Below are 67080 nucleotides of genomic sequence, written 5' to 3'. Positions count from 1 at the left end.
TCAATGAAATCGTAGTAAATTTATTGGCAACATGCAAAACTGTAATCTGCAGTAAAGCAGTTAAAACAAAATAAGCAACGATAATTTGATTGATTTTAATGTAGATGATTTCATGATGCATGGAACAGTTGAAGAAATATTAAATTACAATGATGACGACTTATTTCGGAATTTGGAATTGGCATTTGGTAGAAATAAAGCATCTGACAAAACATGAAATCGAGGAAATGAAACAATAACATATTGAAGTGCACCCAGCAACGTCCAGATGAAAGAGCTCAGTTCAACACTAGGTCTTTTTGCGTCTTCTGGCTTTCCTTCCGCGAAAGTTCACGTTACCCCACCCACCGCCACTGTCGTTTCCACAGATACGTTTCATCCTCAATGACAATGCACTTGCTGATTTGTCCAACACTGAACACCGTATTCCAACATGATTCATACACCAACTGATGCTTCAAAATAACGCTCAACAAGTAAATTGACTGGAATTTCTCTCCAGTTTGAAAACTCGTTGTTTAACAAACGCTAGTATCGCGTATCACGCGAGATATAATGAGAACTTTGTAGGTGGCGATTTTATTTTTTGTTCATGTTGTGTTCATTTTTCATAACTCAAGTTGTATATTTCTAGTTGTTATATAGTTATAGTACGTATTTATAATATTTTAATACCTGTGTTAAAACCCTATTTACGAATAACGGGGAATTAGCTCAGTAGTGAGAGCGTCGAATTAGCTTTTGAAAGGTTTGCGGATCGATTCCGCATTGCGGCTCTTCGATTTTTTTTGCATTTTTTTTCTTAAAGAAGCTAACACCTTGGACTCACTCCTGGGAACCTATAGTATTGAAACTATTTCAATACGTCAGACCACATCTGCGCCCGAGCACAACGACAGGGATGATGACACACAGAGAGAAGACACTGGTTGGGATGTTGTAGAGGGCACGGATGAGGATGGTGAGCTTTCTCGTCTGGATACCAGGATAGAAGATTTTCCGTCGGGTTCCATGTGTGACGACAATGACGAAAGCATGCAAGAACCGGATGAATATATGAGTACCGACGACTGCAGGTGTAAAACAACCTGCATGAGTCTGTTTGATTCAGACAGAATTCAAGAGCATATCCTTTCAGTGCGAGAAATGGAAAAATCTGAAAAGGAGTTATACGTTATGGGGTCTTTGCAAAAATTTGCTCATGAAAAATCTAAGGGTGGAAAAAGAAAGAGAATAAGATACAGATATGTTTACGATGGGCGAAACGTGTGCAAGTCGGCTTTTGCCGAGATATTCGATCTCAAACTAAAAACATTAAGAACTATTCAGGAGCATCTGAACGAAAATGGGCCCGTTCCAAGAGTGCATGGAAACACCGGGAGAAAGCCCCACAATGCAATTAAATATGACGATGTTAAGTTTGTGGTTAACTTCCTTCATAAGACTGCAGAAACAGATGGTCTCCCTCAGCATGCGGCACCGAGGGGGAGCGATGGTGAAGCGCCTATCTATTTACCATCGGACAACACAAAAATTGGCCTTCATAAAACATATCAGGAAGAGGCCGATAAAACCGGTACAAGAAAGTTCGGCATCACCAGCTTCAAAGACATATGGAGGCAATGTGTACCACGCATAAGGATACGTGGTCCTCGTGACGATGTTTGCCAAACGTGCGAACTACTACGGAAGAAAATAGTTGACGCCGTCCTAGAACAGGACAAGCTGGATGCATCATCTGCGTTCCTAGAGCATGTGGAGGTATCTAACGTTTAAATAGTCAAACTAATATTATAAAGGGTAATAAAAATAAAGTTTAAATCGAGTATCAAATTTACAAACTCAATTTATTTTATAAGAAATAAAAGTCTGTCTGTTACATACATGAAGTAAGATAACTTATTGCTTATTGAAATATTTTAAGCAAACAACGTAATCGATACTGCAATTGAACAGTCCAACGAATAATTTATTAATAAATACATAAGTAATGCTTTTGTTTAAAATATAATTATAGGTCGCACGTAGGGAAAGAGAGGTGTACAGGGAGACACTAAAAGAAGCCGCAGACGAAATGTCCTCGCACGTCCGGGCCATTGGTCCAGTTCCGGTGCTCAGCTGTCCGGAGCTAGTGCATGTGCACTACACTTTTGACTATAGCCAAAATGTTACAATACCACACCATAGTTGTCAAATGAGACCGCTGTATTTCATCACCGGTCGAAAAGCGCACATATTTGGGTTAGAATCGACAGCACAGGAAAACAGTTCAACTATCTCATTGACGAAGACCAGTCGATTGGTAATTACTTTAGGCCCATTTCTGCTTAATTTAAATAATAATAATAATAATAATAATAATAATAATAATAATAATAATAATAATAATAATAATAATATAATAATATAATAATAATAATAATAATAATAATAATAATAATAATAATAATAATAATAATAATAATTATAATAATTGTAATAATAATGATAATACTAATGATAATGAAAATAATGATAAAAAGAAGGCTTGGTACTTTTAATTGTTACTTTCTCTACTAAAACACTTAATTACACCTATTTGTTTTTAATAAGTATGAATAACACTATTATCTTGATACAGACCAGTTAGAATACCCTAGGCCTCGGACATCATCTCGCACAGCATATGAACCAAGACCGCCACCACGCCAGTTCAACTGGGCGCGTGATACTGACCGGTGGCCGCCGCAGCAAACACAAGTGCTAGACTTTCGAACACCAAATAGATTTGCGACTCTTGGTGACGAGCAACTAATCGATAACCCCCCGCGAAGAAGACCTGTATACGAACGATCCCCACGATCCCCCCTTGACAACACGGAGTTAAAACGCATTCGTGACGAAATCGAAACTCCCATCATTTCTCACAGTGAGGACGGGCCTCAGGATAATATTATGGATTTAACCCAGTCCGGTCCTGACCAGTCAGCCAACGGTCCTCGTGGACAAACACAATAGGACGTACAGGGAGAGCACTTGACCGTGAATAGTGACCTAAATGATATCATAAACCACAGTGAAAATGTGTGTTTACAACGTCATGGTCTCAAATTTATTTCATTGACTGTTTGCGGCTTAAAATCAAAACATATCGATCCGGAGTTTTGTAGTTTTATTGCTAATTATGATATCATTGGCTTTGTCGCGTAACGCCAACGCTCACTTAACTTTCGTGATAGTTCGTTCAGTAACCAACCAACAACTGTTCAAGTGTTCTAAGTCTTTATTGTTCACCGTTCTTTCTAAGTATAATAATCAGTATATAATAAAGTATCATACGGGCCATATGTCCAGTTAATGCCCAAAACCTAACCTAAACTAAATGAGTAACATGCGTTCATATATACTGCTGATCTCGTCTAGTTTGTGACAAGTATGCATATCTAATTTCTTGTTATATACAAAAAGATGTATTCTACAGTCATGAACTGTCACGCTAATTGGTCTATTAGCCAGCGGCTATCACGAACTGTCAGCATCTAAGTGAATCTACATTTGATCACCATGATGAAGTATTTACTTTTTGATACAAATAAACTTTGAATTCTATTATTGATTTTTGTTATTACTTTAAAGTGTTTCATACGTAACTTTTATGTTACGTGACACTTTAAAGTTGATACGTAACGACGGTTACGTGATATTCGTCCGATTTTTCTTAAAAGAAATATTTCATCATGGGAATTATTTCATCTTACTTAATATATTTTAATTTAATTTCATTTCGATATCTGAAACCAGAGAAAAAAAAATAATGTTTTGTTTTGCCACCAATAACCCTTGCGTTATACCTTTTATCCCAATAATTTTTCCCAATAATTTTTTATCAATTAACAAGCGCCAATTTAGATCTAACAAGCGTTGACGCCAATTTAAATCTAACAATCGTTGAAGTTCAACGCGTAGTTCAACGCGTTTCCGCCCTCATCTTATTTTTAGGAAGTGTCATAAATAGGTGATAATTACTTCGGTAAAGATCGGAGAAATTATCATTACTTAAACCCGCAGGGTTAATTGGTGTCAAAGTTTAATTGCTCGTGAGGATGATGACACTTGCTAATGATGAGGTGTCAACAGGAATGGTGTTAATGGAGACTTTTGAACGGAGAGAAATACTCTTCGGTATTTAAACTTGAGAAAAACCCTGTCAACTATAATTGATTAATGATAAAGTAGATGATCGGTAACAAAAATTTAAAAGGAGTTGGTGAATATGAAGGTACGGTTTTGTTTTGTTTTCTATATGAACTATGAAGAAACAAAAATACATGCAAATAAATTATACCCGAAACCAAATATGAAAAATAATCAATAGCAACAAACACAATACACTAAACCGAAATAATAATAATAATAAATGAAGTCAACACTTTCGAAAAGTCACTGAAATTGTCCCTAGTCGACACTGTTGACGTCTATGGTAATGTTCGTGGGGGGTGACCGTGGGCGGTCACTCGAGCAGCCGGTGCACGTCCATGTAAGTGGCAATACCGGAAGGATGGGCGAAGTTGCTGGTCCTTGGGGCGGCAGCTCGAGATGCGCTGTGGCACGTGTCCAAACGCTTTGGAACACGGCCGTTTTCCTGGTGAGGGCTCTCACCGATCTACGAGAAACTGTGGAATCAGAGCAGCAAACGCAGACATGGACCTGGCGTTGGGCCGCTACACAGTGAATTTTCTCATGTACTTCAGTGAATAAGTCCATAAATAGGTAAACGATTTTTATGTACAAGTTCATTAATGATGTCCATCACTATTGTGGTATCGTCGGCTGACGATTTTTTTAGTGACATATCAGAAGTCCCGGTGGCTATCAACAATTTTAATTGTGGCCCTCAGGGTTTAAATCCATCCGATCCAAGCAAGGATAAAGTCGTTGGATGGCTTCGGACATTGGGTTCGCAGGCGACGTTGATTGGTTGCAGATACCCGGTTTTTCAGGCCTCGCCTCTGATTGGGCGAGAGTAGATTCCTCACTGGCCTTGTAGACCACCTGACTGTATTGTGGGTGGGGTTTGGGACGCGATCGGTTAGGAATACATTTGAGGAAGGCAGAATGATATTTACAAAGAATGAGAACGGTCACACTGACAAACAGAACACTAGCTGCTATGATTGAAATTAATTTCCATAGTGGCCAACCAGAGGATACGTCAAGGACAGAATTGGGTAAGTAAATTAATTTATTCATTAAAGCTCTTAAGGGAAGTTCGTGTATCTGTTTCAATTCATCAGGCATTTCAATTTTTGAGACGTTAGTAAGAATCTTATGGAGAGGTTTCCAGACTTGAAGTGATGTGAAATTGGGAAGTACTTGATAATGTTCATAATTATTTAATAGCAGTCTTGAGCTATTTGTAAACCATGACCCCAGTGTAAAATGTTCATTATACGCTTTGCAGTTCATTTGCAACGATAGCAAACTTAAAGGAGATTCTACTGTCTTTTTGCTATGAGTTTGAATGGAGTTTTGGCATATGATTACAAATGTTAAGTCCGTTTTGGAAGCGATCATCCAAATACCATCATATAGATATTCCGCGGCTGGTAGGCGTTTATTTGGTCTTGTTATGGTAGAGCATTGACTTTTGACTTTATTGTCTTGTTTCATAAATAAGGCTGTAATACAGAACTGGGATAAACTCATTTGATAAAGCGCCGAGCGAACTTCGCAGAAGGGACTAATGCTTTTTACACAAGATTGTAATTCAAATTCAGTTAGGATGGAGAATTGAGTGCGTTTTTCTTATAAGTAATCATTCGCGTAGAATTTATTAATCTCTGATCAACTTGATCAAGGAAGTTTGCAAACACCTTAGTGTCAAATACAAGTGCTAATAGCCAGTGTGATTTAGTAATCGAAATATCTTTAAGTTTTTGAAACATGACATTATCGTATATTTCTAAAGTATCACTCATGCCAATCGCGTACCAGAGTACAAGGTAATTAAGGTAATTCATCCTTGTTTTTGAAAATAGATGATTAATATAATTGATAACAATCAATCATTAATAATCGATGTGTAGGTATTTGCAGTATTTACAAACAATTACAGTATTTTCACACAAATACCGTATTTTCGCACAATTACAGTATTTGCACACGATTACTGTATTTTCACACAATGCACTTATATAGTGTGAAGTCTTCTACATATGTCAACATTCTTAAAGCAACTCGTAGTCGCAAGGTGTAGGTGTCTGATGTTTAGCACATCGTATTCATAAGAAAGGAATTGTGATTACAGCTTAACGGACAAACATTTTAACATTGTTTTTATTGCGTTCTTTTTATGCCTCGAATCCTTCTTATGTTTTTTGACGTTAAGTGGGGGAGCTGCAACAGCCTCAATATTCATTGCTTCATCGTCGCTAGACTCAGGGGTTATCAAATTATCAGAATCAATATGATTTGTATCTGCGGGTGGGTTATTTAGATTGATGCCGCTCATAAGAGATTCAGAATCAGAACTGCTTAGAGTATCATTCGTCACCTCTGTTGGCCTCTCTGTGGCTTTAGATTTATTTCGTAGAATCTTTTGGAGTTCTGCGAGGGGTATTTCATTTTCACTATCAGACTCGGTGCCAAGTTCTTGCTTAACTCTTTTTGTTATAGGAGGTAAATTAACTTGATGGGGTTCTGAATCAATGGGCTCAGAATCATTTGAATCAGAACTTGATAAATCACTTGGTGGGACAACATAGTTTGCTCTTCGTATAGGTCGTTTATTAGTTGTTTTGGGAATTGGCCATTCGTCAATTTTTGCATGTCGTATTTGTTCAGCGTGCACTTTAACAATAGAGTTATCAAGTTGGTTTTTTATTAGGTAGGTTAGTGGTGATTTCTGTTCGATTATCCGATAATACGGTTTCCATTTAGCATCCAATTTATTATGTCTTTGAAAGTTCTTATAATAGACAGGGTCATTTAAATTAAAGCGTATGTCTTTGGCATTCCTATTTGCATACTCTACTCGTTTTCGTTTAGATTTTTTAAGCTGTCTGCGGACTTCTACAAATGCTTTATGTTGTGCATTAAGCATAATTTGATAGTACTGTTCGCCATGGTATTTCATTCTGGGCTTAAGTAGATTATCGATTGGAAGAACCGGGTCTCGATTAAAAAGAAGGAAATAGGGTGAATGTTTAGAGCTCTCTGATGTTGAAAATCTCATTGCTGCCAGGGTCATGTTAAGATGTACATCCCATTGTCGGACATTACCCTCTACTAGTTTTGATAAAATGTTATTGATAGTTGCATGAGATCTTTCATTTTGACCGTTGGCTTGAGGATGATAGGTGGAAGTTTTTACATGATCTATGTTTAATTCTTTCAGAACTGCCTGGAAAGCACCGCTAGTTACTTCGCTACCATTGTCGGAGATTAAACGAAGGGGAGTTGAGTATCTACAACAGATTTCTTCTACCAGTAAGTGTATTAAGGTATCTGAACTTTTGTCAGGTGCTGGAAAAGCCTCTACGAAGCCTGAATACATATCTAAGAAGCAAATTATATAACAATTCCTGGAACTGGTTTGGGGTAGAGGCCCCTGGACATCCACAGACACTACTGAGAATGGGTATGGTGCCATGTTCAGACGGTCTTGCATGGGAGCTTTTATTTTGGTTAAATTCCGACTTTGACAGGTAACGCATTTTTCAACATATGCGTGTAATTCTTTAAACAGTCCAGGCCAAAAGTATTTTTGTTTAATGGTTGAAAATAACCTTTGGCTACCCGGGTGCCCGTTATTATCATGATATTGCGTAATGACTAAAGGTGTTAAATGGCTGGGAATTACTAATCTTAAATTTGGCTCCTCATCGGCGTTTGACAAGTAATACAGAATGCGGTCTATTTCAATATATTTATTCTGCTCCGTTTTGCTAGGCTGACCATGTCGCAGTTTTTTCTTTAATTGTAAAATATTGGCATCAAGATCTTGTTCATTAGCCATTGACATACTTTCAAATTGTTTAACCGGTTCTACGAAAGAATATTGTTCTTCATATTCTTTATCAACAACCTGTTTTTTATTTAGATAATGGGAATTAATGGCGTTGACCTGCTTAATATTCTATGGAACATAATTTTCGGAAATTTGAAAGGTGTTGTCACTTATATCCGGTTCGTAATCAGTGGGTGGGTCAATTTGGATAGTATCGGACGATGGGGGGCGACTCAAGAAATCTGCTATTATATTAGTTTTTCCGGGTATATATTCGATTTTACAATTATAACCAGCTATGCCTAACGCCCAAAGTTGAATTTTCTTGTTTTGCATGGGCGACTCTAAAAGATATTTTAAGGGTTTATGATCGGTCCTAATAACAAACTCAGCATTGTGTAAATAATGGTCTAATTTTTGTAATGCGTAATGTATGGCAAATGCTTCCTTTTCCACGGTACTCCACCGAGTTTGTGTATCGGACAATTTATGCGAAAGCAGATAAATTGGTTTTTCATTAGCATAATCTCCAATCTCATTTTCTTCACATTTTTGTGTGAGGCATGCTCCGATATTTTTATCTGAAGCGTCTGTATACAAAATGTATGGCTTGTTTATGTCAGGATAAGATAAATAAGGAATTTTCGTCAGATTGTCTTTAAGTAGTTGAAAACTTCGTTCACAGTCTGGTGACCAAAAGAATTTGACTGTTTTCCTAGTTAAGTTAATCAATGGCTCAACCATTTCAGAATACTTTGGACAAAATCTGCGGTAAAAGCCGGCAGCTCCCAAGACTGACCTACCATCTCTTACACATTTAGGAGTTGGAATTTGTCTAATTGCTTCTACGTTCTTAGGGTCTGGTCTGATTCCTAATTTATCAATAACAAAACCTAAGTACTGTGTTTCTTCTTGCATGAATTGACATTTTTTCAGTTTTAACTTGAGTTTATGTTTTTCAAGTTGTTTGAATACTTTTTGGAGATGTACCAAATGTTCTTCCTTTGTTTTTGAAAATATTAAGATATCGTCTAAATACGCAATGGCAAAACTTTCACAGCCTTCTAATACTTGGTTAAGTAATTCTTGGAACCGTCCAGGAGTTCCACAGAGGCCGAACGGAGAAGTATTAAACTCATAAAGACCACGGAATCCGGTCGTAAAAGCAGTCTTTTCTTTATCTTGTTCTGCAAGTTTCATTTGGAAATATCCTGATTTAAGATCAAGCAAACTAAACCATGAACTTTTACCTAAAATAGCCAATATGTCATCTATGAGAGGTAAAGGATAAGATGTGGGTTTTGTAATTTTGTTTAATTGTCTGAAATCTACGCAAAATCGTTTAGTGCCATCTTTTTTATCTACTATTACAATGGGAAAACTCCAAGGACTATGTGACTTCCTAATTACATTTGCCTCAAGCATTTCGTCAATTGCATTGTCAATAATTTTCCTATTATTCAAAGGTGTGCGGTATGGTCGTAATTTAATTGGGGGGTGATCTCCTGTCTCGATTGTCATGGTAACGGTGTCAGTTTGAGTAAGGTCGGAGTCATTTTTAGCGAAAAGTTTTCGATTTTGCATTATAATTGGTAAGATCGTTTCAGCATGATCTTTGGGTACTCGTAAGTCTGTCAAAATTTCATCATCAGTCATTGGATTACCTTTAACCGAAGTATTTTGAACAGAAGCAATCTCTTGAGCCTCTAATTTTTCAATTTTGCCTATAGCACTGCCTTTTCTTAACTTAATTGTTTTATGAGTGTTATTTATAATTGCAATTGGGAATGTACGTTTGCTTTGAAATTTAACCACGGAATTAACAATTACAAGGCCTGGTTCAGAATCTAAAAATGAATTGTTTATGTTTTTAATCTCATAACATTTTTTTGTATCTATATTGGGATTTGATTTTACTTTACCATTTAATAAATACCGTGTTTGTGGTTTCAAGACAGTACATTTTTGAAGTCTCACAATTGATGCAATATGTAAATCTTCTTCCAAAGGTACATAACTGTCATCGATGCGCATACATTCTAAATCAAAATAGAGTCGCACCCCATTTTTTGATAAAAAATCCCTGCCTAAAATGATATTTCTATTTATATTTGGGACAACATAGAATTCGTGCACTTTGTGAACTCGGTCGATTTTAAATTTAAATTGTACTGAGCCATCAACTTGTAGCGAATTACCGTTAACTGATTGTAAATGAGCGCGTTTATTTGAGAGTTTAGGTTTGTTTTGCAATAACCTAAGAGCCTTTCGACTAATTAAACTAACTTCAGCACCTGTGTCTACTAAACTTCTAAAAGAAATGTTTCCTATTTTTATCAGACATGAATTTGGATTCCCACAAATTGCTATAGTGAATGTTGACATATACTTTCTCCTATCACCGACTTCTTTATGATAAGAGACTCCTAGTTTTTTTGTTTACGTGAGGCGTAATATGGTCTCCTGCCATTTCGACATTCCCTTTGAAAATGACCCATTTTCCCACAATTCTAACATTCAATCTTTGATTTCCAATCGTTATTTGGCCTATCACTAATTTGGTTATTTTGAACTTGAAATTCTTTACCTATGGCATTTATTTCGCGTTTTCTTGATTTACAATCTTTTATGTTATGACCGGGCCGTCTACAGTATATGCAGTATTTATTTGGTCTTAAATGATCAATTTCCATAGGTTCATGCCTATCATTGATGCTAATATATGCCTGCTATTTTGACTCGGCGCATTACCTATTCGAAGATTAAATCTAGTTCTAAGATTTTGTTCATTTGTTGCACTACGCACCGCGGCTTGAAGAGTATCTGGATTTTCTCGCATTACTTTCATTTTTAGGAAATCATGTGCCAAACCATCAATAAAGAACCCTATTAGTTGCCTTTCAATAACTACTAGGTCGCCGTTATGACCTACGAAAGCTTCTTCCGCCATCGTTAAAAGTCGTTCTGCATATATTTGAACATTTTCCCCTGGTGTCTGTTTTATTGCCCTTAATAGACAGAAAGCATGTTGTGGATCTTGTACTTCCGAAAAATCTTGATTTTAATTCCCCTTTTAGTGTATCCCAGTTATCATCAGGGTTACTTTTTAGATATCTTTGTATAAAATCACTAACTGCATTTTTGCTAGACTGATATGCTACCATTTTTAATCTTTCGCTATCTAGACCCGTAAGAACGCCGTATTTTTCAATATTTTTTATCCAATATTTGAATTGTTTGGTATCCCCGTCAAAATATGGTACTACTTGTGATATACTCTGAGTGCCTACTACAGCCGATACATTTTGTAATTGTTCCCCTAAATTTTGAAAAATTCTACTAATATCTGGTTCTGCCATTTCTCTATGTTATCCAATAAAACCGAAATTGTCACTCACCCCTATTTCGTTTCAGGTGGTCTTTAGTACTTCGCCGTTGTGTTCCACGTCAACCCTGTTCTTGAATATCTTCGGTCAGCAGGCGCCAAACTTTTACGTGTCGCGTAACGCCAACGCTCACTTAACTTTCGTGATAGTTCGTTCAGTAACCAACCAACAACTGTTCAAGTGTTCTAAGTCTTTATTGTTCACCGTTCTTTCTAAGTATAATAATCAGTATATAATAAAGTATCATACGGGCCATATGTCCAGTTAATGCCCAAAACCTAACCTAAACTAAATGAGTAACATGCGTTCATATATACTGCTGATCTCGTCTAGTTTGTGACAGGTATGCATATCTAATTTCTTGTTATATACAAAAAGATGTATTCTACAGTCATGAACTGTCACGCTAATTGGTCTAATAGCCAGCGGCTATCACGAACTGTCAGCATCTAAGTGAATCTACATTTGATCACCATGATGAGGTATTTACTTTTTGATACAAATAAACTTTGAATTCTATTATTGATTTTTGTTATTACTTTAAAGTGTTTCATACGTAACTTTTATGTTACGTGACACTTTAAAGTTGATACGTAACGACGGTTACGTGACAGCTTTCAGGAAACAAAAAGTGATAGCTTAGACATTTTAGAATTTAAGAATTTCAATTTACATTTCAAACATAGGAAAACTATTGCGTCTAGAAAATCAGGCGGTTTATGCTTAGCTGTCAAAAAACATTTAGATACTCTTGTTTCTGTAATTGATACACCAAGTAGATATATATTATGGTTTAAACTACATAACAAATTTACAAAGTGTGGTGATGTATTATATGGCGTAGTCTACTTGCCACCAGAGGGCTCTATTTATTACAACGACGATGCATTTATTGAAATTCAGAACGAAATTGACTCGTTATCTCATAGATTTTCAAATGTTTGTTTGTTTGGTGACTGGAACTCGAGGACAAAACAATTACAAGACTATGTTAGGCCAGACTATGATATTTTCCGTGAAAATAATCTTTTAGACGTTTATGACGAATTAATTAGTGACGAACATTTATTCTTTGAAGCTGGATTAAACTTGCAAAGAAATAATCGTGATAATATGACTAACAATCACGGCTATAAGCTGATAGAATTTTTGAATCAAAATAGATTATATATACTTAACGGCAGAGTGAAGGGAGATAAATCTGGTAATGTTACATGTAAAGGTAGCAGCACAGTGGACTATTTTATGTGTTCGCCGTCTTTATTTCATAATGTTATAAGCTTAAAAGTTTTAGATTTTTGTTCACTTCTTTCAGATGTTCATTGCCCTATCGAAGTTGTGTTTGATTTTGGAAGAGTTATTAATACGCATCTGAATGTAAATATCCCCAAAGTGAACTACTGGGATAAAGGGAAAGAAAATATTTTCGTTTCAAATATTGATGAAGACAAAATTAATGACATTTACAATAATGTATGTGCCTTAGATGAAACTAATATGTACTCAGTTGAAGCTGTTGATAGTAGTGTAGAAAGTATTTGTGATGTATATCATACGAGTTGCAGTAAAAGTTTTGCTGTTAGGAAATCAAAACATGTATATAGTGATAATAGTCAAAAGGTGCCAAAATGGTTTAATAAGAACTGCAGTCATGCACGAAAGAATTTACATAAGGCAAAATATCAATACAAGTTACGAAAATGTGACGAGAACAAGAGTGTGTTAAAACAAGCAAGCAAATGTTACAAAAAGTCACTTAGAAGTTCTTACAAAACGTTTCAAAATCATAATGTTACAAAGTTAAAGTCGTTGAAAACCTCAAATCCTAGAAAATTTTGGAAAATTTTAAACGGTAAAAAGAAAGCAAATATTGTTGCTAGCTTAAGCGATCTAGAAACACATTTTAGAAATGTCAATGCGGACGATACCAATAATATTACAGGTATCCAAAATAATGTACGAAATATCCATTCTGATGCAAATAATGACATATTGAATTGTGATATTTCCGAAGAAGAAATCAGAAATGCTGTAAAATCTTTGAAAAACAACAAAGCTAGTGGAATTGATAATATTTTGAATGAGCATATTATACATTCATTTCCACTTATGAAAGATATTTATGTAAAATTGTTTGATATTGTTTTTAAGTCTGGTATTGTGCCTCGAAATTGGACTATTGGTGTTATTAACCCTATATATAAAAATAAAGGATCAATACATGATCCTACGAATTATAGACCAATTACTTTACTAAGCTGTATAGGAAAACTTTTTACCTCCGTCTTAAATTCGAGACTACAGAAATTCGGTGACAAATACGATCTAATTAATCAATACCAGGCCGGTTTTAGACAGGGTTATTCTACTGTTGATAACATGTTTGTGTTAAATTGTATAATTGAACTGTTACAAAAGCATAAAAAAATATTCTGTGCTTTTATAGACCTCAAAGGTGCATTTGATACTATAAATAGATCTTTACTATGGTCCAAGCTAATGTCATACAATATCAACGGCCTGTTTTTGGATGTTGTGAAATCGATGTATAATCATACAAAATCGTGTGTGTCTGTTAATGGAAATCATTCAACCTACTTTCCGTGCTCCATTGGTGTACGCCAGGGCGAAAATTTATCGCCATTATTGTTTTCTTATTATTTAGATGATCTGCATGAATATTTTCGAAATAGTACAGTTTTGCACGGTGTCAGTAGTAATACCCACCCATTAGATAATAATTTGGTCGCCTATCTGAAATTATTTGTACTTTTGTATGCAGATGACACTGTCATCATATCCGAATCAGCTGATGATCTTCAAAATGCTATTGACCTTTATGAACAATACTGTGACCTATGGAAACTGACTGTCAACACTTCTAAAACCAAAATTCTAGTTATTCAGAAAGGCAGAAGACGTAATTACCAATTTCTGTATAAAGGCAATCCATTGGACGTGGTCGATAGTATTTAGGATTAGTATTTAGCAACAGTGGCTCTTTTTATAAAGCTAAGGTTGAAATATCAAAGCAGGCACTTAAAGCTATGTACTGCCTTCTAAGCAAATGTAAGCATTTGGCTCTGCCGATTGATATGCAAATAGATCTGTTCAATAAAATGATCAAACCTATACTTCTATATGGTTGTGAATGCTGGGGATATGGCAATAATGAAATTTTAGAAAGAGTTCAACTTAAATTTTTGAAATATATTTTATGTGTTAAGTCAAGCACCGCGTCTTGCATAGTATACGGTGAAACAGGCGTCAAACCGTTATCAATTGACATAGAGACTAGAATGATTTCATATTGGACAAAACTTGTATCACCATTGTACCCAAAATTAGTAACAACTATGTATACGATAATGTTAAGTAATTATATTTTTGATGTAGCAATACTTTTTTATGGATTTCTTTTGTCAAAAAAATATTCATAAAATGTGGTCTTAATAATATATGGGATTCACATATATTTCCAAATCATAAATGGTTGACTTGCAATGTCAAACAGAAACTCATAGATTTGTTTTTAAATGAATGGTATAGCATTGTTAACACTTCCAGTAAATGCAACAACTATAAATTGTTTAAGAACGAGTTCGGAATTGAGAACTATCTTAAAACTTCACCTTACAAATTGTTAAAGTTTATGATTAAATTTCGAACCAGAAACCATCGTCTTCCTATTGAGACAGGAAGCTGGATTGGACTTGATATGTCATCGAGGAAGTGTCCTTTGTGTCAAGCAAACAGTAGCATTGGAGACGAATATCACTATCTACTTGAATGTAAAGTTTTAACCAATAGCAGAAAGCGATTTATTGATAAAAAATACTATATCAATCCGAATGTCATCAAATTTAAATCTCTAATGTGTATGTGTAACACTCAAATGTCGAAATACAAAAAGTTGTGTAAATTTGTGAAGGAAATAGTAAAACTGTTCTAAATGTTAATATATTTGTACTGTACAATAACACATGTATCCGATACTCTATAACTCTCGACATATTCATATAAAGCATTGTATAACATATGTCTCTCCCGTTTTATTTGCTTTGTACTTCTCTTTGAATGTTAACTTTTTTACAACAGCCTCGTTGTTATTATGTATTTCTTTTTCACATGCTCATGCTGTCATGTTACATGAACTGAGTTGTTTGAAAATAAAACTTGGACTTGAAACTTGGAGTATCTCAATAATATTACAGATACAAACAAATTGCAGGTTAGACTGGAAGTCATACCTACAGCTCGATTTTTTGCCGGTTCGAGGTATTCAAAAATATCACTCGTTCCGTTTCTGCAAGGCCGACTCTTTCGCAGTTTATGTAAAACGGACATCCGGAGAACCAGAAGCAAGGGTGCAGCTCATGAAACGGGCCGCTGTTCTTCCTCAGGGAATGCCAAACACAGTAACGCCGGCCGGTCTTACTGCAGAAAGACGACGTTACCTAAGGATGCACGTACGCCAGTATGTGCGTCCAGCGTGCAGTGATTCAACGTGTCCCGAAGAAGAGTTTGACAGCTTGTTTGATTTCAAAGCCATTTGTTTCGTAATGACGATTGATAACGGCTATTTGAAACATACTTACTTAGTTACATATATATTTATTACATTACTTGTCATGTATATTTTGGTTTTGAAAGCACATTGTTGGATATTTAGTTGTTTTTATTATTTAAGACTTCATCGACAATGTGTTTAAATTTTATTTTAGTTTTTATTCATATTAAAGGAACGTCAGCTAAAAAATAAAATTGACGTTAATCATTTACAAGACTTGTTTCTTTAAAACCATCGCACGTTATGTTGTTTATATAACAACGTCATTCCAACGTCGTGACGCTCGCTTTCTTGTCGACGCGGATTAAAAGACCACGAACTTTAAATCTGTATATTTCAGTTTTTTGTGCATATTTTTGAAAACGGAAAACAGATTTGTATTCAGAAATTATTTAGCTTTCTTACTAATGAAAAACCTCAAAATATGCAAAAAATGTCCGAAGGCCCAAAATCGCACGACGCGGCTCATATACTTGACCTTGAAAATATAGAAAATAAACATATAAATAAGGAACTATTTTATCTGCGCATTTATTGTTGTATAGAATTAGGTTACGATAGCTGTTCTAATTTACCCACCGTTGAGAACAACGAGAGAAAGAAAAAAGAGAAAATGCTCTTAAATAATCTATTTATTTTAGCAGACATGAAGATTTAAATAAATGTAAATATAAGTATTAAAATTCGAATTTTAATCCTTAATTGGTTGGGCCTGAAATAGGCGACAATCGATTGTATTCGGTCATAATCGATCATTGATTCAATCGGCGACTTGTTTTTCTTCTTTTCTCTTGACATTTGCGTTCGGTTAAGTTCCACCAATTCTCCCCTTTGAGTTCATTTATATATTCGGAAGTGTTCAGATGTTATCATTAATAATATGGCCAAAAGCAACAACAACAGCACTTAATAACTTCAAACATACACATAACATATGGCATGCAATGTTAAGGATTGCGAGTTTTTGTACAACAATAAAACTACAATTAAGGTATTATCAGAAACCGATTGTACTATCGATAATCGGTTACTTGAGTGGACCGATTATCGATAGTCGAATTGGATCCGATTCCCAACAAAACTTAAATCTTACCTAGAATAAACCTGAAAGTTTTATATAAAAAAGTACTAGAATTTTCAAGGAAACTACTTACATACTGGGTAATTCAAGAAAATAGGTATAAGATGTAAAATAAGCTGAAAGGTTATACTAAACTATACCGGTATCATTTAAGATAAATCAAGGAAATCCATTTCAATGAACTACAGAATAATTAAAGGAAATTCCATTTGCATGACATACAGAATAATTAAAGGAAATACCGTTTGCATGAAATACAGAATAATTCAAGGAAATACCGTTTGCATGAAATACAGAATAATTCAAGGAAATACCGTTTGCATGACATACAGAATAATTCAAGGAAATACCGTTTGCATGACATACAGAATAATTCAAGGAAATACCGTTTGCATGAAATACAGAATAATTCAAGGAAATACCGTTTGCATGAAATACAGAATAATTCAAGGAAATACCGTTTGCATGACATACAGAATAATTCAAGGAAATACCGTTTGCATGACATACATAATAATTCAAGGAAATTCAAGGAAATTCCGTTTGCATGACATACAGAATAATTCAAGGAAATACCGTTTGCATGACATACAGAATAATTCAAGGAAATACCGTTTGCATGACATACAGAATAATTCAAGCAAATACCGTTTGCATGACATACACAATAATTCAAGGAAATACCGTTTGCATGACATACAAAATGATTCAAGGAAATACCGTTTGCATGAAATACAAAATAATTCAAGGAAATACTTTTTGCATGACATACAGAATAATTCAAGGAAATACTTTTTGCATAACATGCAGAACATTTCAAGGAAATACCATTTGCATAACATGCAGAAACGTTTAAGGAAATACCGTTTGCATAACATACAGAATAATTCAAGGAAATTCTTTTTGCATAACATACAGAATAATTCAGGGAAATACTATTTACATAACATACAGAATATGTCAAGGAAATACTATTTACATAACATACAGAATAGTTAAAGGAAATAATAATTGCATAACATACAGAATGATACAAGGAATCCCAGTTTTATAAGCATGAACAGAAATGCATTGAAATACCCTCTCTGTCACAAGCTGACTTAAAGTGTTTCCATGAAATTTACGTTAAATAATAATAATAAAAATAATATGAACTATTTTAGTAACAGTGTTTAAATGAACGAAAGATCATCTTGTATTTAAACTTGTGATGTTTGATTAAAACGAAACAGAACCATGACACATATATGTATGTATTTAGGCAAGATTAATCATAACTTTTATGTATTCATTGATTCTGTAGTGATATCTTTACTCACATATCAAGCTTGAATGATCTCCTGGCAATGCTTTTAAGACCTATGATGTGATCATGTTATTAATGATTTCAGTAGTGTCGTAAATGTAAGTATTTTTGTTAAGAGTCTGGAGTGAACAAATTAAGGACATGAACATGTGCTGTCTTTTATTCATGCTCTTCGTTCACTGCAACACAGCATCTTGTAAATGTATGATTAAAAACAATAGTGAAGCGTTTCGCATCCTTTTGATCATCTATGCATCTTGTAATTATTTATTTACAAGGGAACAAAACAGTTACAATGCAAATATACAGTAAACCCGGTTGGCTCGAACTCCCAGGGGCCGGCGAAAATACCTTGAGCCTCGGAAAATTCGAGCCAAGCGGAATTGTTTTCATTCAGTATAAAGAAACTTGGCCTATACATCTGGGTCGACCCAACGAGGAATTCGAGTCAAGCGAGTTCGAGCCAACGGGGTTCGACTGTACTGAAAACTTTATTCCTCCCCCGTTACATAAACATTTGTAGGAGTCCTGGAAGCAGAGAGCTTCGTAGCGTGCCCGAGGAGTGGGAGAAATATTCCCATTTTCCAAAAATAAATGTTACATTCAAGACTCATGTATGTAGGTCAAGGGTCAATGTCGTACTCAACGGCTATTAGTGAAGATTCCTTATATTTGACATGTCCAGGTTGTAAGTTGGTCGTGCATTGGGAATTTTAAATAATCAGGCACATAGGTTCACCATGAGAAGAGCGCGTGTCACTTGCAAAGACCCTTGTATGTGGGTCAAGGTCACACTCATGAGTCATTGGTCAAAATTCTTTGTATTTTGTGTTTTCCGTGCTGTGAATTGGTCATGTAGTTAGGAATTTTGAAATAAATTGGCACATATTGGCATATTTACCATGAGAAACTGTCGGTAAGTGTAAGCGCCCTGAATGTAGGTCAAATGTCACGGTCACACTCAATGGTCATCGGTGAAACTTTGCTGTAACTTGGCCATACATCGAGGGTATTTTAAAATACATTCAGTGTCGAAGAAAAAAACTTTGACAAATGTTTTATTAAAATCATCAATGATTGCTAGAGATATCAGGGGCAGATCCAGGATTTGACGTTAGAGGTGGTGTTACTGAGGGGGGCGTAACCTTTTGACTTGCGCCCCTCCTTCATAACCGCAGTTTATTTAGCTGAAAGTGTTGGCAGGGTGATTTGGGGTACTCCTCCAGGAAAATTTTAACAATTTCTATTCCGAGATGGTGCAAATTGGGTGTATTTTTTCAGTTTTATTTTTCTCCTGTACTGTAATAAAAAGTAAACTTGGGGTATTTTTGGGGGAGGGGGGCAGGGTGCGCCCTCCTCGTCCTGCTAGTGGATATGGATACGGAACGCGGAAATCAAACATTCCATCTAATATTGTGACGTTGACTTTGAGCAAACAAGGATTCTACACGTTAATTCCAGGAATTAAACTTAATTTACCACCATTAATGTAAGATTTATGGAGCCGACACGAAATAAGAATTAGAAAATCGTGACCTTGACCTGGATGGGCTCCGAGCTTCTCATATAAGTTATGCGCGTAGCCTTGAGGAGTTGATCAGGTAAACCAAGTTTCATTGATATACTCCTAATTCAAAGGTGTAAGGAAATAGAGCCGATAGGAATACCAAGCCCCGAACGTTTGAGGTTGTACAGTGAATTTGACCTCAACTCAGCCATGCTCAAACTTGGGTTCTTTAGGTCACCTTGTTAAGTGTAACATATTATCAAAGTTTCGACGAAATCCTTCTAACTGGAGCGGACAAACAAAGAAACAACTTTATTGACGGGCGGATAAGGGGGGACAATCCTTCATCAACTCCTCCACACATCGACACGGGTGGGGGTGAGGGTGGGGGGATAAAACAAAATATGAAAGACATCATTAACATGTTCATAATTATTTTTTTATTATGTACACATTTGTCAGTATTCGAAACATTCAGTTTTTTAAAGACTTTTGAAAACAAATGACCTATATAGTTTACATATATGTGTGTGTGTGTGTGTGTGTGTGCATTACAATATTTGCGATCAAATCTTATCGGAGATAGCTGTAAATATTGTAACCAGCAGATTGCAATTAAGGAACATTTCAAAATCACCGTCACTTCCATTCATAGACAACACATTTACAACACATCTTTATTCCCGTAGTCGAGAGAGAGCGCTGTATTGTCCTGTTTTCTGCAGCACGCGCCCGAGTTCCCCGAGCGTGACCCGCCCACGACGTTTCTTCCACGTCATCACTCCCTCGTACAAAATCTGACGTAATCCGTCCACGTGGTGGTCGTGACGTAATGCTTCTATTGCTTCATCCTCCAAACCCAAATTTCGAACTGAAATCATGTGAACGGAACTTAAGAATGTGTTTACGTTATCAAGAAAGTTAGTAAGACTTGTAATAATCCAACGTCCGTCCAGTTTTTTTTCCAAGCTTTACACACTAATGATACAGTCATGTTATGCGTAACTGTAATGCACCAGTCAATTGTAACCACGCCCCCCCCCAGGTCCGGGGAATAGCGGGGACTTTGACTTACGGTCCAGCCAACCCCGGGTAAAATCCCCGGCACTGCGGGGCCACCTGGAAGGTAAAGACACGGCCCACGGGGGAGGGGGGGGTCTGCATAATTGTCAACATTATTTTATTAAACGGCTGAGGAGCTAAAACTATGACGAAAAAGACAGAGAAGAAAACAAAGACAAAGAAGAAGATAAAAAAGAAGACAAAGAAGAAGAAAGAAGAAGAAGAAGAAGAAGAAGAAGAAGAAGAAGAAGAAGAAGAAGAAGAAGAAGAAGAAGAAGAAGAAGAAGAAGAAGAAGAAGTTATGATGATATTGACTTTAAAACACCATATTTCCAATGTGGCTTTAATACATGTTTTTGTATAATATCATAACGACGACTTCGCCCACATAAGAATGCCCCAAGGCTCTGCTGACTTCCTTAATCCACACGCACCCCTAACATCAAAGTTATCTTACAAGCCAGACGTACAATGGGCAAATATATATAAAGAACTCTACAAGTTGATAGCAACTTACGGAATCTCCTCCAATCTTTGCCAACAAACTCGCTGACGGTGCTTACATCTTCAGACGTCATCTCTCGCTCTGATTCTAATTAAAAAATAAAGCAACACAATGACCCAGCTGTTCTACATTCGCCAAATTTTAACAGATTGGTACAATACGTATCGTTAAGTTACCAACTTACAGATACCTTGAGTCGTTAACAACAACAACAACAACAACAACAACAACTACGGACCAGTGACATTTTAGTGCAATTTACTGCCTTCAAAAGATGTTTCCCCTTGCGAAAAACTGTCCATTTTTCCCAAAATTTTATAATTTTTTCCCAATTCGATAAATGCACATCACGTTAATAAATAAAAACAAAATCTTTACAATACTAACTCTTTCACAGTAAAAAGTATGCTATTTTTGCCTGATTGTGTATTTTTCTCAAAGGCGGCATTTTTCCCAAACTGCAAGGAGCATGCTGTAAAAATAATTCCAAAAAAAAATCACTGAATACTATCGATCCCGCTGAAGATTTAAAAATGGGTTCTTACAGTCCGAAAGATCATACTCAAAAAACCGGTATATTGTGTGTGCTGTATGACTGCCATGATGAAAAACCTGTTACCACAATTACATTTTAAAGACAGCAGTCAAATTATTATGACTATCAAGTTAAGAAATGACGGTGTTTTAACACGCATAATAAAACAACATGTAATTTATGAATTTCTGTACCTGTGTTGACAACAGAGGTGTAGTCTAATAGTATATACAGTCGAAGCTCGTTGGCTCGAACTCATGGGGACCGGCGAGAATACCTCGAGCCTCGGAAAAATCGAGCCAAGTGGAAATGCTAAGCGTCAGAATAAAAAAACGGTCCTTAATATCCAGTTCGAGCCAACGAAGAATTCGTGCATGCGAGTTCGAGCCATCGGGGTTCGACTGTAATATATAAGTTTACTTAAAACACATACGTAATAATCTATCCACTCTCGCCTGCACTTCTTCATCAAAAGCCCCGCCTTTTTGACCTTCCTCCCCCTTGACACCGCCCTCTGCCCCACCCCTTCCCCGATATTCATCCTCATCTGAAGAGCTACTTCCGGCTCTGTGGCGCGAGGAGCGACCGGACCGTCGTTGGTTGATGACAATGTTGTTGTGGGAACCAACCTAAAAGATAAACAAAGTATATACACGGATAAAGAAATAAGCCGGGTTCAATACTCAACATGTTTAAATTACTAATTGTTCCATGAATTTCAAGCACATTAAACTAAGAATGTTTACAAATTAAACAGTCAAACTCGTTGACTCGAACTCGTTTGCCTCGAATTCTACGTTTGCTCGAACTGGATGTAACTTTTAATACTGAAGATAACCATTCCCGCTTGGCTCGAAAAAATTTCGCTGGTCCCTTGGAGTTCAAGCCAGCGGGGTTTGTAATTTTTAATAATAGTAGTATTCTAGACTAAAAAGACGAATCAACAAACAGCAGCAGAAACAAAAGCATCTAGTATAGAGACAGTCCTAGCCTTTAACCTGTGCCAGGGCTTTATTTTTTATACACTACATGTTCAAGTAATATACTTGTACTGTACCTGAATATTTTTGGCACTTTCAATATGCACGACAGTCCCAGGATAATTGTGTGTTTGGTGAATGATCTTGATTCCTGAAATGGAAAGAGACGTAAACGTATGTAAAATCAGGGAGAGTGTTTGATGAATGATCTTGATGCCTGAAATGAAAAGAGACGTAAAAGTATGTAAAATCAGGGAGAGTGTTTGATGAATGATCTTGATGACTGAAATGAAAAGAGACGTAAACGTATGTAAAATCAGGGAGAGTGTTTGGTGAATGATCTTGATGCCTGAAATGAAAAGAGGCGTAAAAGTATGTAAAATCAGGGAGAGTGTTTGGTGAATGATCTTGATGCCTGAAATGAAAAGAGACGTAAAAGTATGTAAAATCAGGGAGAGTGTTTGGTGAATGATCTTGATGCCTGAAATGAAAAGAGACGTAAACGTATGTAAAATCAGGGAGAGTGTTTGATGAATGATCTTGATGCCTGAAATGAAAAGAGACGTAAAAGTATGTAAAATCAGGGAGAGTGTTTGATGAATGATCTTGATGCCTGAAATGAAAAGAGACGTAAAAGTATGTAAAATCAGGGAGAGTGTTTGATGAATGATCTTGATGCCTGAAATGAAAAGAGACGTAAACGTATGTAAAATCAGGGAGAGTGTTTGATGAATGATCTTGATGCCTGAAATGAAAAGAGACGTAAAAGTATGTAAAATCAGGGAGAGTGTTTGATGAATGATCTTGATGCCTGAAAAGAAAAGAGACGTAAAAGTATGTAAAATCAGGGAGAGTGTTTGATGAATGATCTTGATGCCTGAAATGAAAAGAGGCGTAAAAGTATGTAAAATCAGGTAGAGTGTTTGATGAATGATATTGATGCCTGAAATGAAAAGAGACGTAAAAGTATGTAAAATCAGGGAGAGTGTTTGATGAATGATCTTGATGCCTGAAATGAAAAGAGACGTAAAAGTATGTAAAATCAGGGAGAGTATAAGTATCTTCAGTGGCAGTGAGATAGGTATATCCCAACCCGAGCCTATGATGTTTTGCGGAAACGAGATTTACCGAGAAAACCCTGTGTGAGGCTTGGGTTGAACCTATCTTGCCCGGGCGGGAATGATAGAATTTTATGCTCCCACCTCAGTTAAACAAAATTAAGTAAAACTTTTTTTTTTTTTTTTTACTTACGGGTACTTATTTTATCTTTGCCCGAATGCAAAATAAGGCTAGGATCGTGGGCAAGATAAGGTAGAACGCCGCCCTCCAAAACATCCTAGCTTTCCTTGAACGCCCATCGATTCTCAGTTTTAGCCCAATGCACATACACAAATACAAATTAATTAAAGCTACAAATACTTTATCTTTACCGTCGGTGGTGTAGCATACGCCCTCTGTATGCGGGTTGGATTCCACTAGCGGACCCAGGGGAGGGGGCACACCCCCCTAAAAGCGTCCAAGTTTACTTAATATTTCAATAAAGGAGAAAAAAGTATAAAAATACGCCCAAAATGCAGCATTTCGGCCTAGAACTTGCTAAAAGGTTACGCCCCTAAGAAACGCTTCCTCTTACGTCGAATCCAGGAGCTGCCCCTGGATCCCTGTTATGTTCAACGGCTTTATATAAGTCTAAGCCCAATGCACATACATTCTATACAGAAATATCGGCTTCAAACCTTTGCCGTCGGTACCGGTGGTGTAATTCACGCCCTCCGGAATGTCCTTGCCTAGCTTGAACGCCCGTCGGCTCTCCTTCTCTGCCAACTTTGCCTGCTTCATTGCCTTTTCCATCTGAACAACAAACAAAATCAAGATGCTTTATTTTCATATATACATTGTATAGGTCATTAAACTACTTAATGTCATTTATCATAAGATCATCTTTGTTACAATTCCGAAAGTTATGAAAAAAGAGAACAGTTCAGCACAATCTCTGGAGAGGTTTTGAACCATTCAATGTCTTCAATACAAAATAGGAAATCAGGGGCGGTCCCAGGATATGACGTAAGAGGTGACGTAGCTTAGGGCCGAGCCGAAACGGATTTGGTTAAAAATGTTGGTAGAGGGTGTGGAAATTTTAACAATTTTTAGTCTGAAATGTTTTTTTCAGCGTATTTTTCTTATAACTGTATTCTCCTATATTGAAATAAAAACTTAACTAGGAAGGTTTAACCGACCTGTTTCATTGCCTTGCCGACTTCCTTGTCCACCACACTGTCAATCTCGTCAGCTGACATGTGTCTATGTTTGTGTTTCGACTTCTTTTTCTTTTCTGTTTTCTCGGACATTTTCAGGTTACTTTTCTATCTTCTGTTTTTTTGGTCGATTTGCAACTTATATTGTGTTTCTTCTTGGTATGTTGTTGCTCAAATGTTGTTGATGTCGGTGTTTTTCCAGTGCCTAACTAGAATGGTAAAAAGTATAATAAAAAAAACAAGAATAAATTTGCCGGCCTCATATTAGAACTGTCCCATTTATACTGTATATGTCATATTCTAAAAAAGGTATAATTAAATTTAAAGAAATATGATTCGGGTACATCGGCGTTGTGTTACGGTGTATGTAGATCTATTTTAACAACAGACAAGGAACAAAGAATTTTGTGAAATTGAAATGGAATTTCACCTCAATAAAACTTGATTTTTTTTGGCTGAGAGTTGTGGCGTTACAGGGAAACAAAAAAATCAAATGATAAAAAGCGTTTCTCTGAATGCCCGTTATCTCTTGACATATGTATACCCGTTTGTTAGATGTACACCCAATAGATTAGTCAATAGGCAATACATGTATGTATACAACTTTTTATGTTATAAACACAACCGTTTTCATACTTTTTTAAACTTAATTAACGGTTCAAATAATGAAAAATAATTTACAATACCGTAATGATAAAATCCTGACGTAATACAAACAGGAATGAAAACAGTGTATATGATAAAACCTTTTTCACAACAATAAAATTATTTATAGACTATTAAAATTTCCTACTTTCGCTTTCGATTTTGCAATCATGTCACCTAGACGCTTGATTTATCAAAAGCGTCATGTTGCCATGATTACGATGACATGAACACATAGTTTGATGACGTTTACCGCCACATTTAATCAAAACAAACAGGTGCTACAAGAGAAGTTAGTCGAACTGAAAATTTAATCGAGAAATGTAACAAATTAACAGAATAAAGCAAACATGTCAGAAAGGTAATTGTCAAATATTTATTTTTTAAGTACCTTGGTCTTCTTCATATGCTTAATTAGGAAACTCGTTAACTCTTTTTTCTGATTGAGATAGCCAAAAATGACTGGACTTTTTAATAGTCCACCTAAACTAGTCTTTTGACGATTTTTATTACTATCGCAGACTCACGACGTCCACCATCCCAGCAAAAAGTAGGAACGGTCAATACGCAGAGAATCAACGCAGCCACAATCTTGAAATTATCTCCGTTATAAATTGACATTTTCGTAAAATAGTATTGGCTTTTATTAATGCACTAGCTACAATAATGAGCGATCAGGGATACTTTTTTTTATTATTTTGACATTTCTTATGTTTCCCTGTAACGCTACAACTCTCTACCATTTAACAACGGGCGAAATGATATACTGTAATAATATGCATTGATCTATCTATCTATCTCTGTTTAATGTCAACTCCTCTTCCGAGTGTTACTGACATGAACGGTGCGCGCCGGCTTGTTAGTGAAAAAATAAAACACTGATGAGGCAAATCACATCAGAAAAGTGAGAACTAGGGTATAAAAGAGAACACAATTTAGGTAACATGATAAAAGGTGATTGGTGAACTGGTAAAAGGATAAAAACACTGCTCGCTTATCTAATGCTTAATGGTTGCCACAGCCACCTTGAATGTGTCAGGGGTGGGGATAGTGACAATATGATTTGGCAAACTGTTCCAAAGTACAACCGAGTGAGGATAGAATGAAAATTTGTGATAGTCAGTTTTTACTTGAATTTGTCTGAAACATAGTGGGTGCATTAGTCTGGTAAATCTTATTGGTGTTTGAATATAAGATGGCAGCGAAATAGCAACATGATGATGGTATATGTTGTAAAACATTACAAGTCGGGAATCTAGTCTACGTTGTTCAAGTGAGCGCCAACCAAGACTTTCCTGCATGTTTGTAACACTGGAGAGAGGAGAGAAGTCATGTTTAACCCAACGGATAGCCCGACGTTGAACCATTTCAATTTTATTGGTGTTTGATTTTGTGTGTGGGTGCCAAATTGTGCTTGCATATTCTAACTGTGGACGGACAAGGGTTTTGTAAGCTAAAGTCCGGACACTTTCTGTTTTTGTTTTTATATTTCTTTTAATGAAGTTGAGAGTATTATTTCCATTGGTGGTAATTCTCGAGATATGAGTGTTCCAGGTGAGGTCTGCTGATATGTCAACACCAAGATATTTAGCACTTCTGACTGGCTCTAAGATCTGGCCATGGAGAATGTATTGATTTCTGATGATATGCTTATTCTTTGTTATGTGCAAAACTTGACACTTGGAGGGATTAAACTCCATATCCCAATCATTTTCCCATAATTCCAGTTGTTTGAGATCATTTTGAAGGATAGCACAGTCAGAGGGAAAATTGATGGTAAGGTAAACAGCAGTATCATCTGCAAAAAGTCGAACTTGTGATTTGATACTAGAAGGGAGGTTATTTATGTAAATCAAGAAAAACAAGGGACCCAGTACAGAGCCCTGAGGTACACCAGATGTTACGGGTACTTCTTCAGAATGATCTCCATCCAAGACTACTGTCTGACTTCTATGAAGGAGAAATGCCTCAGACCACTTGAGAACCTGTGGACAATAATAATGACAAAGTTTTTCAATTTTTATTCGACAGTGATCTGAACTGGATTTAATTTGTCATCAGAGTTGTTATTTTCACATTAATATATTATGGGTCACGAATACCGTTATACATGTACACAACCAGTCAGATTTGTCCCAGATTTACCGATATTGGGATACTTGATAAACAATCGACACTTGTAAGTGTTTTATGATAACTTAACATGTTTTTTGGGCATACTGACATAACTTAATATGTGTTTAATAGTAGGCAATAATATTTGCGTAAAAATTTGAATTTATAACGGAGATAATTTCAAAATTGAGGCCGCGAGGATTTTCTGCGCAAGGACTGCTTACTACTTTTTGCTGGGATGGTGGACGTCACGAGTCTGCCATATTAAAAAAATCGTCAAAAGACTCCTTGACGGCCATTTAGGTGGACTAATTAATGCACCAGTCAATTGTATCCACGGCTCCCCCCGGTCAGGGGACTTTGACTTTCGATCCAGCCAACCCCGGGTAAAATCCCCGCCCTGCCGATACGAACAGATGGTAAAATCCCCGCCAAATGCCCCCGCACCCCAGAGACGCTAGGTAAGGCCCTTTCCCCGCTATATATATGTTGCGCGAAACAAAACCACCGCATTCACTTGGCACTGCCAGGGCACCTGAAAGGTAAAAACACTGCCGATTTCCACAGCTATCCCCGGTATACCCCGGACCTGGGGGGGGGGGGGTGTGGTTACAATTGACTGGTACATATTTGTTTATGTCATTTTGACCAAAAAAACATGTTCAGATATCAAAACACTTACTGGGTACATGTGTCGAGTGTTTATCAATTATCCCAATATCTTTAAATCTGGGACAAATCTGACAGGTTGTGTACCAGTACATGTATAACGGTATTCGAGACCCAGAAGATATTTATTTTAAAATAATGACTCTAATGACAAATTAAAATTAAGTTTAGATCACTGTCGGGTATATATTAAACAATTTCGTCACTATTATTCAACATCGATGCACAACATTACCAATTTATAAGCCTGGTGTTAAATGGTAGAGAGTTGTAGCTTTACAGGGATACATTTGACGATTTTTGTTTTGGCCACTCTTCGCATAAGTCCATATATATAATATCATATTATTAAATATGGTCTGTTATAATGTTAAAGCCAAACTGTGAGTTAATTTATATAACATGGTTCGTAATGTCCCCAAATATGGTCTGTTATGTCTGCTCTGTAATGTCAGTGACTCTTTATTCATCTTCATGTACATACATGTATGAACACCAAGAACACATCAAGACAACTGTTAGTTCAAATAATTGCACTTTGACAGATTTTTTTACGATTTTTGATATGGCAGGGATTAGAAGAATCCTGTATAACACATCTGTTATTTTAGACTAGACAACTCACAGTGTGCCCTAAGCAGTAAAACGGTATAAATAAACTCTAGAGGCGGGAGTATCATATTACTTAAGCTTAACATTAAATCCATAGTAAGGTACCTTGGACATATCGGTACTTAGCATCCTTGATGTATATTTGGCATTTTGTTGTATCAGTGCTAGTGTTGCTGCTCCAACATGCCTGAACGACAAAATAAATGTGCTGATACATTATTTCTTATGTTCCAGAACTATATGTAAAAATTCAAGTGTATAGGTCTCACCATAGACCTAATCTCTACCTCTTATTTTTATGTTTGCTTTTGTAAGTTTTGTTTCTTTCATAACCCTTACTGACATTATTGCAGCTTGACCAGCATATATATATATATATATATGTCTAGGTCCCCATTAAGGGTTTGACATTTATGAAAGATCACAAGAAGATAGATAGTCATTGTCCTAAATAACATTTTGGCGTTTTGCCATTATGAGATGACAGAAATATCCACTATATAAATATGCATGCGAAAATCTTACACAGTTTGCTTCATTTCTCATCATGGCTTGGCAGCATTGAAGTTTTTGCAAGTCAACAAAGACCCAGCTACAATTAACTCTATCATATAGGACTTACCCTATAAAAAATTACATGTTACAGTGATGAGATATTGTTATTTCTTTTTTTCAGTGTGACAGACAGTGGACATGACACAACGTCCCTCACTGAATCAAGCTTATCCGGAGGACTTATTCCTCCACTGACTAGTTCCAACAAAATAGCTGAAAAAAGCAATCCATTCCAGACAGATGGTGATATTCTGCCACAGGTAAAAACAAGATGTTATATGAATTTACAAGACAGACCTATTTCGCACAATTTTAATTTATATTGCATCCCAACTTATGCTTGCAAATGGACGAAAAACACAAAATATATGTGATGACATTAAATGTTTTATCTTGGCTTTTAACCTTAAGTTCTGAAAAGACTGTGAGTGCTAGCTAATAGTGTACTTCATTAATTGCAAAGTCTGCATTTCTACAGTTGAATGTTTGAATGAGATACAAATAAGTTAACTCCTTGATTCATACTTAGCATATATGTTGTTGTTTTTATGTACTTACAAGCAGTTGATTTCTAAATGATAATTTTATACCAATTTCAGTTGCCCTCACACAAGTTCCGCTACTCTGTATGGCATGACCTGCGGGAAACATGTCTAAGAGGAGATCAGCTACATGCTCCTCGGGTCAGGGCAGGTAAGACCATACCAATTTGATTCTATGTTAAGCATCAGGGGCCGTATTCAATAAGCATTTTAGCAATTATTTTCAACTAAGTGAAAAATTGCCATTTTTCTAATTTGAATTTTAAGAAAACGAACAATGTTTGTACACCAAAAATATGAAAATAGGCAAGAAAATTGTCTTAACAAAATACGCATATAAATAAATCTGATGAAAAGTAGCGGGTATTTAAAATAATCGTTGTCAAAAATTACGAAATTCTAACTAAGTTGGAAACATTCACTAAGATGCTTATTGAATACGGACCCAGGTTCAAACTTGAAAGGAAATTGCTCTTATATAGGACGTACTGGCACTTACTATCCTCTGAATAATATTGAATGAGACATTTCAACCCTTCAGGTCACATTTAAGTTATAGTGACAGCACAAAAATTATTGATACTATACTTGAGCTCTTTAGCATGAGTGTTTTATTCTAATGACTGGAGTAGAAGTCAACGTAACGTGTGTCCGATGTTGTATTTAGAGACAACATTCAGTAACTTAAATGTAGCATGCAGTATGTGCGAATAGCATTGAAATTTATCCGCATGATAGTTTTTGAAAGGTTTATTTCCCTCTACCAATTACAGTATTGAAAATAAATAAGGTTGTGACAATAAAAAAAGGTCTGGTGAGACCACCATACAGGAAATAGACTTGGCCTGAATTTCAATGCCTGGAACGCCCAAGGACTTCAGTCAAAATTACCGTGATCCAGAGTTTGGATTTAAGACAAATTACCGTGATCCAGGGTTGGGATTTTAGTCAAATTACTGTGATCCAGAGTTAGGATTTAAGACAAATTACTGTGATCCAGAGTTGGGATTTAAGACAAATTACCGTGATCCAGGGTTGGGATTTTAGTCAAATTACCGTGTCCAGGGTTGGGATTTAAGACAAATTACTGTGATCCAGGGTTGGGATTTTAGACAAATTACTGTGATCCAGGGTTGGGATTTTAGACAAATTACTGTGATCCAGAGTTGGGATTTAAGACAAATTACTGTGATCCAGAGTTGGGATTTTAGTCAAATTACCGTGATCCAGGGTTGGGATTTTAGTCAAATTACCTTGATCCAGGGTTGGGATTTTAGTCAAATTACCTTGATCCAGGGTTGGGATTTTAGTCAAATTACCGTGATCCAGGGTTGGGATTTTGGTCAAATTACCGTGATCCAGGGTTGGGATTTAAGACAAATTACCGTGATCCAGGGTTGGGATTTTGGTCAAATTACCGTGATCCAGGGTTGGGATTTAAGACAAATTACCGTGATCCAGGGTTGGGATTTAAGACAAATTACCGTGATCCAGGGTTGGGATTTAAGACAAATTACCGTGATCCAGGGTTGGGATTTAAGACAAATTACCGTGATCCAGGGTTGGGATTTAAGACAAATTACCGTGATCCAGGGTTGGGATTTAAGACAAATTACCGTGATCCAGGGTTGGGATTTAAGACAAATTACCGTGATCCAGGGTTGGGATTTAAGACAAATTACCGTGATCCAGGGTTGGGATTTAAGACAAATTACCGTGATCCAGGGTTGGGATTTAAGACAAATTACCGTGATCCAGGGTTGGGATTTAAGACAAATTACCGTGATCCAGGGTTGGGATTTAAGACAAATTACTGTGATCCAGGGTTGGGATTTTAGTCAAATTACCGTGATCCAGGGTTGGGATTTAAGACAAATTACCGTGATCCAAGACAAATTACCCTCATCCAGGGTTGGGATTTAAGACAAATTACCGTGATCTAGGGTTGGCATTTTTCACAAATTTTCCTGATCTAGGATTGGGATTTTTCACAAATTTTCCTGATCCAGGGGTAGGATAAAAGACCAATTTCTCTGATCCAGTAGTGGGATTAAGACAAAACAATCAAGTGTATACATATACAAGTGTGGGAAAACAGTTTGCGTGGATTAACTATCAATGATTAGACAGTTAATAAGAATTATCATGTACTTATTTTTCTAAATTGATACTTCAGGTCCCCCCGAGAAGGAGAAAATGTTTTTCAAGATAGAGCAAGAGGGCATTCCTATCCACCATAACTATGCAGGGAAAGAGCGTCTTCACCATAGCAACCAGCAAGAGAACTGGGAGAGGGCCAGGGTAAGTCTGAAGTGTTATTTATTGTATTCTTTTTCTTGAAATCATACAATGGATTATTATTTTTTCATACACCACCTCATTTTAAACATTACTATGAATGTTTCATTTCAATAAATGAATAAAAAATCATAGCAAATAAGAGTTTGATCAGCATCTGCTGGTATGACCAAACTCTCCAAAATTCCAGTTTTATTTTTAAATCCAATGTTTCTCACCAATAGATTGTGAACCTTAGCTTCCAGAAGTTGCAGGATGACTACCAGCATCGTAACATGTTGCTGATCCTTGCTCAATGTGCAACTGCACAGCCAACCAATCATGCAGACATCACCAAGAGATGCGTTATATTTCATACAATTTCTGTTTTCCACCAATGGGTTGTGAACCTAAGATATGAGGAGTTACAGTATGACCACCAGTGTAGTTAGATGTTTATGATCCATGCTGGATGTGTCTTTGCACAGTTTCCTTCATGTATGAACCTTTACAGAATCACCAAGAGATGCGTTATATTTAATACAATTCCATTTTCCAACAACAGATTGTGAACCTAAGGTATTGTAAACAGGAGTAGCAGACAGACTACCAGTGTTATAAGTAACACCTTGCTGCTCCTTGCTCAATGTGCTTCTGCACAGACTACCCGTACATGTATGAACCTTTACAGAATCACTAAGAGATACATTACATTTCATACAATTTCATTTTCCACCAACAGGCTGAAAACCTAAGCTTTCAGGAGTTATGGTATGACAACCAGTGTGGTAAGATGTTTATGATCCATGCTGGATGTGTCTTTGCACAGATTCCTTCATGTATCAACCCTTACAGAACCACCAAGAGTATCATGCATTATATTTAATACAATTCCATTTTCCAACAACAGGTTGTTAACCTAAGATACCGTAAACAGTAGTAGCAGACTGACTACCAGCTTTATAAGTAACACCTTGCTGCTCCTTTACAGAATCACCAAGAGATGCATTATATTTCATACAATTCTGTTTTTCTTGTAAATCTAAGATACCCTAAACAGTAGAAGCAGACCGACTACCAGCTTTATAAGTAACACCTTGCTGCTCCTTGCTCAATGTGCTTCTGCACAGACTACCTGTACATGTATGAGCCTTTACAGAATCACCAAGAGATGCATTCTATTTCATACAATTCTGTTTTTCCACCAACAGGTTGTGAACCTAAGCTACCAGGAGTTGCAGGATGACTACCAGCGTCGAAACATGTTACGAATCCTTTCTAGATGTGTGATGGCGCATACAATCAACCTTTCTCAGAATACACTATACTACCTCGGCAAGATGACATTTCCAAGGTTAGTACAAGTCATTATTTCTTGTGGAAGAACGTACATTTAGTTGTGTTGAGTGTTCAATACACAGTAGACTTCATTACCCAATATGGATTCATAAAAATCTACATGTCACATACACGATGAAGAATATTGCAACCAAGAAAAAAGAGTTTTTAAAAATATAAATCTTGATTGAGGGGAAAAAAGTATAAACCAATTACTGATGTTATTTTTCAGTTGCCTCCATATCAACATCAATGATAATTACTTGAAAAGTTTCCTGGTAAGTTGTGATGGTGTGATGTTGTGTTTGAGATGTTGTGTCTTAGATGTTGTGTCATAAATGTTGTGAAGTAAATGTTGTTTTTTAAATGTTGTGACTTAGCTGTTGTGTAGAAAATGTTGTGTCTTAGATGTTGTGTTTTAGGTGTTGTGTCTAATATGTGGTGTTTTAGATTTTGTTTCTTATAATTATGTTGTGCCTTAGATGTTGTGTTCTAAATGTTATGTTCAAGATTTTGTGTCTTAGATGTTGTGTTCTAGATTTTATGTCTTAGATGTTGTGTTCTAGATTTTATGTCTTAGATGTTGTGTTCTAGATAAACTTAATCTGAGCTTCAATCATCAAGGCTCATGACTTTTTCTCTCATATTGGTTCAAACCACTGAATATAGCTAATTAGATATGTCAGTTCAGGTGCCATTGTTAAGTCCATGTCTAGACTCAGAAAAGGATTTTTATAAAGGAACAAAAAATCATTTTGACAGTATTCCAATTCTTTAAAAAAACATATGTTAATAATAGTAAAACACTCAAATAGTAATATATTTCATGACAGCTCACTATCAATGCGTTGTTAGAAGGAAAGCTACAATAAAATGAAGCTATGCCATATTGAGTCTCCAGTCTGAACTCAGACATGAGACTGTACATACCAGTAATCACTGCCTCAGTTCAGGGCACGTATTCACTTAAGTCTTCCTCAGACTCAGACTCAGAAAAGCAACATTGTAATTGTATTGTAGAAATGCTTTTATAGGAGCAAAGTTTGTAAAAATGTGGTATCTATCAATTATTTTTTTAAAATCAGGAAAAAATATTTTGTCAAAATATGTTACAAAAACTTACATTATACGATGTAGATGTTAAAGCTGCACTCTCACAGATTTAACGTTTTGACAACTTTTTTATTTTTTGTCCCGGAACGAGTCAATTTTTGCAAAAATCCATGACGGCCAGTGATATAAGACTGATGACAAAAAATCAGATCAGAGAATTTCATATATAAGTTCAAAATTTGATGTTTTATGCATTTTTTCTTAAACCGTTGGCAAAGGTTAAAGCCATAAAACATTAATTTTCGAACGGAAATATGAAAATCTGCAATCTGATTTTTTTGTCAGCAGTTTTATATCATTGGTTTGCAGATATTTACGCAAAAAATTGCTCTTTCCAAAACAAAAAATAAAAAAGTTGTCAAAATGGTAAATCTGCGAGAGTGCAGCTTTAAGAAATAAGAATTCATTTTTCTGAGCCATAGAGTGAAACTCAGAATCAAGATGTTAGTTCAAATTAGTTGTACAATAAGTAAATAAACCTTTTTTCAAAAAGAACATCTAAGCTAAGCTATAAATAATTCTTATAACATGTATCGCCAGGGTTTCCCAACTCTTCCAAAAGTAGAGAGCATCACTGCGAAGAACAACGCAATCTCAGACATCCGTGGACTACATCGACTCCAAGGGACCCCACTTCAAGAGCTGGACCTCAGAGGAAACCCTTTAGCCTTCAATATGGGATACAGGAACATGTAAGTATCATAATGGGCTTACATATTGGACTATAGATTTGAAAGGTACAGTCAAAACTCACTATATGGCGAAATCCTTGATACCCCGGAAATACTGGTACTTTAAGATAATGAATATTTGATATAATGGAAATACAAAAAACGTCTCACTTAACCCATCACATTCGAATAAAGTTCTATCTAACACATGAACATTGAGATAACAGAGTTCAAAATAGCGAGTTTCGACTGTATATAGGACCTAAACCTATAACATGGTACTCAACTTCATGAGCGAAGCCTGAGAAGGAACCCTTTCTCCTTCAATATGGGATACAGAATCATGTATCATATGGGGCTTTCATATGGGGCCAGATTTTAATAACATATCGGACCTATATCTATTATATGGCATTCTACTTCAAGAGCTTGACCTCAGAGGAAACCCTTTCTCCTTTAATATGGGAAACAGAAACACATAAGTATCATATAGGTCTTTCAAATTGGGCTAGATTTTGAAGCTGCACTCTCACAGATATACCGTTTTTACAACTTTTTTGAACTAAAATGTAAAATACCTGCAATCTAATTTTATGTCAGTAGTTTTATTTAACTGGTTTTCATGCATTTTCGCAAAAGTTGGCTCAGTCCAAGACGAAAAATTTAAGAAGTTGTCAAAACGTTCGATCTGTGAGAGTGCAGCTTTACGAGTTTATGGAGCCTTAATCTATTATGGAACATGGCATTCTATTTCTATGAGCTTGACCTCAGTGATGAACCCTTTTCTTAAAACATGGATAACGTACAGCATAATGTGATTACAAGGATTACTATGATGATAGGGTATAAAGGAATTCTAGGTGGTCTGGTTAGGGCAGTGGTAGCATACTCGCTTCCCACCAAAGTGTCACAGGCTTGATTCCCGATCTGGGCGCATGTGAGTTTGGTTTGTGATCATCAAGCCAGACACATAGGTTTTCCATGGGAACACCACAATACAACATCAAACTTGTGCTTACAAGAATAACTTTCTTGACAGTAGTAAAATAAAGAGTTTAATCCAAAGGACCAATAGATGTGAATTATGTGATCATTGTACATGTTTCTTAGAAACAAACAAAATAGCTGAGTCACATAGCTTTAATTAATTACTGTTGTTGGCTTCAGGGTGTTTCATGCCTTGCCAAACCTACGTGTGTTGGATGGAATTCCCAGGATGCCGTCTGACGAGGTTGCCGTTGATTACGTGGAGGATAAGGAGGGAAAATGTAACATTCTCTAGAGGCAACAAGTCATCGAAATTGGATTGTATTGTCACCAGGCCTTAATATTAACACTAGTACTCATTCTAGGCCAGTATACTTAAAATATATCAAGTTTCCAAATTTAAGTTGAGTTTTCAAATTGTCATAGTCAAATTAAAAGAAAAGTACAAGTGTTTTCATCATAAAATGATGCATTTATAATATAATCAATGAAAATGAAGTATTTTAGAAATTATTATAATGTTATTATATCATACGGCCAGCAAGATACATAAATAAGGAAAGTGACTTGAATTATGAAATGTTTAATGAAAACCGGCCGAGCTATGCAAATCTATGATTGTGAGCAAACCAGGCTTGTAATTCCTACCATGGTTAACCATGATTGTCGTGTACTATAAGATATGCAAATAGCACGTGTTTCATGCTTAAATACATTATGGAATATGTTTATTATTATAACCGCTGAATGTTACTGAACTGCTGTCTCGTGTGATGTGGTCTTTATGCAAGAACTCTACTAATCTCCCGACTAACATGTATTACTGATCTTGTATCAAGGCTTCAATTTGAAATTATGCCTATTTAGAAGTACTAACAACGAAGGTTATTTAGCATTTGGCTATTCAAATGAGTATATCAGTGGGTATAATACGGGAGTATCTTATTGTTTAGTGGTAATTTCACCTTTTACTAAAATATTGACAATTTCATAAACTGTTTTATTCTCATCGCAGAAATAGAAGATAATTGTTTGTTTCAGTGTAAGATAGCAATATATTTCACTGAGTGAGCACTAAAAGCTATATTTAAAGAGAGGCATAGCTTCACGAGAAAATATTTATTTTTAATGTTCATTAGGTGAAGTATGTTTGTTGCACTGAAACATTTTTTTTTTCTGTTCCCTCATGGAAACCGTATAATAAAGATTAAGAACTTTCAACTTCAAATACAGAAACTGAAGGTTTTTTTTCCAACGATGGAATAATAATTAAGAAATTGAAAAATGACCACTTAGTATAAGTATTGGAAATATTAATAAGTTGCTTCTGTTATTTTGCCCTTGAACTGACACAAAGTTCATCATGTTTTTGTTTGGATTGGCTTTGTCCAATTTTATACACAATAATTTTAAACATGATGTTTATTTAAAAGTGTGATATATTTTTATATGCCTGTCTTGCAAGAGGCACTATGTTCTAAAGGGGGCTGGATCCCACATTGTATATTGTTAAAGCATTTATTTCATGCATTTTTGTTGTTATATCTTTCTCATGTTTGTATAATGTCAAGTTTTCATAAACCATTTGGTATCAGTTAGCCTTGTAAACTAAGTAATAGTTATTTACATTGATATTTTTTTTAATTTTAATATCAATATTTGAGTTACCAGTTATATCTTATTGCTGGATACAGAAGCACAACCAATTTCATTTTTAAACTATCTATTGCATTGTGTGTAAGATAATTGGTCATGCATATGAAATTAATGTTAAATATTGACAACCAGCGAAATTATCTTTCTTTTACGATTATTCTTCAAGCCTGCTTGCATTTATTTTCTACACCTACAAACTGCTTTTCTGTCGAGTTTTGATATATGAGAGTCATGGTTTTCTTTATCTACATGTAGCTTAAACCCTGTTTCTTTAACACTTTAAACTTTAAACACAAAACTTGTATAGGTACTCTCAGACATATTTGATTGTTTTCAATGATTTTCGTACACCTTGTATTACTGGGCAGATACTTATTTGGACATTATTCTGTAAATCCAAGCCTAACCTTGAGGCTAAAGTTATCCAATTTTCAATACCATAGTTTTTCTAATGCTTTTTAGCAAAAAACAACAACTTTTTCTGTCACATTTATGAATTAATATAAGCAAATTGAAGATGATGTTTTAGCATTGTAACAAGTGTTAAGTTCATATTTCACACCAAATCAACTTTTTTGATGACTGCTCGAATGAAAAATGAACAAGTACCTTTAAATCTTATTTATCATCAAGTTGGTGAGTTTGATTCACCTTTTCCGGCTGAAAGTAATTTGTACAAAGTAACAATAAACACAATTTATATAGACATTTTCTCTGTATTTAGATTTTTTTTTATTCCCTATTATTTGTGTTTTATTACAAAACTTTTCCTGATTTTGTTTTATCTGGACATTAATAAGATAATGATGAACTATATGTACAAGTAGGATTTAATATGTTTCTCAGTTATTTTTATTCTGTCTTAATCACGGGCTGTACAGTAGTCGTAATTAGCACAAGCCCGCAAGCCCTGCATTGGTAAAATGTCTTCCGGGCTTGCTCAAATTCTGAATTTTATATAGCAGGGCTTGTTCAAAAATATGATTCCATGCAATAGTACAAAAATTCGGGCTTGTTCTTCCGAAAGTCTAATTTCAATGACTGGCTGTATCCATAAAGCTTTAGAGTAAATATTTTCAACTTAGTGAACATTTTTACATTGGTGAACATTTAATGAACATTTTAAACATTACAGTGAAAGTTTTCTAGTTTTTAACACCAGATCCATTTTATCATGAAATTTATTCATATTCATTTATTATTGTTGACCTTTCTCTAGCTTTTTTTTTATATTTTTGGTGTAGAAACATTGTAAGTTTTCTTTAAATTCAACAATACCAAGTTGAAAAATATTCTCCAAGATGCATTTTGAATACCAGCATTGTACGACTAACAATTTTGTAAGATGCCTTAAAATAAACTGCACAAACAGATACACTTTTTGTATTTTATTCAAAATTCGAAAAAATACCTGATGGTAACAACAGTTCAGTTGATATGGTTAAGTGTTTATATAAGTGTAAAAGTTCTGTGTATAACTAGGAGTATAATAATAAAACATAACATATACATAACATCTTGTCTTTATAAAAGACATCATAACAATGAACAACTCAGAACTTGTAATACAAAAATCACCTGAGTGCATTATAAATATAATAAAAATGGATTGTTTCAGTATATTTATATATATATATACTGAAACAAACCATTTTTATTATGATAAATTTCCTAAAGATGGTATTATAATGAAGTTAGTTCACTTCATTGCTGCTCAGGGTGCTAAGTGATAAAAGTGCAAATATTATTGGTCTATGAATCTTGAATGATGACTTTGACAGAAAATGATGGAAATTGTCTTATCATTTAAAGTAGTGAAAGGTTTCAGCTGCTAATTAATTTTAATTTGTACATGTATGTATTTATGAAGTATGATCATATAATAGGTCTTAAACAAAAATAAATAAATATATCTTTGTAACATTATAAGCAATTAATTAATTCCTCCCTGCTATTTATAGTTCACCTTGTATGATAAGGCCAGCCAGCCAACACAGGCAGTCAGTTTATCTCTAGCAGTCGGAGCTGGGCCATTCTCAACAATATTTTATGTATCAATAAATAGTTACACATGCTGTCGTTCTTCATAACATAACAGTCTTATTATCAAAGGCATTCAAATATTAAGACAAAACAGTGGACATGTATGCTGGTCTCCTTGAAGGCAGAAGGATGCTACTGGAAAAAGTCAGTGTACCCTTCAACAACTTTAAATAAACCAGCTTTAACTAATTAAAGGGACAAGACACCAGATGATACCATTGCAAGAAAAAAAAAAGAAAATTACCAGTAATAAAAAAACTTACATGAAATTGATTTTGTTGAATACAACACAAAAACTCAGCAAAGACAGTGATCAAATATTCTTTTAATCATGTAAAATGATGTATCATCGGCATCATATTAACTTATATTGACAATTCTAGGAATGTTTGAAGGAAATACTGTATTTGCCGATTTTGGGACCATTTGGTATCTAGTCCCTTTAAGTGCAAAGCGGCAGCACCTAATAAGTATAGTGCTTTCATAATGTGCAAAGCTACACTAGTGAAGGAAGGCAAACATTTTTTCACAACTCTGTGTGGCTGGTAGGTTCAGATCCTGCATAAGAAGATTGGGAAAAAATAGGTTCACTGGGCGTTTGTGGATGAGCATGTCTATGATGGTTGGTGCCGTGTACGTCCGGTGTATAAAATGCTGAGATCAAAATATTTAAAGCAGTTACAATCATAACCATCGTAAGTGAAATGAAACTTAAAGTTTTCCTCTTCCGTTGATTCTGTCGGTCCTTTTCCTTAACCTGTGTTTTATAAAAGTCTGACACTACTAACAACACTCCTGAGATTATCTGCAAAGTGATTGAAAGCCCAATGAGAATTAAAAGAAATCGGTAAAAATCGTGGTCAGGATTTGAAAGCACAGCTCTGAGTTGTGTTGCATTGCTTGTTAGAAGGGAGACATCCATCATGCCATGAGCAAATGTCTTTGTGGTGATGGATTTCTTCTCTTTCTTTTCCTTGGGAACTTCATTGGGTTGTGACCTTGTTTTCTTATCTCCATTTTGTTGTGGTTCTTTAACATTGCTTGTCATCTGAAAACAACAAATAAAATTTGATTCTTGTACAATCGAATCTCGTTGCCTCATACTAAGGGACCGGCGAAAATACCTTAAGCCTTAAAAAAATCGAGCCAAGCTGGAATGCTTACTTTCAGGTTTAAGACATCGGTCATTAAAATCCAGTTCAAGCCAAATAGGAATTTGAGTCAAGCCAGTTTGAGCCCACAGGGTTTCACTGTATGTTAAAGTTTAAAGTGGATGAAATTTAAAACCAATTCCCAACATAATGATATTACAATGTACATATATTCTAAAGTTTAATAAAGCGTAATGGAAGGGTGTTCTATCCTGTCCTTTTTCGTTGCCACCCTTCTGCTCACATGGAGACCAGCATGTGCACCCTTCTGCCCCCATAGAGTTAAATGCTTATGATTATCAATTATGATTAAACCTTTTAAAATGATTTTAAAATATAAATACATACAATCTTTTCATATATTGCAATTGAAATCTATTTCTTCAATTATTCACAATTCCTAACAAATTGTCAAATTTATTCATAATGTTCAAGTTCGTCACAGCCTGATTTGCAATTTACAATTTGCCCTTTTCTCTGTTCAGACCCTGTCCCTATTTTGCAGCACACTGCTCCTTTTAAAAACTGGCTAAATCCTAGTTTTCATTTTTGTTTTATACAGTCTTTTAAACTATTTTTAGTATCTCAAAATCGAAAAATAATTCCGATAGTTTAAAATCTATATTTTTACACAAAATGTACACACAAAAGTCTAAATGTTGGCATCTTGCTACATTAACCCTTTCTTAAAGAAATGAAAGGGTTTTACATTTATAAATAGTTATTGATCAGACAAATTACATCATAAATGATAGGCAACATTTTCCTTCGAATGAAGACTTTAAACAAAGATAACCACTATTTCTTCACCATTTTAAATGAAACATAGCACAGTCTAGGCCGCTTATGGAGCCCCGCCTTCGGTCTTTTATCAGAGTTTAATTTAGAGTTCAGTTTCTTAAACCTTTTCACAAAACAGCCTTCTGATGAAGCACTGTCAAAACATTATTTTAAAAACAGGTTTGTCAAAGTGTTTGATGAAACTAATCACCTAATCAAACTTCGGTTAAAACAAAGATGGGGCTTTTTAAGCGGCAAAGACTGCCCTTTGTTTCATTTAAAATGATGAAGTAAAAGAAAATTACCTTGTTTGAAGTCTTCATTTTAAGCAAAATGTTGCCTCCCAACGTAGGATATATGACGTAATTTATCAAGTGGTATATACACACAGTGTTGAAAGTGATACCAATTACAACTAGAACTCGTCGGATGTGTCGCCTGACAAATTATTTACTGTCGACATTATAGCTGTTAGATTGGCATTTTATTCATTTATAGACAATATTGTTGCCATTTAACTTTCAAGTGTAGGTGGCATTTGAACCTTCAATCAGATATACCTACGGAATAAGTTTCAGGTTGAAACCTCCTATAGTTTACGAGATATGCCACGGACAAAACCTAAGCAAGAAAATTAACAAAGGGCAATAACTCTAAAAATATGGCAGCAAGAGTAACGGTTCTTGTGCACTGCACTTGCCCTCAATGAGATCTATCTAGCTATGAAGTTTCAAGTTGATACCTCTTATATTCTTCAAGATATGCCACGGACAAAACTTTAAGCATGAAAATTAACGAAGGGCAATAATTTTAAAACTAAGAAAGCAAGAGTTACTGTTATTGTGCACTGCACTTGCCCTCCATGAGATCTATCTACATATGAAGTTTCAAGTTGATAACTCTGATATTCTACAAGATATGCCCCGGACAAAACTTTAAGCATGAAAAATAACAAAGGGCAATAACTCTAAAAATATGGAAGCAAGAGTAACAGTTCTTGTGCACTGCACTTGCCCTCAATTAGATCTATCTACATATGAAGTTTCAAGTTGATACCACTAATAGTTTAGGAGATATACCCTGGACAAGCGAAAATGGGATGCGGACGCCGCCGCCGACAAAAGTATTAAACCCCTATATGTCGTCTTTTCAGGCGACACAAAAATGACTATCACTGATTTAGTACCTCTTCATGCTGTTCTGCTGTTGTCTGGAATCCATGAGAATAGCGGCAATTACCGGTACATGGACTTCCGCTCTGGCTTCCACCACAAGAACATTCTCTCTGATTTACATTTTGAAAGTGCTCACTACCATTTCCTGACAGTGAACCCAGGCTTTGTGATCTGTTGTAAGTCAATGACCTTAAGTTTGAAACTTGCTGACCATTTTGATCTGTTTTTGCTGCTGTGGGCCAGTTTTGCATTTGATGGGCCATGTTTCCCGCACTTGGGAGGTTCTTACATGGGTTTTCCCTGTCCTGGATGTTTGAATTGCCAGCCAAAAAGTGAGCAGAAGCCATTTCTTGATATTTTTACACTCTGTCCCTTCTGTTCAATTATCGCTTGTTCAACATAAACTGCAAAAGAAGAGAATGAACTGTGTTTAAAGAAGAATTAGGAGTTGTCTAAATTAACACAGGCATGCAAGACCAGCCCTGATAAAATGCTTTTTGAACATGCTCAAATTCTGGACTTCGTTGCTTGGCTTTATATATCAAACATTGGTGTAAGAATTCAAGCTCATACACTTTATGGAAGCCATATCTTGAAAGTGTCCACAGTGCCAGATATTCAGGTGTCTTTATCAGCCAAAATATGTATTCGAAGACACATATCAGCATCAGTGCTGCTAAGGGAAGTGGATTCTTTGAACAACCCTCAACTATGCATGTGCAGCATGGAACCCAAATCATGCAGACAAGGTTAATCAACAGGAATTACTCTAAAGTAGTTTAAAATACAGTCATGTTACTGAATGTTAGGCCATTTATTTCTGTTGTTTTTCATGAAAAGATTATACCATTGTAAAACTATGTTCTAGTCAATTCTTCTTGTTTCATAAAGCCTCTGTCAGGATCTCATTTCCATTTCTTATATGAATTGTGCCGTTGTATGTTACATTGACTGTTTACCTTTTAATTAAAAAGATATTTATACACATTTGTTTGTTCATCTTTATTTCAAATACATCAAGCCCTGATGTGTAGGCTGAATCGGAAAATCGGTTTTGATATGAAGTAAAACAACAAAATATGCCCAAAAAAAATGGGCAAGTAAAAAATCCATTCAGGCAAGTGAAAATGGCTAGGTGGTTGCCCTTCGGACAACCAAGTATTAGAATAAGCGTCAAGCCCTGCAGTGGCTCAACACCAGGCTGTGTCAAATGTATGATTGGTGCTCTGTAATTTAAAAAAAATAAATCTTGTAGGTTTATGTAAGAACATGGCTGCAGTTATTTCAGTCGGAAAGACTGCAGTGCTAGTGTTCAAATGGTAGTGTGCTTGAGCCCCAAATCTGGCACACTTCTGACCAGGTACAACTTACTGGTGTCAGGAATAAAAAGGCAAGAGTGCCTAGATTGGCGTGAAGGTTCATACAGGCGGGAATGTGTGCAGGGTTTCCGCCAGGCCTTTATAGCTTGTCAGGCCCGACATGCCTTCCGCTGGCAAGGCTTATTACCGACACGCGTTAATTATGCCGACATGCTTTAATCCGCGCAGCGACAATCCTTATCAAAACAATCATCAGTTTTGACAATACACAGTTTTGTTGCGATTGCAACGGTTGACTGACAGCCAGAAGGCATGTCGGGACTATTACGGTATTTGTATCAGCCATTCAGGATCGACGACAACATGAAGGCGTGTCGGTGAGGATAGACGGTGCAATTAACCAAACTCCTCTTATTCTTTATCAAAATGAGAATGTGTGGAACACACCACTGTCGTAATTGCGACCTTCATCCCTATAATCACCTATGAATGCAAAGTAAACAATAAGTGTTAATTGATTTTGGTAACATAAATTATGTGACATTCTATTTTGTTTATTGATCTCAAGTCCGTTTGTTAACTGTCCTTTTGTTTACCAATTATTAAATTGTAATTGAGAACCGTGTTAAAAGATATCTGTGTTTAAGGGTTATGCTATGTCGATGTAATTGAGTCGCGTTCCCGTCTTTAGTTTTGTGTAAAGTTATATTTTGTGTTGCGTATTATTAAACTTTGATTATTTTATCGTTCTTTTAATTTATTTTGAAAAAAGATAAACAAATCTGAAAATACTCATTTCATTGCCATTTAGTTATTATTTAGCCGACCCGGCTTGAAAATTATTAGCTGTTGCAGCTTTAAATACACCCACGAGCAGTCGCTTTGCTCCGGGCTCTTTTGTTTTCCAGCATGCAGACAGCGTGTTTTACACATTTTGCTGTGACGTCAACGGTGTCAATATAAATAATATCCGCACTAAACGAAACATGGGTCGATCAATACGGTTTACGATCAATACCGTCGATATTGTATTGTCAGAATACTTGAGAAATACCAATAATAAATGAAGAGTAACAATTAAACCTTTTCGCAAATATTTTTAATGTAAATCAGATTTGAGTTGGTAATTCTAAATCATAGGAACATAACTGTAAACGTGTTTAAAATGCAGGAAATTGCACCATTTTGATTACGAGAATAAAAAAAAAATCGACGTAGGGAGGGGACACCCCTCCCAAACCCTCCACTTCCGACATGCCTTATGAATTTCCTGGTGGAAACCCTGGTGTGTGTGTGTGAGTACGAAACAGCTTCTAGTAAGCTTAGGCGGCATTCTAGTGTTACAAAAGTCATAGGTTATAGCTCCTAACAGTGTGCCTTTATCCAAAACTTATAATTTGATCTACACAGTTTGATAGTGTCTCATCACAGTTAAGTCAACTATATAATGCAATAAGACTATCCATCTATCCGAAAGCATTGCGTCCGAAACTAGATGTAGGTCATATAACAACTACTATGCATACTGCATTCTTATGAATACTTGCAATGTCGTGAGTTAACCTACCTTAATGAATGAATACTCACCAAGTGATTAACTTTACACACCCAGCCAGATTCAATAATTGCCTTGTAGAGTGTTTGTGTTTGTTAATGCCAATATTGGTGTTTATTTATTTTCTATTTTCTATTTTGATCCGTTTTGATCCGTGTCATTCGACGCTTAAATAGGGAACAGACAACAGTTTCACGATAACTGTTGAAATCCCATACTTGAAGTATACAGTATAGGTCTGGTTTCTGCCTTTGGATTTTTTTGTGTGAATTGGATAGGTGTGTGTTGCATATATTAAACACTTATATCTTTGTTTATTTTGACGTATTTTCTTCTTCTTCTTCTTCTTCTTCCAAATAGGTACAGTCCACACTATGCTGGGTCGTCGTACCGTGATAAAAGTAACAAGTCGGGGATAAAATATCAGGTCTGCAACTTTCTGAGTGTGTACCCATATTAAATAATGAAGACGAGAGATGGGAGTACCACATTAAAATGAAAGGAACATTATCACCAGCCTGCCAAATTCACCACACACATAATGACCATTTGGTTTTTCCTATTAGTATAAATACACAATTTATGTATCAGACAGTCTTGGCACAAACAGAAAAATATCATTTCTGATGGTTTAAAATTCCAACTTTCTCAAACTTAAAATCATTCCAAGCAATAGGAATAAATGTCATGAAAAAAACACAATTTGTGGACTTTTGCCGCGAGAATTGCATTTGTAACATCCACTGGCACCGGATTTTCAAACTCATTCATTTTTTTAAAAAAAATAAAAAAATAATCGTTTAAGGTGGAACTTTGAACGAATTTTCGAGTTAATGTCTGAAAATTGGTATACGAATATAAGAGCATATGCCCAGTGAGGGACTGTTTTTACATTTCAATATTCGGAACAGCTTTGAATCTACGAGTCTTCAAAATATGCCACTGACGTCAATTTTGAGACGTCTGTCATATTTTTGCGTTCCAGCTACAATAACCGATATTTTCATCGATTCTTCGTTTACCGCTATGAAATTTCAACCGCAAGTGCGTCTTGTGAAAATGTTCATGCACATATATATTTTTCTCCCTTGTTTAACGGGTTTTTTTTATTTTCAATTCGTCTATTACGTCATTTGTCGCGGGAAAAACGGCGTCGTGTTTCGCTGAAAAAAGTGCGCCTTTCTTTAATTCTTGAAAAAAAATAATGCTCGTTTAATTTTTGATTTTTTTAAAGACATGTATTCAATGTTTTATTTCAAATCGTCTGATATCAAGAAAAGTGTACCTTACCGACTTCAAGTGTCTGATCAGTTTTATGTTAGGGACATTTGTTGTTGTTGTATAAAATATCTAATTCCACAAGACGGGCGCTGAATTACCAGCTTTATAAATCAACGGATGACTTCAATCTGGTGGCTATTTTAATGAGAGGCTTTCTAAATTATTAAGCAATCTCATTTGCCGAATCATAATATTTTGATAATACACATCAATAATCGTTCAAGTCATGGGACTATGCTGATTAGTGCTTTGTTTTTTATATATTCATCTACGGTAATAACACAACAATCAACAGTTTTACTACTTTATTAGTTACCAATTTCTTTTATAAGTATCAGTAGAGATCTGCAGTTATAGGGCTCTAAACTAAGCCAAAGCATAGTAAATCAAGTGTGTGACACTCATTTCATTTACAAAATATAACATACAAACCAAAAAGTGAAAATCGACAGAAATCTGCATTGTCATAATAAGCACAAACGGATCAAGGCTGCAACCGCCCCCCCCCCCCTAAAATCATCTAAGTTTACTTCTGTATGTTACTATCGAAGAAAAATGTAATTATATACAGATCTATAAAATACGCGACTATAGAGTTCAGTGTTTTTTAATCTAAGTTTGATGTAGCCAATCGGTTATCGTTGAATAAAAACATACTAGTATACAATTAATAAATTCCACTAATAGGGGTAACCATATTATTGACTAAGTTTGGTAGTGAATATAACTCTTGAACAACTTTTAACGAGGGTCATTTGTTACACAACGGTTGGGGGAGGGGTGGGGGATGGTCAGTTCTTGACGTTAAAAAATGATCGGTCATGCTTTGAACAGAAAGAAAATGACTCATATAGTCAATATATAACGGTGTCAAAATTGAATGTTACATTGGCGTTAATTTAAAACACACTAAAATTTTAAAGTGAAACTATTTCCCATGTATAACAAACATCAATTTTGACTGATAAACCCTTACTTCTTACTAAATAATAAATTCATGCAAAATATTATTCACTGATTACAAGATTGTAACTGTTTATTTAATAGTAGAAAGCGCAAAAATGATTATTTTTTTGGTGAATGCTAAAGGATTTACTATGGTCTCATAAGGTAGAAATACCGTGTTTTATGCACATTTCTTTCAAATTAAACTCGGTATCCTTCATAAGAACCATTGTTTTCGATATTTATTCAATCTTAAAGGCATATTAAAACAATATTATTAGTTGTGGTAAATCGTATTTGTGTTTAATACTTGCGTTTGCACTGATAATAAATGATCACATTGAATTGTTTCTATTATCTCATCTTATTTAGGGTTGTTATACTAGTAGTTTACACAAACTCGTACATGCACGCACGCCCATACACACGCACACGAACGCGCGCGCACACACACTACAATAAAATATATTTTCCAAATGGCTTAAATGATGATCTTAAAGTAAATGTTTTTAGTGCAGTAAAATGTTAAATTTTGTTAATCAACGTATTGTTTGTTTTAATCCATAACGAGTTATTCTGTTTTCCTAACTTTACCACGCAATCAAAGCTTTTTGTGCGTACAAGCAACTTTCGGAGATGCATTCAATGCCCATGATGCAGAAGCCAACATAGCTACCATATCCCGCACTCAATGTCTCTGTCGTGTGTACAATGGCTGTGCACGCGTGCATGTGTGTTTGTTTGTGTTTGTGTGCGTGCGCGCGTGTGTGCATACATGCCTGCGTGTGAGAGCGTACTTGAATGTGAGAGCGTGCGCGTGCGTGCGCGCGCGCGTGTGTGTGTGTGTGTGTGTGCGTGTGTGTGTGCGTGTGTATGGGCGTGCGTATGGGCGTGTGTGTGTGTGTATGTGTGTGTGTGTGTGTGTGCGTGTGTGTGCGTGCGTGCTTGCGTGGTGTGTGTGTGGGGGGGGGGGGGTGTGGAGTGTGTGTAGGGGGGTATGGCTTTAGTTAATACAGAAATACAAGACAAACTTCTTTTGGGGACTATTGCCCGGTTATATTTAAAATAAGTTACAAGTAAAATTGAGTCAAACCTTGTTTTCATCTTTATTTTCTAACATTTGAGCTTTTTAAACATTTGGAGGAAAAGTAAATATAAGTCTATATAAGTTTTTAAAAGATACCGTAAATAATATGAACACTAATATACACATACAGAGAAGAATATTCATTTTCAACACTTGAACCTTAAGAAAAATGATTCTCACAATGTTTTTCAACTAATTTTAATGATACACTTTTTTCTGTACACGAAGTTGACAATGAATAATTTCATATTTAATCAATCTGCTGTATAGCTGCATATACTTTACCACTTCATGAAATGCATGAACAAAGTTATTTACAAGAATAAGATATTGTAACTTAAAAAGAAACGACTTTGCATTAAACTAATGGAGAGAAAAACATCTATTTACAAATTAACACATGATTTAAGCAAATAAAATACTTACAGTTGTTCGACTTTAGATCAGAAGCATTAAAATTAAAACATTTAAGGAGTGAAAACAACGTGCTTGCTAAAATTGTCAATGTACACTGTTTTTTTTTTTCATTTCAACAAATATCAGCATTTGGTTAAGGGCTCCATCTATCAGTATCATAGTTTTAACACTCCTTATGATTTGCCACAGTTTATTTCGTAATACAAAAGTGCATTTTAAAACCAAGGGCGAGTACTTTTAAGATCAAGTTGTTTTTCTCAATGTTATTAAGAGAAAGAGAGGGAAAAAGTTAATGTGGTAAAATGCGTGAATTGTTTCATTCCCTTTATATTTCATACACAATTGCCCCATAACCAGTTTGTACAAGTACATTTCCTATTTGCTGATTTCAAGCCATGAATAAAAGCAATGAATAAATAAAAATATATATAGTTAGTAGCAGATTTAAAAATATACAAAAAAACACATTAAAATCAATATGTAAAATCGATATTATTATTATTATTATTATTATTATTATTATTATTATTATTATTATTATTATAAATTGATCTGAATCTACGAAAATAAAATAAATTTTAAAAATTTCTGACACAATTTTACCAAAATGCAAATTTCATTGTTATACATTTCATTTATTTCTGCATGCAATTGATTTCCCCAGATTTCACAACTGTATACCTGATGCACCTATAGTCCACTACACAAGTCATATATAACTAGCTCTGTTGTCCCCCTTGTTGTTGTTCTGTACATTTGGCGGACGTAGGTCAGCGAGCACTTTCTTTGAGATGGGTTTTTCCAGGAAGCGGTCCCAAAGGCCGTTTATGACGTCAGTCACGTGAAGTGGGTTAGAGTTCCGGGCGAGAAGTTGGAGAAGGAAAATTCCGTCGTCGCGCAGATAATTGCCGAATTTGGTACACAGGCTTTTGTCGGTCGTAGTTTGTAATCTGGTAAAGGGAACAGCAATTTACTTCTTTTTTTAAATATAACTGCTGTGGGGTTTCTCTTTAGAGAGTAGATTAAGAATCTGTTTACAACTGATAATCTGCACTAGCGAATTTAGAAGGCACCGACCCCCTCCCTTTTAAATCGACCAATTTACATTATTTACATTTTTATGGGAGAATTTGGTTTCATAAAATACTTCAGCGCAATTTCCGAATACAAATTGTTTAACTTTACTTGAGGGATTAACCCCAATCATCTATGCAAAGAGTTTATGTCATAAACTTTCGGTTCTGAGGGAATCGCGCATGTCGAAAGGTTGCGCCTCAAGTTACGCCCCTCAAACGTCAAGTACTGGATCCGCCCTTGCTCTGGATAGAATACACGCACACTAAACGAAGTCAATCTTTAAATAAACTAAAGTGTGAAACTAATTTGACGCGACCGAACGAAGCCATTGAACATGTATAATGGGACTTCGAAAATGTGTTATGGTAAAACGAATGACGAAGACCTACCTGCCCTTGATTTTCAAGTACTTTTTCACGAAGGAGACCCGATTTCTGCGGACGATGAGGTGCCAGATCCAGGACATGAGGTTTGCGCCGGTTGAAATGGCAACAAAGACGAACCAGAACCACAGAAACAGGAAGATCTTCTCGTTGAATAGATTGAGGGGAAGGACACACTGCACTGTGTGATCCTGGAAATGAGGCAGTAGCAAATGTTTCGTTTAAAAATATAGACCTAAATATGTTAATGGATAACAATTAACAAGATATGTTTGTAAAGTATGATATGCCCTATTAATGGCAGCCATATTATCAACCCTAACTAAAACTAGTTTCAACATTTTTTTCTATTTTGAGTTTTAGCGACATTGACCTTGACTCTAGGGGCACATGCAAACCCATAAATGGTCTCAATAAACTCTACCTTTATATCAAATTAAGTTAAGATATGTCAACCCTATTTTTTTTATCTTTTGGTTACACTATTACAGTGACCATGACCCCAGGTGCCCTTAACGCTATCTCATGAAATGTCTCCTTAAACTTTCCTAAATACCAAGTTTAGTCAAGATATTACAACCCTAAGTTATTCACTTTCAACTTTTTTATTTTTAATAACACTGACCTTGACCCTAGGGATCCAAAACGCAATCCAATGAAAGGGTTCCATAAACTCTTGAGTCTTCTATACAATAAGTTTTGTCATGATGATATGACAATGAATTCACTAATGGTTTTCAGTTTCATAGTTTGACGCCGTTTCACAATGTGAAAACCTGGCTTAAATAGCCTAATGACTGACCTTTGATTATATAGGTACGTGCAACATGAACATTTGTAGGGGGTCTCCCCCGTTTGGATGTAGACGGCTTTTATCAGTGGCGTACCTTAATCACATAAGCAACTGACTAACCTTTTGTTGTATGCCACGAACGCTGAAGCTACAAAGCGATACCCGTGGAAACCGGCGGCTCTCCTTCAGTTGGTGCTCCACTGCTAGGGTGCGGATGGCTTCAATCCCCCAGTAACTGTAGAAACCACCCAGGAAAGCGTCAAGTATGTAGAATTGGCAGACCACGTTGACACAAAACATCAGCTTGGATATAAGGTATAGGCCTGACGGAAAAGAAATAAAACATGATCATTTTGTGAGAGAATAAATTAAGTCACTTTTTTGAATATAAGTGTCATATAGCATGGCATGGCAAGCAGAACATGCAATTTGTTCTTTATGCTGGATTGAAAATCAGAGTCAATGCATGGCAAGTAATTGCATTTTGTATTTTACAAAACGTACCTATGCATGGCAAGTAATTGCATTTTGTATTTTACAAAACGTACCTAAGTTCCATCCCATGCGTTGAAGCTTGTATAATACAAGCGTTATATACGCCGATAGATATGTTCGTGCTAGCTGATATAGTGAAAAAAGATTTATTAAATTAATTTTGAAAAACTATTTCTTGAATGCCTTTGTGATTCCTGTGTGTCAAATGGTCTAATGTTGTATTGTATTTTAGAAGACTTTTTCTGAAAACGCAGCGTAATAGACTAATACCGGTGAGATAAGTTCCCTCGCGGCGATTCAGACAGAAGCAGAGGCGTGACAGTTTTTGGCGCATGCGCACAAGACAGTTCCAGTGGTATTGTCGGTTGCCCTCGAGCCAACGGTCTATGGTGCACACAATCTGAATGAAACAACATGTAAAGGTTTCAATTTCAGAGAGAAAACAGCATTGAAAGAAGGTCCAATTTACAATAATTCGATGCACGCTAATTCTGCTTTACAATAATTGTATTGAACTATCCGAAAAATAGGCATGACAATAGTAGGACATCATCAAATACCCTCAATGTGGAAATTACCAGGATTATGACGTATGCTTTTGTACGAACTTGATAATATGCCTTTCGATGTATTAAAGAGATATTTCAATGCATCATTTTTTTTTTATATTTTTGATATTTTATTGTTTTGAAATTTACGCCCGGCCTCAAGTCCGAATCAAACGTCAGCGCGAACAGGGCCGGGACACAATATTAACAAATGAATGTTATTTTTCTGGAATGGCGTAAGGTTCTCTAACTAGAGCTATCACTGAAGGTGATTAATACCCCCGAACAATGCCTCTTATTATGATTTATCATTGTATGAAGTTTTATGAAATTCCATCTAGTAGTTTTCAAGTTACTGTCCAGACAAAAGTTTGACAAAAAACAACAGAAAAAGGCTCCGGACAAGAAAAAGTAACAAAGGGCAGTTACTCTGTAATTGGCTGAAATAGAATTGCGGTTCCTGTACACTGCACTTCCTCTCATTATGATATATCACTGTATGAAGTTTTATTAAATTCCATCCAATAGTTTTCAAGTTATGCTCCGGACAAGAAAAAAAGTAACAAAGGGCAGTAACTCTGTAATTAGCTGAAATAGAGTTATGGTTCTTGTGCACTGCACTTCCTCTCATTGTGCTTTACCATTGTATGGAGTTTTAATAAATTCCATCTAGTAGTTTGCAAGGTAATGTCTGAAAGACAGCAAAAAAGCAAAACAAAGGGCAATTACTCAGTAATTAGCTAAAGTAGAGTTATGGTTCTTAAACACTGCACTTCCTCTCAATGTGCTTTACCATTGTATGAAGTTCCAATGAATTATATCCAGTACTTTTCAAGTTAAACTCCGGACAAAAAAGTAACAAAGGTCAATAACTCTGTAATAAGCAAGAATAGAGTTATGGTTATTATACACTGCACTTCCTCTCATTATGCTCTATCATTGTATGAAGTTTAATCCAGTTCCATCCAGTAGTTTTTAAGTTATGCTCCGGACAAGGTAAATTGCAACAGACCGACCGACAAACCGACAAACCGACGGACCGACCGACCGACCGACCACAGGGTGACTCCAATAAAAACCGGAAGGCATGTATATACAATAAATTGTGATATTACACTGAAACAAAACATTATCCTACATATATACATTCATACCAGTCCAACAGGTCAATAATGACTTTTGATATTTTTATTAACCTCCTCTATCTTGGCGTCCCTTTTGGCGTCATCTACGTAGTGCGCTTCAGCCGTCATCTCGACCAACTTCCGGATGTCCACACCGGAAAACCCAGAAAACGCCCGCCATACCACACTGGGAAGCTGCGTAAAATGAAGAATTTTTATTTGCTTAATCATAAAAAAAGTTATTCGGAAGACAAGCATGCGTATTATTTTAAAAGTACCGGAACTGCGTTCATTGACACTTTTGGTTATGCGACCCATGAAAAAGCTTTTATCAGTTATATGTTGAAACTCTCTCATATGGGTAAGAAAGCGCTCCTATAATGCCTAAAATTGTTTCCTAAATTATGACCCATATACATGTATTGGTATACACTTGTTTCATTTAAAAGGTATTTTTGCCTACAATGTTTTTCTTATAAGACCAAAGATACATTGCTAAATAACTTTGTTATATACCACGTGATAAATTACGTCATAAATGCTACGTCGGAAGGCAACATTTGCTTCGAATTAAACACACAAAGGTAACTTTTCCTTCGCCATTTTAAAAGAAACAAAGGGCAGTCTATTCTGCTTTAAGAGCCCCACCTTTGTTTCATTGCCGGGGTTTGATTAGGTAATTAGTTTCCGCAGACACTTCGACAAACCGGTTTCCAAAACAAAGTTTCGACAGTAGCAGTTTTGTGAAAAGGTATGTCGAATGGTTTTAAGAAACTCAACTCTCACGCAAACTCTAGTAAAAGACCGAAGGGTTATGGAAGCGGCGTAAATGCCCTTTGTTGCATTTAAAATGGTGAATAAATAGTTATCTTTGTTTAAAGTCTTAATTTGAAGCAAAGTATTGCCTTCTGATGAAGCATTTATGACGCAATTTATCACAGGGTATATACACACACTGTACATGGCAGTTGAAAATGAACATAAGGATGAAGAGTCTATTTTAAATGAAAACAACAACAACTTTTTGTTAAAATTGTTTTGGTTGGAGCTGCATTTTCTTCTTGTGACATGCTTCCAAACAACAGAAATTTAACTCATAACATAAATATTAAATTATTATGGGTTATATACCTTAATGCATGAAAACTGTGCCAACATCTTGCTTGGTTCAAGTCGATAAGTACTAGTAAACTATCAACACCTAAATGCATGTATTGAAATTTGACTTTGTACCAAAAGCTACATCGTTCTTAGATCCAATTAAGACCAATACTGAATACCAGCCCAGGGGAGGTAAACAACGATATATTTATTATAGAACGGAGTAAAGAGTTACCTTGAACAGAAGAGCGCTGAAGAGCAGGATCATGGGGACGTACTGGTAGTACGTGAGCTCGTGCTCGCGGTTATTTCCCTTGGGAACGTTCTCTTCCATGGGAATGAAATACGTATTCTGGACCCAGCAGTAGTTCACTGTGTACTTCGCCATGTGAGCTGGGGGAGAAAGGAATTGTAATATTTTTTTTTTACTGAGCATAAATCTGCATCAGCACGTATCGCAAAAAAACACTTGCCGGTGTTTCTGCTAATGCAATGCGGCTATATTCCACTCTGCTGACGTCATGTCATAACACGTATCAATACGCGTATAGTTATTTAAAATTACGTCATAAAACGAAACATTCCGTTATCAATATATCATGTGATTTGTGTTAAAACGTGTTTTCTTAATAATTTAACCAGACATGTATATAATAAAAGGGTTACTAGCACCGCATTTTGAGGTGCGTATTAGATTCTCGTGGTATGTGTTGTTGTTGTTATTGTTGTTGTTGTTTTTCAGTCAAACAAGGGGCATAACATTTCGACAATTATAGAAGCTCGCTATTGCCTCTGGTCACATGAGTACATAGATAGGTTCCAGTATCTCGAAACATCGGCCATTCGAGTCGACTGTTTTCTTTGAAAAACAAGATTAACTAAAACTGTTCAGTCCGATTGTGGACTTATTTCATCGACTGTATGTCTGTTGTTGTTGTTGTTTTGTCAACCAAACGAGGGGCAAAACTCCACAATTAGCATACATGTTCGGGGGTTTTCTCTGTGATTAAACGGTTTTTGAATTATGGTCAAATTTAAAATGTTTGAACCCGATGCAGACGGCAATGACATCTAGGCTACGACATTTCATCGACCGTTTTCTTATAAAAAGTGTTAACATTTCGCCTACCCGTGTATTCTCCGGGCATCCAGCAGGCTATCCTCTCGTCCATGTACGAGCCGCCAACGACAAAGACGGAGAACGCTATCAGAAGTACAACGGTAACAATGTGGTTGAGCCGGTCCGCCCAGTCGTCGTCGGCGTTCCCGGTCAGTCGCGTCCACGTCGTCCATTTGTCCAGGAATATGAACCTGTTAAAGTAAAAGATCCCTTAAAAACTTTAAAACGAAAATTTGACCTCAAAACATTTCATTTTTGTTGTAATTGACACAAGTTAATAGTGAGCATTTCAAAACGACGAGATTAATGTAACATCAGGTAACTTAAGGAAATGTTTAACTGAAATATAGTTCAGATATCTTGTGAACAAAACCGTCCATAAGGTTAATATGGATGATGATTGTTTTGATGATCATAAGCTGTATATATGCTTGTATCTAAATAAATGTTCTGTTCTGTTCTGTTCTGTAAATATGATTTGTTTATTAAGTACAAAACACGCAAGTTCTGATAAAATTTTGTTTAATTTGCAACCTGAACTTATGCATTATCAAGAAATATAAACGTAATTTCAATCAAAATATTTATTACACAGACGCGTTTCTTGCATTTTAATACATAATCTATAAGATTAAACTGTTTCCGGCGTTGTCGAGACGTAAAAACTTTAAACAAAAAAATAGGTGAAAGTGTGATATAAAAAGCAACAAAAATATAGGTGAAAGTGTGATATAAAAAGCACGTTTACAATATGGGTTCAGAAACAAAAAAGCATCCCTCCCCCATCATATTTCCATATACTTTTGAAAACGGAATTTGGGGGTCATGGCCGCCGACAATAAACTATACTCACGGGTCCGGCATGGTCTGCTTCCTGTTAGGCGGTCACCTCAAAGTATCTGAATTTGACCCCGGTACCAATTAACTAACCGCCCACACTCTCTCGCAGATGTTGGCCAGAATTCGGCGCGGATGCTGCTTCTGCGAATCGCCGTCAACCCGAATCCTGGTTTATTTGTAATGTCATTTAAATAGAAATCGTTTTAAAATTCATGAAACATTTATTAATTCAATTTTAAACCACTTAAATGTGTCTTTGCATATTATGACCATATATACAGCTACATAAATAAAATTTTGTTAAAATTAAATTAAAGTCGTCAAGAAAACGACAATTTTTCGTACAAACGCAATTGATGATTGCCAAAATAGTATATAAAACAGATAAATAATTAGATATTAACATACATATCAATGATTTATAGATGCAATACGATTGTATATAGGCATACAAAGTGCAGAAAAATAGAAATACCAGATATCCCAGCACAATTATATGCTTAAATCAACAGATGCACTCTAAACAAAATGATCAACTGTGAATTTTTGTTCGTTTTCACCCACTTGACATGCATCTGGATTCACTGAAACCCGTCTGATGACAGAACATTTCATTGTCACCTCTGAAACGTGTCGTCGCTGACTGATGCCTCGTACACATGTACATAAAAACAGACATTCACTCTACAAATGCATACATGAATTCCCACATAAAACACATATTGACAACATCGTCGTTTTCAACACTAACATCATGATTAGTATCATCGTTGTCGTCGTTGTAATCATTATCATCATCATCATCATCATCATCATCATCATCATCATCATCATCATCATCATCATCATCATCATCATCATCATCAACATCATCATCATCATCATCACCACCGCCGTCGTCGTCGTTATCATCATCATCATCATCATCATAATCATCATCATCATCATCATCATCATCATCATCATCATCATCTGACATCAGCGCCACCACCACCATCATCATCATCGTCAAAATCATCATCATTTAAGATATAATTTTGGTATTCTCTCTTTCCAAAAAAGATTTTGTTTTATTTAAAAATATGAAATTGAATCTACAAACTAGAATTTTTCGAAACGGATGTCGCCTCCTGTCAGTTTCGCACATAATTGTAAAACCCAAATAATATCATTATTAATAATGTCAAGGGGGTCACTAGTGAAATGTCTTGGCGAGACCAATTTAAAGAATGGACACGAAGATATTGACTTTTGACCTAAAAACCGATAGGGGCATTTACTGGTCATTACACATTGCTAACAAGTTGCAAAACCGTAGGATCACGGTTTGAGCGGAAACCGTTTTAAAGATCTATACCTTCGACCTACTGACCCCAAAATCAATGGGGGTTAACTTCTGTCCATGAGCAATCTGCATGCAAAGTTTAGATACTCGACAACAGGTAATTCAAATGTAATTGGATCCCCCCCCCCCCCCCCCTCCCATTGCCACTTTAAAAAATAGAAAAGGGGGTAATCTGTCAAGCTAGCTAAAGAACTTCTGTAAACACGTTATATATTACCTTTTGGGACGTGTTTATGGTGTAGTAAACATAAAAAAAAATATCGACATGTATGAAAGTTATGGAAGCCAGAACTATCGTCAAGGCATTACCATCATTTGTCGATTGAAAAGTTCATGAAAAATGTTTAAAGTATTTTACTTAGTAATGAACGTACATAAAAGCAAATTCTTACACAAGTAGCTTGATTGTATTTTTGTTATTTTCAACAATTTTGAAGTGTGTTCTTTTTACGAGATTCAGTTTTAAATTCTCTAAATTAAAAAAAACAAATATATACAGTACGAGTAGTAACGTTACTTTGGTACAGTACTGTTGTTCTACCGTCTGTTTCTATAAAGTATGTACTGGATAGATATTTAAGCCACTGGGCGATAGTCGATTCTGAGAATATGCAATTGGTAATGCACCAGTCAATTGTAATTCCCCCACCCCCAGGTCCGGGGGGATAGCCGGGGAAAAGGGCCGTGTTTTTACTTTCCATGTGGCCCCGCAGTGCCGGGTGACTGTGGTGGTTTTGTCTTCACGCCAAATATAGCAGGAAATTGGCCTTATCTAGGGTCCCTTGGGGGCGGGGGCATTTGGCGGGGGTTTTACCAACAGATTGTCCCCGCATGGTGGAGACTTTGCCCGGCCTTGGCTAGACCGAAAGTCAAAGTCCCCGTTATTCCATGGACCTGGGGGAGGGCCGTGGTTTCAAATGACTGGAGCAAAATCGCCGAGCTCAATTGAGAACGATCTTTTTTGACAATAATCGATCTCGGTTTATCCCTGCTGTTGACAGAAACGGCGAAACAAAACAACAACAATATTTCAAAGACATAAAACACGTTGAAAACATGCCTTTAAAGTAATTAAAGTAACGTTTTCAGAGAATATTTGTAAAGAAAAACATGATAAATTCTTAATATATTAATTTAAAAAACGATTTTTAACACTACATACTTGGGCTCGATTCTCTCCCGAATACTGCCAAATATCTGCAGAAAAATGTGTCAACACCGGAAATAGAAAAATAAAATCAATGACGTCACGTATGATGCAATTTCCTACCATCTATTCTATTCGTGGCAGAGGAATTTGACCCTGACAGCTGTTAATTATCTGCATCTTTTCCATCGTAGGCAATAATTGATTGTGTATTGAATTTTGAACAGAACATAACAATAATGTTTATTTAACTTAAAGCTGCACTCTCACACATACTGTATAGCATTTTTACAACTTATTATTATTATTTTTTGTCTTGGAAAGAGCATATTTTTGCACAAATATCTGCAAACCATTGATATTTATAAATTTGCTGACAAAAATCAGATCGTTGATTTTCATGATATTTCCGTTCGAAAATTAATGCATAAACAATCAATTTTTTTAACTAAAATACTAAAATCTGGGATCTAATTTTTTTCAGCAGTCTTATATGACTGGTTTCCAAGGATTCTCGCAAAAATTAGCTCGTTCCAAGATTTTTTTTAAAAAGGTGTCAAAACGTCCATCTCTGAGAGTGCAACTTTAAGCATACTGATATAGCTCGTTGATTTCAATACATGTGAAAATCAAAGCTCTGAAAGTGCTGAGGGACGCTTAAGTATTGCTTAAAGCTGGCAGCAGTAATGCAACATCTCGTAGTGTAAATGAAGATATGCCCTAGAAAGAATGTGATTTGGACTCTATGTACAACATTACTTGTTTGTTTTATTTTGAAGAAACAATTGATATTGTTTTAAAGAAACAATGGATGTTGTTTTAAAGAAACAATGGATGTTGTTTGGCAATGTTAACAAGAGATGTTTGTCAAACATTAAACAGCATTACATAAATATAACGTGAATATAATGACCAATATGAGTTGTGACCTTGACCTTTGTCTTTATTTCCTTAAAATTCACATGGAGTCATCTACTGCATCCCAACCATAATGTCAAGTTTGAGGGCCAGGGCCATTGGTGCAGGGGTTGGTGAATTATCTCAAAGACAAGCTTTTTGCATTAAATGCAATTGTAACCTTGACCTTTGATCCCAACAATCAATCAGGTGTCATCTTCTGGCCAGTCTCAACCTCCAAGTCAAGTTTGAGGACCATGGGTGCAGGCATTGTAGAGTTATCACTCAGACAACCATTTCGGAATCAAGGTCACTGTGACATTGATATTTGACCTGATGACCCCTAAAATCAATTGTGGTTATCTACCGGTCAGACTAAACCTTTGTGTCATGTTTGATGACCAAAGGTTCAGGCACTGTGGAGTCTTCACTAAATGTCACTTGGACCTGATCATTCATATTATCAATACGAGTCATCTATTCGTAAGGACCAACATCCAAGTCAAGTTTGAAGGTCATGGGTGCAGGCAATGTCTAGTTATCACTCGGACTCCCTTTTTAGTTTTTAACATTCAAGATCACGGTGACCTTGACATTTGGCCCATTGAATAAATAGGAGTCAGGACAAGACTCCATGTTAAGTTTGATCACCAAAGGTCCAGGCATTGTTGAGTTATCACTCAGACAAGATGTGACAACCTTTTCATGCTTAAGTTCAATTTGACCTAGACCTTTGACCTGAGGACCCCTTAAATCAAAAGGGGGCATCTACTGATCAGACCAAAGCTTCAAGTCAAGTTTGAGGACTTAATGTCCAGACATTGTCGAGTTATCATTCATACAAGCTTTGGTCTACCGTCGGAACGACCAACCGACAGTAGCAAAGCAATATACTCCTCTTCTTCGAAGCCTATTACAACAACTGATATGCTTGTATCTGATAAGAATGAAACAATAAAAACAAGAAAGAAAGTAGTGCATACCTATATGAATTTATTTGAAAAAATGTAGATGATTTCCTGTTTCAATTGCTGAATGTAAAATCAACCTAAACTAATGGCCAAAAGTCTTGTCCGGTCTACAGCAACTACAATATCTGTTTTGTTTTATATCGCACACTCATAAATTTAGTATCGATGGAAAGAGGACATTAATATGCATTCAATGAAAAAAGAATTTGGAAATTTGAGCCAGTACTGCCGGTACAGTAATGTGTTGAAAATTGGCATTGAGGATTTGCAAGGCACAAATGATTGCGTTGAGTGTCTCTTAAATTAAACGGCGTTTTCAATAATGTGTATGACCCCCATTAACCAGAATGAGTTCAGTGCACCTTTTACGCATTGACGCTACAAGTCTGTGCAGGAATCTAGCCGGAAGTTGGCCGCATTCATGAGCAATGGCGTCACGTAACTGATGGACGTTGTGCACGTTCCGTGCCCTAAACTTCCGTTTCATGTAGTCCCAAACGTGTTCGATTGGGTTCATATCCGGCGATAACGCCGGCCATGGCAACGTTTGGACATTGTTGGCCGCCAGGAAGTTTTGCCTTGCAGCATGGGGCCGGGCGTTGTCCTGCTGTAGGACAGTACCTGGATGGGCAGTAAGGAATGGGAGAACAATCGGCTGCAACACCTGGTCTACGTAACGGTGTGCAGTTAGGCCATTACCGCGTCCTCGACCATATTCGAGGAATACAAGATGAGTTTTATGATGGAACACTGCCCAAACCATGACGCTCGGCCCACCCCAGCGGTCATTCTCAATGACACAGGCGTCCGTAAACCTCTCACCAGAGGGTCGATAGACTTGTTGACGTCGGTCGTTTGAATCAACGTTAAATTTACACTCATCCGTAAACAGAACGGTTTGCCATTGATTCAAGCGCCATCTTCGATGACGTAACGCCCATGCTACCCGTAGACGCCTGTGATTGGGAGTTAGTCTTGCTCCACGATATGGCCGTCGACAACGTAACTGGCACTTCTGTGAGGTCGATTACGAGCAGGTGTGGTTCGTGCCGTGTCATTTGGAGCGGAAAATGATTGCGTAAGTGTGTAAGCTGAATATGCCCATCCTGACGTAGCGTCGTGTCACGCAGCCGTCCGGAACGTGGGAGATCTGCCACGGTGCCGTGCCTTGCGAATTTTGTACGTAATTGACGAATGGTTTTCTCATTTACCCCGAAATGACGGGCTACATGTGCGGCAGTTGCACCAGCCTCAAGTTGGCCTATATAGCGCGCGCACGCTGCTCATTTGAAAGCTTCATTTTATAATCAAAATCAATATTTTCTTCAAATATTCTGATGTCTTCCGATTGGCGTAAGAGAAGAGGATAAGGTAAATCATGTTATCCAATTGGTCACAATACTGTATACATGAGGGGGCACGTGAAAAACATCGCCGGTAGTGTATCTCCATTTTTAGAGCGCAGACGACTATCAAAATCGGAAACCGGTTTGAAATACACGCGGTATAAAGTAAGCAAAATTTAAGGTCGTAACTTCACGCGTTTAAAAGATATTATGGAAATCCATACCGGACACGACTGTTGGCCATTTAATAGTATATTATTTTTGATGGATTGCATTTTTGAATATCACCATAATAATGCTAAATGATATAAAATAATAAAAGGAGATATCAATAGAAAAATTAAAATGAGATAACAAAGTAGTTTCTTAAATAACATAATGTCTACACAAATGTTTATACAAAGAGTTTTCGATGAAAACATAAAATTTCTTAAACTTAACTTTTTGTAAGTTTAAACTACATGTAGCCTTTTGTTGCATCTATGTTGGATGGATTACCTTAATGAACTTTGTATGTAACATCTTGTGGTTTATTGAATCTATATTATACGTTTTGAAACAGATTATAAGGTAACATGTGCCAAACATCACAGATATACTTGTATGCATCATACTATTGCTTCAAGAAATCACTGAATTCAAACATTGCGGAATGTTGTTACAATTTATAAAATTCAGCAATTTACACTTTTCCAAAAAAGTTAAACCTTATGTTATGGACAAAGGTTGACCGGCTTAGTGTTTAAGATTATATTTTGTCTATTTGCCCAGCCGCTGTTTAAACCTACTGATTCACATGATTTAAATCAATAATAATCAAAATAAATGTATGGCATATTTGAGGAATAATATCATCACATTGGTCAAAATATAATTTCAAACACTAATTGTTTATTGTTACTTAAACATCAGTTATAAATAGATATCATATGTTGTGCGATGTGAAACTTTTTACTCAATGTGCTTTTTCAGAGAGGTGCTTTTATATGATGTTTTAGATATTTGTAGAAGTATTTTATGGATTAAAATTAACTCACAGAATTGTTGTTTGAGATTTTTCCGAAATTACCATATATTCAATTATTGGAATTTATAGTTTAGTCATATAGTTAAGTGTCTGTATTGTTTAATTGTTGGATATGGTTTTTGTTGGATATGGTGTTATGTACATATTTACATGTTTTAATATTTTAAAAAGATTGTAAAACAGAAAAGCAAAGTTATTTAGCAGAAATGTTACAGTTTCAATAAGATGTTTAAAAAAATTATGTCTGGTGAAGTTGTTTTTTTCAGAGTTTTTAAAAATTATCCTAACTCTGTTAACTGTATTGATTGATATTTTTAGAATTTAAAAACATTCTGGTCCGTTTCCTTGGATACGTCTTGTGTTTATTAGTAACTAATTTAGTATTGAATAAAACATCAAATATTTTGTAGAGTTGTGTTTAAAACTGCATGGATTTGTCGATAAGTGGAGATCACATGTTACGATACATAACACCACTCTTCATTGTATATCACCAGTTGAAGATTAAGAAACAGAATCTATAATTCTGTAACATGTACATTGTATATCACTGGTTGGTGATTAAGAAGCAGAATCTATAATTCTGTAACATGTACATTGTATATCACTGGTTGAAGACTAAGAAACAGAATATATAATTCTGTAACGTGTACATTCTACATCACTGGTTGGTGATTAAGAAACAGAATCTATAATTCTGTAACATGTACATTGTAGATCACTGGTTGATGATTAAGAAACAGAATCTATAATTCTGTAACATGTACATTGTACATCACTGGTTGGTGATTAAGAAACATAATCTATAATTCTGGAATATGTACATTGTATATCACTGGTTGATGATTAAGAAACAGAATCTATAATTCTGTAACATGTATAGTGTATATCACTGGTTGAAGATTAAGAAACAGAATCTATAATTCTGTAAAATGTACAGTGTATATCACTGGTTGAAGATTAAGAAACCGAATCTATAATTCTGTAACATGTCCATTGTATATCACTGGTTGAAGATTAAGAAACATAATCTATAATTATATAACATGTACATTGTATATCACTGGTTGAAGATTAAGAAACAGAATATATAATTCTGTAACATATACATTATATATCACTGGTTGAAGACTAAGAAACAGAATATATAATTCTGTAACATGTACATTGTATATCACTGGTTGAAGATTAAGAAACAGAATATATAATTCTGTAACATATATAGTGTATATCACTGGTTGATGATTAAGAAACAGAATCTATGATTCTGTAACATGTACATTGTATATCGCTGGTCGATGATTAAGAAACAGAATCTATAATTCTAGAACATGTACATCGTATATCACTGGTTGAAGATTAAGAAACAGAATCAATAATTCTGTAACATGTACATTGTATATCACTGGTTGATGATTAAGAAATAGAATCTATAATTCTAGAACATGTACATCGTATATCACTGGTTGAAGATTAAGAAATAGAATCTATAATTCTAGAACATGTACATCGTATATCACTGGTTGATGATTAAGAAATAGAATCTATAATTCTAGAACATGTACATTGTATATCACTGGTTGATGATTAAGAAATAGAATCTATAGTTCTAGAACATGTACATCGTATATCACTGGTTGATGATTAAGAAATAGAATCTATAATTCTAGAACATTTACATCGTATATCACTGGTTGATAATTAAGAAATAGAGTCTATAATTCTAGAACATGTACATCGTATATCACGGGTTGAAGATTAAGAAACAGAATCTATAATTCTGTAACATGTACATTGTATATCACTGGTTGGTGATTAAGAAACAGAATCTATAATTCTGGAACATATATAGTGTATATCACTGGTTGATGATTAAGAAACAGAATCTATAATTCTAGAACATGTACATCGTATATCACTGGTTGAAGATTAAGAAACAGAATCTATAATTCTGTAACATGTACATTCATGATTGTATATCACTGGTTGATGATTAAGAAATAGAATCTATAATTCTAGAACATGTACATCGTATATCACTGGTTGAAGATTAAGAAATAGAATCTATAATTCTAGAACATGTACATTGTATATCACTGGTTGATGATTAAGAAATAGAATCTATAATTCTAGAACATGTACATCGTATATCACTGGTTGAAGATTAAGAAACAGAATCTATAATTCTGTAACATGTACATTGTATATCACTGGTTGATGATTAAGAAATAGAATCTATAATTCTGGAACATGTTCATTGTATATCACTTGTTGATGATTAAGAAATAGAATCTATAATTCTGTAACATATACATTGTATATAACTGGTTGTTGATTAGGAAATAGGATATATAATTCTGCAACATGTACAGTGTATATCACTTGTTGGTGATTAAGAAATAGAATCTATAATTCTGGAACATGCACATTGTATATCACTGGTTGATGATTAAGAAACAGAGTCAATATTTCTAAAACTTGTACAGTTTATATCAATGCTTTATCATTAAGAAGCAGAAGCTACTATTCTAGAACATGTACATTGTATATCACTGGTTGGCGATTAAGACACAGAATCTATAATTCTGTAACATGTACAATGTATATCACTGGTTGGTGATTAAGAAACAAAATCTATATTTCTAGAACTTGTACAGTTTATATCACTGGCTAGTGATTAATACGAAATCGTATACAGTTCATGAATCCCACGTATGCACATATCAATGTTTTGCCCCATAATGCAGACCTGTAGCATA

At 35.6% G+C, this 67080-nt stretch overlaps 4 protein-coding genes across 5 annotated transcripts; 1 reads left to right on the top strand and 3 right to left on the bottom strand.

Moving 5' to 3' along the window:
* Window positions 1-20254: 20254 nt before the first annotated feature.
* LOC128246559 (protein immune deficiency-like) lies at window positions 20255-25979 on the bottom strand. Of its 2 annotated transcripts, none has more exons than XM_052964819.1 (7): window positions 25861-25979; window positions 25157-25383; window positions 24656-24770; window positions 22997-23070; window positions 22373-22568; window positions 21417-21491; window positions 20255-20708 (listed from the first exon to the last, which is right to left on the bottom strand). In XM_052964819.1, exons 2-7 carry the CDS (start codon window positions 25265-25267, stop codon window positions 20515-20517), a joined length of 765 nt encoding a protein of 254 aa, XP_052820779.1. In that variant the 5' UTR covers window positions 25268-25383; window positions 25861-25979; the 3' UTR covers window positions 20255-20514. The 2 variants fall into 2 exon arrangements, with proteins under 2 accessions (XP_052820779.1, XP_052820780.1); XM_052964820.1 differs by having other exon boundaries at window positions 25157-25379; window positions 25861-25972.
* Window positions 25980-26084: 105 nt separating this feature from the next.
* On the top strand, window positions 26085-39727 carry LOC128246557 (uncharacterized). The gene is made up of 8 exons (XM_052964818.1): window positions 26085-26180; window positions 29892-30030; window positions 30370-30463; window positions 32489-32613; window positions 33801-33943; window positions 34160-34205; window positions 35581-35732; window positions 36879-39727. The coding sequence occupies exons 1-8, from the start codon at window positions 26170-26172 to the stop codon at window positions 36991-36993; spliced, it is 825 nt and encodes a 274-aa protein (XP_052820778.1). The 5' UTR covers window positions 26085-26169; the 3' UTR covers window positions 36994-39727.
* Window positions 39728-46534, bottom strand: LOC128246556 (ninjurin-B-like). The gene is made up of 3 exons (XM_052964817.1): window positions 46410-46534; window positions 43515-43907; window positions 39728-41445 (listed from the first exon to the last, which is right to left on the bottom strand). The coding sequence occupies exons 2-3, from the start codon at window positions 43848-43850 to the stop codon at window positions 40924-40926; spliced, it is 858 nt and encodes a 285-aa protein (XP_052820777.1). The 5' UTR covers window positions 43851-43907; window positions 46410-46534; the 3' UTR covers window positions 39728-40923.
* A 3258-nt stretch (window positions 46535-49792) lies between these two features.
* LOC128246555 (innexin unc-9-like) lies at window positions 49793-57671 on the bottom strand. Its single transcript, XM_052964816.1, has 8 exons — window positions 57602-57671; window positions 56758-56939; window positions 55864-56021; window positions 54600-54722; window positions 53126-53255; window positions 52481-52683; window positions 51574-51758; window positions 49793-51057 (listed from the first exon to the last, which is right to left on the bottom strand). The coding sequence occupies exons 1-8, from the start codon at window positions 57610-57612 to the stop codon at window positions 50817-50819; spliced, it is 1233 nt and encodes a 410-aa protein (XP_052820776.1). The 5' UTR covers window positions 57613-57671; the 3' UTR covers window positions 49793-50816.
* Between the last annotated feature and the right edge of the window lie 9409 nt (window positions 57672-67080).

This window comes from Mya arenaria, chromosome 9, assembly GCF_026914265.1.
Source record: "Mya arenaria isolate MELC-2E11 chromosome 9, ASM2691426v1".
NCBI lineage: Eukaryota > Metazoa > Mollusca > Bivalvia > Myida > Myidae > Mya > Mya arenaria.
The sequence above is the reverse complement of the archived record's forward strand: the minus strand, read 5'-3'. Positions and strand labels throughout refer to the sequence as shown.

Coding starts and splice junctions, on each gene's coding strand:
- LOC128246559 (XM_052964819.1), bottom strand. CDS start 25,267: ATGTCCGAGAAAACAGAAAAGAAAAAGAAGTCGAAACACAAACATAGA. Junction 23,071..24,655: donor CACCGGTACCGACGGCAAAG/GTTTGAAGCCGA, acceptor TTTCCATTTCAG/GAATCAAGATCATTCACCAA. Junction 22,569..22,996: donor AAAGTGCCAAAAATATTCAG/GTACAGTACAAG, acceptor TTTATCTTTTAG/GTTGGTTCCCACAACAACAT.
- LOC128246557 (XM_052964818.1), top strand. Junction 30,031..30,369: donor ATGGTGATATTCTGCCACAG/GTAAAAACAAGA, acceptor TACCAATTTCAG/TTGCCCTCACACAAGTTCCG. Junction 32,614..33,800: donor AGAACTGGGAGAGGGCCAGG/GTAAGTCTGAAG, acceptor TTCCACCAACAG/GTTGTGAACCTAAGCTACCA.
- LOC128246556 (XM_052964817.1), bottom strand. CDS start 43,850: ATGGCTTCTGCTCACTTTTTGGCTGGCAATTCAAACATCCAGGACAGG. Junction 41,446..43,514: donor CAGCAGAACAGCATGAAGAG/GTACTAAATCAG, acceptor TGTTGTTTTCAG/ATGACAAGCAATGTTAAAGA.
- LOC128246555 (XM_052964816.1), bottom strand. Junction 53,256..54,599: donor GGGACGCCAAGATAGAGGAG/GTTAATAAAAAT, acceptor TGTTTCATTCAG/ATTGTGTGCACCATAGACCG. Junction 52,684..53,125: donor CGAGGGAACTTATCTCACCG/GTATTAGTCTAT, acceptor CTTTTCCGTCAG/GCCTATACCTTATATCCAAG.